This window comes from Lethenteron reissneri, chromosome 28 (genome assembly GCF_015708825.2).
Source record: "Lethenteron reissneri isolate LAM-NWPU_2019-01 chromosome 28, ASM1570882v1, whole genome shotgun sequence".
In the NCBI taxonomy this organism is placed as follows: domain Eukaryota; kingdom Metazoa; phylum Chordata; class Hyperoartia; order Petromyzontiformes; family Petromyzontidae; genus Lethenteron; species Lethenteron reissneri.
Window position 1 is genome coordinate 5,600,572 of NC_083806.1, and position 60,948 is coordinate 5,661,519.

General features: G+C 51.8%; 1 protein-coding gene across 1 annotated transcript; it reads right to left on the reverse strand.

Moving 5' to 3' along the window:
* Positions 1–3,436: 3,436 nt before the first annotated feature.
* Positions 3,437–36,581, reverse strand: LOC133348724 (reticulon-4 receptor-like 2). The gene is made up of 4 exons (XM_061561660.1): positions 35,161–36,581; positions 22,470–22,951; positions 5,209–6,105; positions 3,437–3,469 (listed from the first exon to the last, which is right to left on the reverse strand). The coding sequence occupies exons 1-4, from the start codon at positions 35,225–35,227 to the stop codon at positions 3,437–3,439; spliced, it is 1,479 nt and encodes a 492-aa protein (XP_061417644.1). The 5' UTR covers positions 35,228–36,581.
* Between the last annotated feature and the right edge of the window lie 24,367 nt (positions 36,582–60,948).

Consider the following 60,948-nt stretch of genomic DNA (forward strand, 5'->3'; position numbering starts at 1 on the left):
GATCTTTGTACCGTATATACACGGGGCTTAATTTATCATGGAATATTTTCTGCACAGCCCCCCCCTCCCCGCCACAAACCTCTCATCCCCGTCCCCCGATGGCAGGGGCAGAGTGGCTGGAAAATATTTTCTGAAGCTCAGCCCCGGACAGCTCCAGCTGAAATGAATGGCTGGGACGTGCAATGTCAACATCAAAGTGTGCCACGTTGTGTTCGATGTCACCATTCCCGCGGCTGTCTTGGGAGACACCTCGTGCCGCAGAGCTGCACCTCCGATGTGGCACGGTTGTCTAGGTGCGGTGCGAAAGAAATTCAAGCATACATACAAGAGGCAAGAGCGCAGCCCCGCAAGTGCTGGCGACAAAGGCCTCCACATCTGCAAGGCCTCCTCTTCGACGCTTGCCCAGACGTCTCGGAAGTGATGGGGATACCCAAACTTTACCCCACCAGCACACGCGAGATGCCGATCAACTGACCGCACTTGTACACGTCTTACACTGCTCGTTGCACGATGGTGGATTTAATTAACTTTTTCCGATCGTTTAAAACTGCCGCACCGGGACATGACATAGGATAGCTAGCTACACGTGTATAAATGCTGTGAACAAAAAAAATAAACCATGCTCTTCTCTTACAGATCTAAATCCAAACATGCCAATCAATTTGTCAGTCGTTGCAATATATGTTATTATTATTATTTGTTAGAATTGACCACCAAGCCTTTGTCAACGATGAGCTATACAGGATAATATGCGTACATACATGAACACAGGCACGTGTTATGTCTCACTAAAGTTATTTAATGTATACATATTTGTTGAAATAACATTCATCGAAAAAGAAATATCGGTACATGGGTTACGACAACAAAGCAAAATACAGGCGCGAGACATGCCAAATAAGAATGCGGAAATGCTCTACGACTGCATTGGTGTGACATCTTTGCGTCTATATCACAATTGTACAGAAATATTCAATGCAGGTCACTCCACCGCTTAAAATGTATTTCTCTCAAGTTGCTGTAAATTAAAAAAAAAATTAACTCGATTCTCGCTTTGCTTTGTCTTGTTGTTTTGCCGTGGGATGATTCCTGTATACCGATGGCGGTGAATGTGCGATGAAAAAAAAAACGAACGTCCCAAAACGTTACGATCGCTGGGAGCGGCAACGTCACGCCGCGTCGGTACGAGCGCCGTTCCCGCCCAGAGTAGAAAATAAAACAGTGGGAAACCGTTGTTGAGCCGACGTTGGGCCGACGTTGGGCGCGAACGTTTCCAAGCGAACGGCAACGTTGGGTCAACGTTAGGGGGGGAGGGGGGAAACGGTTCCTACCAAACGCTAACGTTGGGTCAACGTTAGGGGGGAAGGGGGGAAACGGTTCCTACCAAACGCTGATGTTGGGTCAACGTTAAGGGGGGAGGGCGGAAACGGTTCCAACCGAACACCAACGTTGGGTCAACGTTAGGGGTGGAGGGCGGAAACGGTTCCAACCAAACGCCAACGTTGGGTCAACGTTAGGGGGGGAGAGCGGAAACGGTTCCAACCGAACGCTAACATTGGGTCAACATTAGGGGTGGAGGGGGTAACGGTTCCAACCAAACGCTAACGTTGGGTCAACGGTAGGGGGGGATGGGGGAAATGGTCCCAACTAAATCCCAACGTTGGGTCAACGTTAGGGGGGGATGGGGGAAACGATCCCAACCAAACGCCAACGTTGGGTCAACGTTAGGGAGGGATGGGGGAAACGGTTCCAACCAAACGCTAACGTTGGGTCAACGTTAGGGGGGAGGGCGGAAACGGTTCCAACCAAACGCTAACGTTGGGTCAACGTTAGGGGGGGATGGGGGAAACGGTTCCTACCAAACGCCAACGTTGGGTCAACGTTAGGGGGGAGGGCGGAAACGGTTCCTACCAAACGCCAACGTTGGGTCAACGTTAGGGGGGGAGGGCGGAAACGGTTCCAACCGAACGCTAACGTTGGGTCAACGTTAGGGGGGGAGGGCGGAATCGGTTCCAACCGAACGCCAACGTTGGGTCAATGTTAGGGGGGAGGGCGGAAACGGTTCCTACCAAACACTAATGTTGGGTCAACGTTAGGGGGGGATGGGGGAAACGGTTCCAACCAAACGCTAACGTTGGGTCAACGTTAGGGGGGAGGGCGGAAACGGTTCCAACCAAACGCTAACGTTGGGTCAACGTTAGGGGGGGATGGGGGAAACGGTTCCTACCAAACGCCAACGTTGGGTCAACGTTAGGGGGGAGGGCGGAAACGGTTCCTACCAAACGCCAACGTTGGGTCAACGTTAGGGGGGGAGGGCGGAAACGGTTCCAACCGAACGCTAACGTTGGGTCAACGTTAGGGGGGAGGGCGGAATCGGTTCCAACCGAACGCCAAAGTTGGGTCAACGTTAGGGGGGGAAGGCGGAAACGGTTCCAACCAAACGCCAACGTTGGGTCAACGTTAGGGGGGGAGGGCGCAAACGGTTCCAACCGAACGCCAACGTTGGGTCAATGTTAGGGGGGAGGGCGGAAACGGTTCCTACCAAACACTAATGTTGGGTCAACGTTAGGGGGGGATGGGGGAAACGGTTCCTACCAAACGCCAACGTTGGGTCAACGTTAGGGGGGGATTGGGGAAACAGTTCCAACCAAACGCCAACGTTGGGTTAACGTTAGGGGGGGATGGGGAAAACGGTTCCAACCAAACGCCAACGTTGGGTCAACGTTAGGGGGGGAGGGCGGAAACGGTCCCAACCAAACGCCAACGTTGGGTTAACGTTAGGGGGGGATTGGGGAAACAGTTCCAACCAAACGCAAATGTTGGGTCAACGTTAGGTGGGGATGGGGGAAACGTTTCCAACCCAACGCAACGTTCGGTCAACGTCAGGGGAAAGAGCAGAAACGGTTCCAATTAAATGGCAACGTTCGGAAAAAATGGTTCCAAATCGATATGCCAAAGTTGGGGGCCCAACGGCAGGCCAAACGGTTCCAACCGAACTCCAACGTTGGATCAACGTTGCGCGTTTACCGGAACTGCGATGGCCCCTACCCGAGAGAAAAATTAGCGGCTGCAAAATATAACGATTTAATTTTATAGCATCATTATTATTCTTGTTTTGGTGACCAGACACTGCATGGTTTGTTGGTTCGCATTGCCCTCGCCGCTCAAATCCAACGCTTTCGGCCGTAACGCGCCGGTTTTTAATGAAAGAAAGGAATCAAGAAAAAACAGAAACACCCCAATCGCGACGAAGAGATGGGGGAACAACCACGCGCGTGCAGGCTGGGAGACGAGTGGAGGGGAGGGAGCGCACGCTACGAATGCCGTCGCTTGTGCGCTCTTTAACGTCACCCCCCGTCTATTTTACGCCCTTGATGTCCCGAGCCGGGAGATTTCCAGTCGGGGAATAAGAAGAGTGAGCGAGCGAGCGAGCGAGTTAGCGACTGGCCTCTTCGTTTTGTTTGTTAAACTGCAAAAAAAGAGGTTTCGCAAATGGAAAATCAATTCACAATTATTTGACCTTATTCGAGCGCTACGAGTAAGTAGTAGTGATTTAAAAAAAAATCAAAATAACGATGATGATGATGATAGGGGTTAAAGCAGGCTTCAAGAAACTCGCGTCGATTGTTTTGGTGCTGTCCGTTCGTGCTGTTTTGGTTTTTTTGCCGCCCCGTCCGTTTTCGTTTCGTTTCGGCAACGCGACCCCTTCAGTCGGCCACAATTCTCTTTGTCCGACGTCGAAGTTGATTTTGTTTTGTTTGTTGTTTGTTTGTTGCTGTGGGTTTATTTTGTTTCGCCGACTGATCAGCACGGCCACCACCGTCCGAACCGCTTCCTCGCGGCGGATTGACCGAACACGTGACGCGACCACCTCCACGTGCACCCAGGGGTAGAAGATTATTTATAATATTATTGTTATTATTCCGCTTCGATGGGGGAACGGCAGATGTCACGAACCAAGTCTTTGTTGTTGTTGTTGCGTGGCAGCAGCAGCAGCAGTAGTAACAGTAATGACGCTGTAAAACTTTTTTTTTTTCCCAAAGTGTGAAAGTCTTTACGAAACTCCGCGGGCGCGAATTCTCGCGTCCGCCCGCGTTCGTAGTCGTAAACTTTGAGCGGAGAGGGCCACCCTGCCCCACGTGCGCGCGAGACGCGTCCAGCAGGCGACAGCCGGCAGGCCGGGGAGGTCTTGCGGGCGACGTCGTTGACATTTTATTTGATTTCACAGACGTGGCCAAGTTAAAGCTTGTCCCTCCCACCCCCCATTGCACAAACTCATCCCCCACCCCACACACCCTCCCCACCTCCCCTCTCTGCCCTCCCCCCCGCCGGCTTGGGGAGGGGAGGATAAGAAGCGGAGGTCCAATTACCCAACGGAGAATCTGGCAATTTCAAGACGGCCCTGAATTATCAAGCTGTGGTACGCCCCCGCCCCCCATATCTCCTCCGTCTCCCTCTCCTCCACTGTTCTCTCATCTCCTCCACCTCCCTCTCCTGTCCCTCCCTCCTCCCCTCCCCTCTCCTCCACCTCCATCTCCCCTCTTCTCTGCCTCCCTCTCCTCTTCCCCCACTCTCCCACACACACACACACACACCCCAGCACCCTCCGCCCCTCCGGCAAATCTGTTGCCAATTCACACCCTTCCCCGAGCCGACTATTCTTGGATGGATGTGATACGTCTGTAAACGTGTTGCATTATCGCCGCAGCCTGAACACATATGTCTCGTATTGTTTACACTGTTATAGCCAAAACACCAACACAATCACTTTTGTATCGGTAAAAACTGCACTCACGAAAGCATTCCCACCCCGTTGTAAATTATGGACACGACATCTCACCAGTGCAAGGATCCTTAATGTAGATCTCCGATAGACTTCGTTTTTTTCCCCGTTAATCCTTATATATTATTTATATATATATACTGCAACTTCAAGCAATACATCTGAATCGATACTAGATATCAAAGCTTATCTTCACGCACCCACCCACCCCCACCCCTCCCCACCAACGAATCCATTCATTCATTCGCCCCGCGTAACAAGTGTTTGTCATTCCCCCCTCCCCCACCACAGCCACCCACCCTCCCATCAAACTCTTCCGCCGCTTGTCACTTCAGTTCGCCCCCCCCCCCCCCCCCCACGTCTAGACGAGGGGCCCGCGCGCCAGGCGGACGAACGCGACCGCCGCCACGGGGCCCAGCGCGCACCTCGCCACGGCGTCGAACCCCGCTCCGCTCCGCCCGTGGACGTGCCCGGCTGCCCCTCCTCCCGCCGCCTGCCCTCCGTGCTGAAGGTCGGCCCCCTCCATCTTCTTGCTCCGGCTGCACTTGGGGCTGGCGGGCTGCGTGCCGCCCGCGTGGCCACCCACGTCGTCGTCCAGCTCCTTGAAGTACGTGTCGAGGTGCGGCAGGTCCCCGGCGGCGCCGTCGCGCTCCTGCTTGCCGTCGAGGTAGCCCTGCCCGGCTGCGTTGGCGCGGGCTGCGCGCCGCCGTGTGCTTGCGGCACTTTCGTCTCGTCGGCACCTTGATGATCGGCGAGATGGCCACGGCCGACGTCTTGGCATCGCCACCTCCTCCTCCTATTCCGGGCGCCGCCGGAGTCTTCGGTGCGTGGGTTCCCGACGCCTTGTCTGGTCGGAACGGGTGAGTGGCGACGGCGTAGTAGGTGGACGAGGTGGGGCCCAGGTTGCACGACATGAACGTGTTCTCCGCCAGCGACCTGAGGTTGCGGTTGACGAGGTTCGAGGGCGAGTGACAGACGACCTCGGTGCTCGAGCCGCGAAAGCGCTTGAACCACTCCCAGAGCGAGAAGAGGCGGCAGTCGCAGGCCCACGTGTTGTTGTTGAGCCGCAGGTACTGGAGGCCCGACAGGTCGCCCATGGCGTGGCCCGAGAGCTCGGTGAGCTCGTTGTTGAACAGGTAGAGGGTGGAGAGGGCCGAGAGGCCGCGGAAGATGCGGCGGCGGATTGCCCGCAGCCTGTTGTGGTGCAGCAGCAGCTTGTCGAGGCTGTGCAAGCCCCGGAAAACGTTGTCGGAAAGACTCAGCAGCTTGTTGCCGTGCAGGAAGAGGTGGGTGAGGTTCGACAGCTCCCCGAACAGGTCATCCTGGGCAGAGCGCACGCGGTGCGGGCAGAGCGCAGGGGGGGGGGATTACAATCGTGGGTTGGACCTCGGTTTTTTTACTTTTTGTTTGAGACCCAAGGTCACAAAGGGGCAAATGCCAGCTAACAGATGCCGAGCAGGCAGCAACAAACAGCACGAGGAAAGTTGGGTTCGAAGTCAAGAGTGGTAGATTTTGTTTTTGTTTTTGGCTCAAATGAGTGTTGCGTGCAGCGGTGCATATTTCTCGTTTGCAGTGCTGGAGATTCCACATTCACATGGCAGGGGTGAGTCTATCCATAGGGCAAACCCACTGTAAATTCCCCACAAAATTGGTACCGTATTGTATCGACCCACCCCCTCCTTTCCCCCGAGGGATCCTTCCGATTGTGAGCCACTCGCTCTACCATTGAGCCACCAGGCCGGATTATTGAACGTTGGGTTGCGCAAGAGTTGACACGTTCTGTGTTAAACTGGGCAAGGTTATACGATTTTGGGGGGGGGGGGGAGAGGCGATGGGGTGGAATTCCGCAGTGGAGCAGTGCGAGCTAAAGAAGGAGAAGGGAAATAGTCGTGACCTACAGCGTGGTGAATGAGTGGGTGATTGAGAGTACGGGTGAGTGCATGAGTGGATGAGTGAGTGGGTGAATCGGTGAGTGAGCGAGTGTGATGCTGTGATCTGCTATGTGGTGGTCGTGGTGGTTGAACACAGTGGGGATGAGTGGGTTGGTGGGTGAGAGGGTGGGTGAGTACATGAATGGTTGAGTGAGTGTTATGTTGCTAAAATAAGAATAGGCTTAACCCTTTATGGCAATAAAACAGGTGGTATTAAGATGTTCGATCACCAAATTAATACTTTTTGTAAGGCATCAAGTCTACATTACCCACACGTACCTGTGGCAAAACATGCAAACAAATGTACTATGATAATATTTGCATTGTGGGTGAATGAGTGGTTGAGTGAGTAAGCGAGTAGGCGAGTGGGTGAGTGTGATATTGTGTGGTGGTGGTGGTGGTTGAACACACAGCATGGATGAGTAGGTTGGTGGGTGAGTGGGTGAGAGGGTGAGTGAATGGGTGTGGTGTTGTAAGGTGGTGGTTGGTGGTGGTTGAACGCACAGTGATTATGAGACGACACAGAGCAGACCTTCCATTAGACCAAGTCTTCAACATGGATGGGGTGGAGGGGAATGAATGGATTTGAAACTCATGGGGACGGTACGCATGGTAGTAGCGATGGAAGAGCGATCAGGAGGCGAGTGATCGCTGGACCATCAATGAACATCACCAACCAACACGGACAAGCGTGGTGAAGTACGGTCGAACACCTCCCGTGACCGACACAGCATGGGGAAGCCACGATTCGGTGGTAAATAAATCAAATTGTAAACATTTCGATTTAAAGCTTTTGTGACTGCAGGGATTCATCTTCTTGGTTCTTTCGGTAAAGTCACTTAGAAGAAAGTCACTTAGAAGAACAGGTCTGAATGACGCTGTCTTTCCGACAGACCTGTCCTTCACCTGAAGATGGCTGCTTGCGTTGTTTATTATTTCCCTTCTACGTGACTTTACCGAAAGAGCCAAGAAGAAAAATTGTAAACACCAATATGCGACCACGCTACATTTTTATCACGAGTGTTGTGGCAAGTGCATTTGGTCCACGCGTTCATATCGACAATTGCCCAGCTCATTCAACTTTTCTGGTATATATCTAAATACATTTCCATTCAGACCAAAACAATTCTTCATTGGTACATTGGCAAATTCCCGTTACTCTCTATTGGTGGTTATGCATGTGCCGTGGACGGCAAATAACACCGTGAGATAGAGTGTCTTTCATTATAAAATCAATGTATGCTCTTACACGTATAATTGGAGGCAGGGCTCCCTGCGTGGTGTGTGTTATTATTTGTGCGTGTAATTATTAGCAATTTTCTCAACGTTGCTCGCAATTATTGTGTTTGTGTGAATATATTTGTTTGCTATTAGATATAATTAGATATCTGGGGTGGACTGGTGGCACAGTGGTTAGCACGCTGCGCTATGAACTCAGCGAGCCGAGTTCGATTTCTGGCCATGGCTAACGCCAGTGGGTAAGTGATATGGGGGGGGGGGGTGTGCTCACCATGGCGAAGTATGGTCAGAAACCCCCACGGTTAATGTGAAGCTTTCACGTGCGATGACTTGAGAATGGCTGGAATATTCGATGTAATGTTTTACTCTCTTACTTTGTCTATTTTTTCCAGTCCATAATTTCTCAAAAGAACGGCTTGACGACGACATAAGAAGAGATTGATGCCGGAAAGATGTGGCACCACTTGATCATACTGGCACGAGACAGATTAAAGTGGAAACAGATGACGAAATGACGGGGCTATCTGCCCATGGATCGTGATGATGATGATGCTGATGATGATACTTAATTGGCACCTCATTTGCCAGTAAAAAATATGATAATTGTTTTTTTTTGTGCGCCTTTTGGCGTCATCTGGTCCAACCCACGTGAGACTAGGCTCTAAGGCAGCGGTCGGGAACCTATGGCTCGCGAGCCATATATGGCTCTTCCGGTGACGGCATATGGCTCCCAGACAATTTTGAGTTGAAAAAATTAAAAAATCAGTTTGGAACTGATTTTCAAATACTTGTGATATTGCTTAATAATACCGTGTCATTTTAAAGTAAACAGAAATTTGTTTTGAAGATAAATTTCACGGGTCACGCCTGCATGAAGCTCAACCTCACCACGTACGAACCAGACTACAAGGCCATCAGCAAAACCACGCAGCACCAGAAGTCGCATTAAAAGTAAGACATATTTAATTTATTATACGTTAAAAATACTATATGGCTCTCAATGAAATATATTTAGAAATATTTGGCTTTTATGGCTCTCCCAGTCAAAAAGGTTCCCGACTCCTGCTCTAAGGAAAGCTGTCTCGGGTGTGGACCAATCAACTTCAAGGACAGTGCATAAATTATCAGAGTTATGTTCTTTATTTGCATTATGACTGCAGGTATTGTGGTCTATGCAAACATGACTCCTCGTAAAAAAGGTGTCAGTTTTGTTGCCAGATAGAAGGGTAAAAAAAAATAATTACGATGATAATACTTCTCAAAAAAGGAACTGATGAAAATACAACAAATATTTTTTAATGAATTGGCCACTCGCAAGAGGAACGTCGTGATTCATGCGTGAGTTTGGGGTCAGATCGCTGTGTGAGTACAACGCTAACGTTGGTGCGGTACACCCTACGCTACCTGACACAGCCATATACGTACATTTGTCACGTGCACAAACTGCCGATTTATTGCTGCTTCCGCACGTAATACTTACACACAGAGACACACTCACACCCACATACTAACAATAACATCAACCGCCGTTCACCACTAAAAGTGGCGGTGGCGTCACCACAGTACTTGTGCCAGGCTAGGTGCACGCACAACACACAACACAACAACCGCCATTCGCCACTAAGTGGCGGTGACGCCACCACGACGCTTGTGCCAGGCTATGTGCACCTTGAGGCCACGTGAAGTGTCGAACGCCCGCTGGCAGGAGGTCACGGGGCAGACCCAGGTGCCACGGCTCGACTGACTGATATTACCGAGATGACTGGCTGATGCACCACCTGTGCCCCCTACTGTGCCAACTTGCTGTGCTTTAGCCACCCGGCGCTCCGCTCGTTGTTGTGCACGCACACACACAGTCACAGACACACACCTACAGACAAAGAACCCCACATACGGTTGTGCGATTCAACTCACACCACGGTTATACCCCAGATATCATGCGGTTAGTTGCTTGACTATAGCCGGGCAGTGGTGGCTATGCACGTGGCCTGTAGTAGTACATGTTGTTTATGCCATTTATTGTGAAAATTCCGTCACAGTTCCTATGATCACTGTTTCATTGCTTTCATGGCTTTATTTTGGTGATTTCGAAAAGTGTATTGGTTTAGCCATGTTTGTTTGTTGTAGTACAGAGTTAGACTGATGGCCTTAATCTAAGTTGTCTTGTGGTTGATGTTGGTTGTTTGACTTGCATCCCACTGGGATTTTGCTGTCTTTTCTTGGATTTTCTGTTTGCACTCAGTCACATATTCACTTTAAGATGTTTTTTGTTCATGTTTTTGTTTGTTGCGGTTGCACCCGATCCAAGAGCCGAATGGCTCACAGGGCTATACCCAATAAATGAACTTGAACCCAGCATTGTGGAGGCAGCGAAGGTTGGCGGATCACACAGGCGTTCTTAAATTGCCCTCGGGCGTCGATGAGGTGCCATAGCCTCGCTCACCAGGAGCAGGCAGTACAGCAAGTGTGTTTAACTCCAATCTGTATCCATCGGTACGAGGATTAAGCGTAAGCCTTACGCTGGCGCAAGTGAGTCTTCTCCGGGTGCTCCGGTCTGCTGCCGCACGTATAAACACCCATTAACCCCATTGGCTAAACATACAAATATAGGGTCACAGACCTTGGGCAATTGTTGGCAATGCTGGTTCTGGCTGCCCTCCCAGACCTAATAATCTCATGTCAAACTCTGCAACGAGTTACATAATCGTAATCTTGTAATGTTTTAACTTTTGAGTCTCTGCATCGTCTGTCTCAGGAATGATGTAGATTCCCATTGTAAGCCATCCATCAGTACTTTTTTAATCATTGATGTTCTGGGGCACTAAGTGAGAACAAGACGATGCCACTGGTGTATTTCATATTTGTCTGCATAAGTCATGGGCGTACTTAGAAGCGGCTGCGATCATTGCAGCTATAAATGGCACAAATGGAATCTGTTTTTTTTTAAAACAAGTTTCTGCATCTCCCCATTGTGACTCGCTAGATGTATTTTTTTTATTTTATCGCTTTCAAAACACCTCCACGTAATGGCCAAATAAATAACAAGTACCCTCCCCCTAGTAGATGCGTTCCAAAAAAAAATCAAGGGCGCACAAAGCGAAATCGCCTCGCACGGACCGCACGGTCACCCAACCACCCACAATGCACCGCGTGAAGACGGCTGCCTGCCAAGTAGCCCGCGTGGGCGAGCTCAGTGCCGGATTATCCCAGTAGCACAAGTCGCTACATATATAGTAGCTACACATGTGGTAGCTACTACACATGTGATAGCTACTACACTACACATGTCGTAGCAACGGGCCCCGCACTTACAGGGTCCCCGCGCTAAATGCTTTCAAGCTATCAATTCCGGTTCAGTGATTCTGCACTTGCTCTATTACTATAGTACTATACTGCCTTCAACTTTTACGAACGACTCGGTGTTTCAGGTTAGCGATTTGTCGCATTATCTGGTTGTATAGCAAATGAAAAAATACATTTACTTTACTGTGCAAGTAAAAAATGAATGTGTTTTAATTTTTGTTTTACTTAGGGCCCCTTTACAACATATGCTACAGGCCCCGCACTCTTTTAATCCAGTACCGGGCGAGCTGCAGCAGAGGGCTCCGTCGAGATCACGTGGATACAAGACGGTGAGTCCTTAATAAGTAACGTCACGAAGCCGTCCTTAATGAACCCCATGCGGCTCAGGAAGCGGCAGATTTGCCGACCCCTGCCCGCGGTAAACTGGACTTCCACGATGAACTGAACTTCCATGGTCAAGGGAGTCGACAACCAATAGAACCAGAAGAGCCATTTCTTTTGGAATTTCAGGAGCTGCCCTGCAGCCCTTAAGGAGGTGCAGCCTGCAGCTCCTTAAGGACTGCAGTGCAGCCGACCCCTCTGCTCTGGAGGGTGCTGTGGCGTTCCTACGCTTCTGCTCCAGCCTAGGCGCTTTCGAGAGAGGTGAGGAGCACGAGGAGGAACCACAGACGGGCAGGAAGGCGACAGCCACGCGGTGTGAGCAGTGGGCGCCAACAATTGCCCAAGCTCTAAAGTCCCCTACATGTCAGGGGTCGGCAACCTGCGGCTCCGGAGGCCACCACGCGGCTCTTCAACGACTGCTCAGTGACGTCAATTATTAAGGACCACCGTCTCGTATCCATCACGTGCCTTGGTGCTCTTGAAATATTGAGGTTTTTTTTTTACATATATACCGCGTTTTAAACCAAATGGCTCTTCTTGCTATCATGTAGGTTGACAATTACTGAGCGCTTACGTGCGGGAGGAAACCTGGAGCACCTAGCGAAAACCCACGCGTGCGAGGGTGAAACACTCTATCCCATTGCAGACGGAACAGGTGGAGTCCACATTCTGGTAGTGCCAGGGGGTTACGGGCTCCCCCTCGATCCATCAACCCTCGCTATGCACGTGGCCTGGACAACAGGCCTCACGTGCATCTCCCGCGGTGGTAGAGTTGGATGTCATTACTTTTGCGGTCCTAGTCTTTTCCAGCCATGCCATAGGCATGTATTTCTTTTTCTCCCGTTTTTTCCCTCCACATTTAGAATCAACATGCTTTGAGATCGTTTGGATTATTTGGCTGCAGTGTAGATTTGCACGCGATAAGCCACTTTGTTGAGCTATCATTTGTGGCCAGGTCGTTTCTGGAAAATAAGTCAATACCGCAGGGGGCTTTACCTGGTAAGATTACAAAATAAATCGCTGTATTTGTATATTTTTCAAGAGATGTGTTTCCGTTTAATATACAGAGTGCTTCAAAAAAATGTTAACGCTTCGGAGAATTTGCAACAACGCCACAAGAAATGTGCCTTCGGGCTCTGGAGACCACCTTGGAGAATATTCCAGACGTGCGTGGACAACGATGGCGATCAAGTGGAGACTCTTTGACTTTTTGAAGCAATTAACTACTCATTTGTTATCATGTTACAGTGTATATCACCCGTTCTTTTCCCAATAAAAACGAAAGTCCGATAATAAGTGTTAACATTTTCTTGAAGCGCGCTATACATTGCAATCACATCGTGTTTTTGTATTGTTGATTGTTGTAATTTTCTGAGCCGCCCTACTGGACATCTGTGAAAAAGACCTTAATAGCTCATCGGATTCCTCAGTGTCAATACACATTCTGATTCCGATCACGGAGACGTGAGACGTGGAGCCCAATGAGACGCATCTTCGCAGAGCGCGGTAAGGAACACCCCACGTGCTCGAGAAAGGCCCGCAGAAGGGGATATTAGAGAGCTACTTCTGAAGATCCTTGCAATCGGCACGTCGGGGGGGGGAGGGTAGAGAGGGGGAGCGGGGTTTGACGTTACCAGATGCCCACCTACTGAGAAACGTTTACAACACGGAAATAAAATCGATCCTTTTCATTCCCACCGCTGAAATGTTGCCAAATCGAGTGACGTTAATAATATGAAGAGTCATCGTTATTATTTTTTACGTGGTTGTGTGTGCAGCAATTACTAATTGGGTTGTGAATCTCAGACCATTATTAACTCGCCGCACGCTTGAGACCCCGGTTTAATCACAGGTGGCCGAACACTCAGATTCGAACCCTCCGGCCCTCAGAGGTTATCGGCTCCGTGTCTCTGACCCAGAGGTCGCAACCGGGTACCCGATACCCGTACCCTACCCGATACCCGGCTACCCGTGTACCCGGCCAGGTACGGTTACGGGTACCCGTTTGCGACCCTGGTGCGGCCGGGTACGGGTACGGGTAGGCCGTAAGTCACTGGTGAGTCACCGTTTGTCACTCATTTCCCAACGTCTTGTCTCTTCTCACAATTCAAGTTCCTAGAATCAACCCACCCGCGCCTGCAACATGGCTTCATCCCAGAGGTCGCAATCAGGTACCCGATACCCGTACCCTACCCGTACCCGGGTACGGGTAGGGTACGGCCGGGTACGGGTACCCATTTGCGACCTCTGCTCTGACCTCTGGGCTACCCTTGGCAATGTTCATGCGGCATTAATCATGAACGCAGCCTGAAACTAGAATCATATAGGCTGACGTTTCGGTCAACAGCCGTTCTTCAGAACAGAGAGTCGTTATTTATCATATTATAGTATTCCATTTATATCCTTCACCTATTGACAGTGTATACTACATACACACATACATTTAGGGTGCAGTGGTGGCGCGGTGGTTAGCGTATTGTGTCACGATTCTAGAAACCCGAATTTGCATTCCCAAATCTTCCAAGACGTCTGGATGGCAATGCGGAAGAGTAGACCAAATGCCACTCGGCGTCCTCAGACGCTGTCTTTCCGACAGACCTGTTCTTCACCTGAGGACGGCTGCTTGCGTTGTGGCCGAAACGTCGTGAGAATTGTATTTTATTATGTTTTATTTTTATTCTTTTATTATTTCCCTTCTACGTGACTTTACCGAAATAACCAAGAAGAGTGTGTTTTTGTTCGCATTTTGACCACAAATATTGTGGTTAATGCACACATGATTCCTTGTAAAAAGGTTTCAGTTTTGTTGCCAGAAAAAAAGGGGGAAAACCCTATTATGAGATCAGGGCGGTTTCAATCACGCGTCCTCTTCATTGCATCGGGGAGGGGGGGGGGCGTAGGAGGGAGGGGGGCTCTGAAGATGCCGCTGCTATGCGTGACGCCAGGGCCCTTGAGGACAAAAACAGCGCAAGGTGCTGCTGAATGCCGAGCCACGCAAATTCAGATTTTTCTAAAAATAACTCATTAAGGGCAAACTCCGTGTCCGGGCTTCTACCGTCTTCTCCGAATCGTATAGGATCCTCCGGAAAGTAAGACGCACCCCCGAACTCGTGCTCGGTATCCAATAAAATTTAAGATGCATCCCTCAAACTCGTCGATGTAGAGCGGTTGGCGGTAGGGGGGGTGGGGCGGGAGGGGCAAGTGCGTCTTATAATCCGGTAGTGGTTCAATGTGTTAGTTGTCGAATGTGTGCAACGCGTATACGCACGCACGCTACTACGGCAGGCTGCCGTGGTGTAAACGGTGAGCTCACTGGGCTTGTCATCCTGAAGTATCCCGGTGTTCTCGATCTCCAGGCGTTGCAGATTTAACATTTATTTAATGCACCCCTCCCCACCTTTACCCCCCACCCCCCGCCCCCCCCGCAGTTTCCCACCAAGCGTTGCTTTAGATATTTCTGAGCGCCGCGTGTCGAGTGGATACCCTTACAGTGGCCCTACTTGCTGTGCTGCCTCCCTTCTGCGGCCCCCCCCCCACCCCACTCCCGCAATCTCTTGCGTGATCCACCAATCTCCGAGTGTCAGCGCGCTGGGCGATCATTGCCAAGTCGCGCTGGGTTGACGCTCGCACCGTTGACTCACGTGCGGTTAGCGGGGGTGACTTGGAAACAAAATCTCAGCGAATTGTGTCAGCTCAGAAGTACGGTGACGTTATTACCGAATGGTTTGGTGTGAACTTTAAAGGATGAAAATAAAACGAAACTACTGTATTAAACTATTTCTTTTTTATCTTACCAGGTAAGGCTCACTGAGCTATGTAGCTCTTTGGAAGGAACGACCTGGATTTCACGAATGATCGCTCAGGTAAGTGGCTTACAACGTGGAAATGTAGAGATAGCAGCCAAATAAATGCGTGTTATTGAATTTAAATGTGGAGGTAACAACCGGAGGACCCGGAGAAAAATCCACGCGACCACGGAGAGAGAGAAAGACACGCACACTCCAAATATACAGCAGCAGGCGTCATGGTCGGGATCGAATCGACGACCTCCTGCACACCAGACGAGGTAGTTAACATCTCGTCGCCGTGGAAATAACTTTATGTAAATAATAGAAACACGTAATAGGTGACGTTTTGAGAAATGACCCTTCTCTCTAGCAGAGTGGCTCGTGCGAATTGGAGACTGCACAATAACACCTTGGATTAGCTGATAACAATTACTATTAAAAACATTGTTAAAATGTTTCAGACGTACGACGACGATGATGATGATGTCGCTATGATATTTGTCATTTTATCGACGTCTGTAACAAAACGCTTTATAGCTCATCGGATTCCTCCAGTATAAATAATGATTATGATATTCTTTTTTTTCACCTATAGATGTCATTGTCTGTCTGTCTGTGTGTCTGTGTATCTCTGTGTGTGTGTGGCCGGAACTTGCGAAGGATTTGGCTAGCAAACCGTGGAGTTTACGACCAAAAAAAGTACCCAGGTAGCACGCCACAAGCCCCGTGCTGAGCCGGCGCTATTCCCATTTCGCGTCCGTCACCCTTAAAGTAGTTTAATTAGCGATTTAGTGCCGCTTGCGTTCATTTATTTATTAGCTAGCGCGCGTGCGCTGGGTCCTACCAACTCGCACGCGTTCGGTGGGGGGAGAGGGTCCTACCAAGTCACACGTGGGGGGTGAGGGGGGGGGGAATTCTCTTTCGTGTGGACACTGCGCAACACACACAGATTTACAGCTCCCTTCAAACGTTTATTACCATGACTGTTTGCTCATTACAAATTGCCTTTAATAGGTTCGAAGATTTAATGACAGCTATGAAGTAATGATTTTGAAGAATCGCTTTTTCTCTGTACTCTGGAGGCATAAGCAGCCGCGCAATAATTACGTCTTCATTCTATAATATTTACAATTGCCCCCCCCTCGGTAGGGGGGGGGGGGTTGAGCAGTGACGTAATGTCAATTACGCTTAATTGGTGCAGCATCTGCTCATAGTTACAGGTAGGTTTGTGGGTTAATTTTGTCTTCGTTGACTTTCATGAATGTGCCGATCTTGCTCGCGGCAAATGTTTGCACCGAAATGGTGGAACACCCCTGCCGTCGCTAGTTACTTACTTATTAAACACGCGTGCATTTACCCTCTCTCCCTGCCTTCTTTCGCTAAAGTCACGTACATAGAAAACTATTATTTACGAACTTATTTAGTCTACATAAAAGTTGGAGTGTGCGTGTGTACGTCCATGTGTGCGTGTGAGTCCATATATGCGTGTGCGTTGTGTCTGTGTGAGTCCGTGTGTGTGTGTGCGTCAATGTGTGCGCTAGTCAATGTGTGTGTGACATGTTGCTGTGTTTGTTTGTGTACGTCCATGTGTGTGTGTGTGCGGTGTGTGATTAAGTCGATGTGTGTGTGTCAGTCGATGTGTGTGTGTAGGTCCATGTGTGTGTTAGTCGATATGTGTGTGTAAGTCCATATATGTGTTCGTAGTTCCATGTGCGTGTGAGTCTATGTATTTGTGTGTGTAAGTCGATGTGTTTGTGTGTGTTAGTCGATGTGTGTGTGTGTGGGTCCATGTGTGTCAGTCGATGTGTTTGTGTGTGTACGTCGAAATGTGTCTGTGTGAGTCCATGTGCGTTTGTAATTCGACATGTGTGTGTGTGTAAGTCGATGCGTTTATGTGTGGGTCGATGTGTGTCAGTCGGTGTCTGTGTGTACGTCGATATGTGTGTGTGTGAGTCCATGTGTGTGTGTGAGTTGATGGGTGTGTGTTAGTCGATATGTCTGTGTGTGTTAGTCTATATATTTGTGGGTGTAACTCCATATGTGTGTGTGTGTAGGTCCATGTGTGTGTGAGTCTATGTATGTGTGTGTGTGAGTCTATGTGTGTGTGTAAGTCGATGTGTGAGCGTCGGTCAATGTGTGTGTGTAAGTCTATGTGTGTGTGTCTTAGTCGATATGTATGTGTGTAAGTTCATATGTGTGTGTGTAGGTCAATGTGTGTGTGAGTCTATGTATGTGTGTTTGAGTCGATGTGTGTGTGTGTACGTCCGTGTGTGTATAAGTCGATGTGTTTGTGCAAGCCGTTGTGTGCGTGCGTCAGTCGATATGTGCGTGTGTCAGTAGATGTGTGTGGGTGTAAGTCGATGTGAATGTGTGTGCATCGATGTGTGTGTGTGCAAGTCGCTGTGTGTGTTCGTAATTCGATGTGTGTGTCTGTGTGTGTCAGTCGATGTGTGTGTTAGTCAATGTGTGTGTGCGTGGTGTGTGTGTGTGGACAACTAATATTTAACAATTAAGTTAGTAACTTTTACAATAATAATGTGTGTGTCTCAGTCCATGTGTGCGTGTGAGTTGAGGTGCGTGTTTGCATTGATGTGTGTACGATGTGTAGGTGTGAGTCGATGTGTGTGTGTGGGTCGATTTGTGTGGGTGTGTGTCGTTTTTGCCCGGGCAACGCTGAGTACTATATAACGTGTTCCCCTTCACGATGATTCCAGACGAGGCCCGTAGCGTAGTGGGAGAGGCCTACCCCAACAAAAACAACTCATACATTATCTAACCTTTTTATGTTCATAATTACGTCAATTAATTCACCCAGCAAAGCCTCACTCGGTCTCAAGGCGCCCCCTTTCAAGAGGACCCTGCTGCATTGCGATGGTCGGCCAATGACCTCAATGAGTGTTTTGGATTTTTGTGTGACAACAAGCCGGGGAGAATCCGGAGAAAAGCCCACGTGCACGCGTGCACACGCTTGGAGGGGCGGGCGGGGGGGTAAATGCCCTTGAGCTCAACACGCCCCACGGCCTGAAGGGCGAACCCACTTGCTGTACTGCCATCTCCTGGCCACTCCAGTCGCACAAACCTGACGTGTCAATCCGTGACCTCGCGCACGATAGCCTGAACAGACTGTTGGGGCAAGTGCTGTTAGCGAGCACCTATAAAGGCCGGCACGGCACACGAAGGGGTGGGTGGCCAACACCACGCCCGGCCGCCTTTGTCTCCCTAGTGGCGATGTTTACACATTGCACCAGGTACTCATTTGAGGCTGAGTCGACCTAGGGGAGAGCCCAGGACTGGTTCAGATAATCGTTACCGGTGTTATTAACGAGCACATGTGTGAGGATGAGGGGGGGGGTGTCACCACTCCGCCCGGCCGCCTTTGTCTTCCCAGAGCTGATGTTTGCACAACGCACCCAACGCAAATATGTGAACCTCGCCACTGATGTTGGCCGTGAGCCGGAATTGAACTCGTGTCGCCAGGTTCCGCAGCGCACTTCGCTAACCTGCTACTATCCTTACGGATACCAGTCGCCCGCCATTCCCCAATAAGTGACGGTGACGTCACCACGGGCGCCTGTGCCAGGCCAGGTGCACTTTGCACTTTGAGGCCATGTGAAGTGTCGAAGGCTCGCTGATAGGAGGTCACGGGACAGACCCAGCAGGTGACATGGGTAGACGGACTGAGACGACTGGCAAATGGACCATCTGTGCCCCTTATCCTTACCACCCTCCCACGCACACGGCACACGGGAATTAATCAATACGATAACATTTCAAACTCGGCTATTTGCATGGGTATGGGCAGACGGAAAGCGTCTGTCTATGAGAGGCATCACAGCCTAAGGGACGGGAGCTTTTTAAATCCTTTATATTAAGTTCGCTTGCTTGCTTGCGTGCTTGCTTGCTTGCTTACGACCGTGTACATCTTTCGGTCGTTATTTAACTCACTTCCCATGATCCAATCGAGTTGACATTTTCCACACAGACTCGTTGTGCGTGACAATTAATGTTCGTGAAAAATGTTTTCCTAAATTTTACACTTTATAAGACAAAAATATTATATTTAATTACCAATTGTTTAATACTGCAGACAATCATCTTACCCATAGGTGGCAGCCATCTCAAGCCAGAGGACGAGAGGACTCGAGCCGCCACGCATATAAAGGATTTAGAGTGAAAAACTTTGTTTTTACGGGTTATACTTATTTCGAGTCTCGAATTACCGCGGAGAACGTGGTCCAGGCAGGGGTTTCGTGGTTCGAATCTAGCGGCCGCCCTGGGTAATACTGCGGGTGTATTAGCCGAGGGAGGCCGCTGCGTGCCGGCGTCGTTCGTCCAAAGTTGCCAAATAAAAATAAACGAAAATTACCCCACAAATGATTCACTTAGAATGTACAAAGCAATCGTCGCCCCCCGTACTGGAACAAAAACATGGGAGGACTCGCTTAAGACTCAATGAGGGTTTCCCGTGCAAACAAGCGTGAGAAGGTTTAACACGAAGGCTTTCGCGACCGGTATTATTCATAATAAATGTTTCTGGGTCAGATCGCGTTATTTCTAAACGTGTCGCAACCCTCCACCACCCGACACGGCCAATCAGTAAAAAATTGTGTCACGTTGACAAAAGGCAAATAGTTCACTACTTTAGCCCATCGGTGTGTTGAAGTGTGAATCCACAACATTTACAATTTGAGTACGACGTTTCGCTGGAAATTACATCCAGCATCATCGGGCGATTTGCCAGAATAGTGAAGCCATCCACCTACTTCCGGTCTTAAATAGTGCAGGATGACGTCATCGTTGTTTTGTTTATTATGAAGCGTGAGAGAAAATACGTTGAATGTTTTGGTTTAAATGTAGGGCGCAAATTTTTTTTTAAAAGATAGATTTTTCGGGACTGCCTCTCTGCCCACCACTTGCAACTGGGACGTTTCTGGAATCCGCCTCTTGCCCCGGCCGCTGTCGCAAACGCGACGTTCCACCTCCAGCGAAATCAATACTTCATGGGAGAGAGAACTAAAATTGTCTGGCTGGCTAGCTGGCGTCCTGGCTGGCTGGCGTGTGCGTGGTGGTGGTGGGGAGCGGTCGTGTAGCAGTTAGCGCGCTGCGCTACGAACCTGGCGACCCGAATTCGATTCCCGCTCACGGCCAACATCAGTGACGATTATCTGAACTGGTACTGCGCCTCCCCTAGGTCGACTCAGCCTAAAATGAGTACCTGGTGCAGTGTGTAGAAACATCGCCACTGGGAAGACAGAGGCGGCCGGGCGTGGTGCTGGCCACCCACCCCCTCGTGTGCCGTTCTGGCCTTCATAGGTGCTCGCTAACAGCACTTGCCCCAACAGTCTGTTAAGGCTATACGGGGGATCTTTGGTGGTGACGCCACCGTGCACATCTCCGTGATGACGTCAAGCCCCCCCCCCCCCTCCACTAACAAAACCCCCACCCTCAACCCCGACCGTGTATCTCGAACAAATGCGCGGGATACGCTATCCGACTATATTCGACAACAGTTTTGCTGGCTGGCTGGCTGACTGGAGGGAGGGGGGGAGGGGTGACGTCCGAAGAACGTGCGAGCTGATCGTTTTATATAAAAAATAAAATTGTACGGCATTACTCTGCTTGTCCACGTGTCCCAACTGCACATCGCAGCCGTCGTGCTCGCGTGGCGCACAACGACATCGACAATAACAATCTACGCCTCGAGTCTCCTGGCTGGCTGCTGGCTGGGCTCCTCTCCACCCAGACAATACCGTAACTCGATTTGTCAGTGGCTGCTGCGGGCGGTTGCCACCCGAAGAAACTCGCTGGGGTGACTGGCAGCACGGGATTTTCCGTGTAGCAAAAAATCATTGAGATGAACTGTAACGGCGGAAGATGGAGTTGGGAAGACGTAACGAGTAGAAGAATAATATTATTAGATAGAGACACCGACGAGTTGGGAGGAACGAACACGGAAGGAGAGTGACCACGGTGAATTTAAAATCTGCTCCAACTTCCCAATGTGTGTCCCCATCGGCGTCATAATTATGTCGCCGGAACAGTACATTTCAAACGAACAAAAACAGAGTATCTACATCATGGGACCTCCTTTGCCAGTACCAAAATATAAGAACAGGTTTTCCCCTTTGTTCTGTCAACAAAGCAGGTGTTAAGATGTTCAAAAACCAAACTGAAACCTTTTACAAGGAATCATTTCTGCATGAACCACAATGCTTGTGGTCAGAATGCAAACAAAAAACATACTCTGATAATATATGCATTGTCTTTGAAACTGATTGGTCCACACCAGAGACAGCTTTCTTTTGAGTCTCGTCTCAAACGGTGTTAAAACAGAGGACGCCAAAAGACGTACAGCTCAAAGACAATGCACTATCAGAGTAATGAGACCACAAATATTGTGGTTAATGCAGACATGATTCCTTGTAAAAGGTTTCAGTTTGGTGTTTTAACAAATTAACACCTGTTTTTTTACATGATAAAAGGGTAAAAGCCTATTCTCATATTTTGGTACTGGCAAAGGAGGTCACATGATGTAGATGCTCACCCCGAGCTCTCTTTACTCTGATGGTGCGTTGTCTTTGTGGCTGTACGCCATTTGGCATCCTCTGGTCTAACACCGTTTGAGACGAGGCTCAAAAGAAAGCTGTCTCTGGTGTGGACCAATCCGTTTCAAAGACAACGCATATATTATCAGAGTACGTTTTTTGTTTGCATTCTTACCACAAGTACTGTGGTTAATGCAGACATGATTCCTTGTAAAAGGTTTCAGTTTGGTGTTTTAAAATCTTAAAACAGCTGTTTTGTTGCCAGAAAAAAGGAGAAAACATATTCTTATAAAAACAGATTACTTTAAGTGCTCCGAGCACAGGAGGATTTTGAGATCCGAATATCAAAACAATTTCACACGTCTCTTATTTTTGTTTTCCATTGCAAGATCAACGGCTTTCTCCACTCACCACAACAACACCAACAATGACACGTGGCAAAGCGTGCCGTGCGCGTGCCGTGTGCGTGCATCATCATCATCAATCATCATCAAATCACCTGCAGATGCATCAGCTCGTTCTGCTGCAGGTACAGATGCTGCAGTCCCCTGAGGCCGGCGAACACTCTGTCCGGCAGCTCCTGCAGCCCGCATCGGTACAGGTGCAGCGTGTGCAAGTTCACAAGTCCTAGGAACGTGTCCGCGTCCAGCCACTGCAGGTAACGGTTGTTTCCGAGGTCCAACTCGTCCAGCCGAGAGAAGGCGGCGAACGCACCGGGCTGGATGATGGTGATGTTGTTGGAGAAAAGCGACAGGGCAACGGTGTCGGGACTGAGGGCGTTCTCGCGAGGCACCGCTGTGATGCGGTTGTTCTGCAGGAGCACTCGGTGGCTATTCCTGGGCAGGCCCGATGGGATCCTGACGAATCCCAGCGACTGGCAGTTCGCGGTGACGGGCAGCATGTAGCAGCTGCAGTTCTTGGGGCAGTCGCTGGTGCTCGCGGGAGACAGCCAGAGCAGCAGCAGGCAGACGAATCCGAGCCCTGCGTGTGTGTGGGGGGGTGAGTGGTGGGTGTGTGAGGGTTGTTGTTGTTGTGTGTGGGTTGTGTTGTGTGTGTGTGGGTGGGGTGAGTGGGGGGTGTTGGGTGTGTGAGGGTTGTGGTTGTGTGTGTGAGTTGTGTTGTGTGTGTGAGTTGTGTTATTTGTGTGTGTGTGAGGTTGTGTGTGTGTGGGTGGGGGGGTGTGTTGGGTGTGCGTGTGAGGTTGTGTGTGTGTGTGGGTTTTGTGTGTGTGTGAGAGTGTTGTGTTACGTGAGTGTTGTGTTGATCGTGTGTGTTTGGTTGGTGTGTGCGTGTGTGTGGGTAGGTGAGTGGGGGTGTTGGGTGTGTGAGGGTTGTTGTTGTGTGTGTGAGTGAGTTGTGTTGTTTGTGTGTGTGTGGGTTGTGTGTGTGGGTTGTGTTGTGTGTGTGAGAGAGGGTTGTGTTACGTGAGTGTTGTGTTGATCGTGTGTGTTTGGTTGGTGTGTGTGGATGTGTGTGTAAAGGTTGTTGTTGTGTGTGTGGTTAGTGTGTGTGAGCTGTGTGTGTGTGTAGATTGTGTGTGTGTGTGGGTTATGTTGTGTGTGTGTGTGAGAGATGGTTTTGTTATGTGAGGTTTGTGTTGATCGTGTGTGTGTGGTTGTTGTGTGTGTGAGGTGTGTTATTTGTGTGTGGTTAGTGTGTGTGAGTGAGTTGTGTTGTTTTTGTGTGTGTGAGGTTGTGTGTGTGTGTGTGGGTTGTGTTGTGTGTGTGAGAGAGAGGGTTGTGTTACGTGAGTGAGGTTTGTGTTGATCGTGTGTGTTTGGTTGGTGTGTACGTGTGTGATGATTGTGTTGTGTGTATGAGAGAGGGTTGTGTTGTGTGAGGTTTGTTTTGATTGTGTGTGTGGTTAGTGTGTGTGTGAGGTGTGTTATTTGTGCGTGTTGTGTTGTTTGTGTGTTGTGTGAGTGTGTTGTGTTGTTTGTGTGTGTTGTGTGTGTGTTTGAAAGGTAGTGAATGAAGCACAGAGAGACGAGCTGCAGTGAGTGTGGGTCACGTCGCCTGAGAGACAGAGACACAGAGAGAGACAGAGAGAGAGACACAGAGAGACACAGACACAGAGAGAGACACACAGAGAGACACAGACACAGAGAGAGAGACAGAGACACAGAGAGAGACAGAGACACAGAGAGACACAGACACAAAGAGACAGAGAGAGAGACACAAAGAGATACACAGAGAGACAGAGAGAGACACACAGAGACACACAGAGAGAGAGAGGCTGGGTGCTCACCGAGACGTCTCCTTCCCGAATGGGCGCGACAACCTGAGCGCGAGTGGTTATTGCGAAACGCGAATGCGCACGTGTGTCGAAACTTCTTTCGCGCCGTACGCAGCCAGCCGTGCCTAATCGTGGATTGAAGCGAGCGTGTCGTCACGATCTCTGCCAAAATCTAGCCCCGCGTCGAGCCAATGGTGCGCAACGCACACGATAGCAGGGAATGAACACACACGCACACACAAATAACTCAATTGTCGATAACCCTAACCCTGGAGGAGACTTCACATGATACAACAGGCGACGTGGTGTCACTGCTGAAGACAAGCGGTCAACCGCCCGTTGACTGAAAGGCGCCTGTTCTGATGAGAGGACCGTTGCCCGAAACGTCGCCTCTTGGACGGTGGCATGGACGAATTGGCTTGGCCGTCAACAACAACAACAAGTGAATGCCTAATTTCAAGTGCGTGCCCGGGTGAGCGTCAAGGGAGAGAGGAGCGTGGGGGGGGGTTGAAGTTGGGGAGGGGGGCGGTGGGGGGAGAAGGCGGGGGTGGCGGGGTGGTTGAGTGGGTGGGTGTTGGGTGGGTGGGGGGGCACGAAGGGCCCGAGAGGGGCGGCGGGAGCTGTGGTGATATGAGCGCGAATGCGGTAGCGTTTCATCATCTTCGGCCGCCGCTAATTACGCCGGACACAGCCGAGCATGGCTCTCCGCCAATCGCTGCATTAAATCACCATCTAATATTTATAATCAAATCAGCGGAGCGACGGGGCTTGCGCATCGGCCGTGCCTGCAGGAGCGCGCGCACGCACGCGCAGAGAGGCCGAGTGGAGGAGCTCCCGTGCCGTCGTGCGCTCCTGCGCTCGTTCCAAAGCGCGCCGCACAGGAGCCTCCAGCATCGCGCACTTCGCCGCGTTCAGCTGAACCGGGGGTCAAGCGTGGCTCTCTGTGGGCTAAGAGAGCCCCGAAGGGCTTCGAGAGCCCCGAAGGGCTTCGCGGCGAAGGCAGGCGGGTTGCGACTCCGAGAGGTGCCCGAAGACGTCTACCGTCGAGAGAGAGAGAGAGCGAGAGAGTGAGCGAGAGAGTGAGCGAGAGAGTGAGCGAGAGAGTGAGCGAGAGAGTGAGCGAGAGAGTGAGCGAGAAAGTGAGTGAGAGAGTGAGCGAGAGAGTGACAGAGAGAGTGAGTGAGAGAGTGAGCGAGAGAGTGAGCGAGTGAGTGAGCGAGAGAGTGTGCGAGAGAGTGAGCGAGAGAGTGAGCGAGAGAGTGAGCGAGAGAGTGAGCGAGAGAGCGAGAGAGTGAGCGAGAGAGTGACCGAGAGAGTGAGCGAGAAAGTGAGCGAGAGAGTGAGTGAGAGAGTGAGCGAGAGAGTGACAGAGAGAGTGAGCGAGAGAGTGAGCGAGAAAGTGAGCGTGAGAGTGAGCTAGAGAGTGAGCGAGAGAGTGAGCGAGAGGTGGGGGTTTTACATAAAGCAAAGTTTAAAAAAAAATTACGAAATGATGAACGAAGCAAAGTGCCGAATACACCGATCATCTTGTTTCCACTGATCGTAAAAAAGAGAGAGATGGAGCGACGGAATCGGTAGAAGTTTCGTGTTGCGGTGCGGCTGTTGGGTCACGAGTCGCTCGCTGTTTTGATATCGCGGGGTCGTAAGAGAATAATGAATAAGCTCCAAATTAAGTAAGAATAGCGAATGTTTGTGGGGATCGGGGGAGGGGGGCGGGGATTTCATCCAGCAGTGGATGAAGGCCTGCCAGTTGAATTCATCATCATCAGGATTATCCGTGATCAATCCACTGCTGGATGATGGCCACTCCGAAGCAGTCGCCGTACGCCGATCGGGGTCACGCGACGCAAAAATACACGCAGCCTCCTGCGCACGAAGCTGGGATGATTTCACGGCTCCATCTCTCCTCCCCGGTGGGCGTCCTCAAGTCGGACGCGTTCCATTCCTTGTGGCTGCCACTCCGACGTGATCCTTGACAACCCATCATCGTGCACGCCCAATCATTCACACCGTTAACAAGAGAAGACAATTGTGTTGAGAAAAAAAACAAAAACGAGCAAAAAAAAACAAATACAACGCGTTTCGTCAATCGCACTGTGTGGACTCAAAATGAAGATATACTGGGCGACGTTTCGGGCTAATGGGCTTTCTTCAGGGGGCGCAGAGAGGCCCGTCAGAGTGGTCGAGTGAAGGTGAATTGAGGTCAACTATAGCCTGACATAAATTGGGGACGGAGAGGGTGGTGGTGGTGGTAGTGGTGGTGGTAGTGGTGGTGGTGGCAGTGGTCGTTGAGAGCAGTGATGTAGCGTTTAGCGCGCTGCGCTACGAACCCGCTCACGGCCAACACCAGTGACGATCATCTGAACCGGTCCTGGGCATCCCCTAGGTAGACTCAGCCTTAAATGAGTATCCAGTGCGGTGCGTAGTAAACATCGCCACTGCAGAGACAAAGGCGGCCGGGCGTGGTTCTTGACCCCCCCCCCCGCTCCCTACCCAGCCGACTCGTGCACCGTGCCGGCCTTCGTAGGTGCTCGCGAACAGCACTCGCCCCAAACAGTCTGTCGAGACGACGCCGGGTGATTGACCGTTGCCTTTCATCTTTCGGAGCAAACTTCGCCGGGCATTGGACGAGAGTGGAAATCGTTTGCGCGCGTGGTGATCGAGGCGAGGCGCGCGTGGCGATCGAGACGAGGCGCGCGTGGCCATCGAGGCGAGGCGCGCGTGGGGATTCGATGCGCGCCACGCGCGCGACCCTCTTTGTATTGTGGGTGTCCACGCGGCACCTGGCTGACACGGAACGTGCGCGTGGGGCCTCGGGGTGACGCCGCTCATTCAGAGAGGCCCCCCCCTCCCCCCCCTTGCCCCGACATTGGCAACTCGTGAGATGCAACCATCCGCATGAATTTTAATCTGTTCGCATTGATGCAAGGAGCTAAGGTTTTATATATATAGTGTGTGTGTGTACATGTGCGCAACTTATGGTGAGGCTACTGGTCACCCAGCCCCCAACGCTCCGTGCGTGTTAGAGAAGTGACTTGGGTTCAACACGTGGGCTTTCGCGACCAATGTTGTCTTCAAAAACACTGATTAAGGAGGGACTTTAGTTGATTAAACACGTAAACTCAGTTTTTTTGTTTTACCAGGTAAGGCCCACTGAGCTGTATTGCTCTTTTGTAGAAGCTACATGGCGATCACAAACGAAGCGGGCTTGTCATCACGTGGACATGTAAAGCAGCCAAATACTCTAAACGCGTGATGTTGAGTCTAAGCGTTGAAGGAAAAACCGGCGGACCCGGAGAAGAATCCACGCGGCCGTGGACATAGAGAGAGAAAGACACGCAAACTTCAAATATACAGCAACAAGCGTCAGGGTCGGGGATCGAACCCACGACCTCCTGTAGACCAGGAGAGGTCGTTGGCATTTCGCCACCGCAATCAACATCACGGATTGACTGCGCTGGTGCACAAGCACAGCCAACATCTATAGACAACAACAACACTGCGTCATGTTCTCAAAAGGAAACGTCTACGTAATAAGCGACGTTTCGGGCAATAACCCTCCTTCACGAAACGCCGTTAAGTGAAAATTCAAATGACCGTTGGTGCGATGCTCCATTTAAGCCAGCCGTTGAAATTCCACATTCCTATGGCGGGCGCAAGGGGGAGGGGAGGCGAGTCTCGCCACAGGGAAACTGCTGTTTACTTTGGTACAAGGTGATACTGGTTGTGTCGACCCCGGGGCAATCATCGGCTGAGTCAACTCCACCCTCACCCACCCCGAATTAAGATGTGAACTCGCACCCTTCCGACTGTGAGCCGCTGGTTCTGCCACTGAGAAACGGGAAAGGCCCCTTTGGAATTCGAATGCACGGCGGCGATTTTAATTGCGCCATGCTATATCCAGGTCAGGCAGGTTTTGCAACAACAAAGAGATTAATTATTTGATCTCGGCTGCTTGGAATGGACACTGTGGTTATTTATGCCCAGCCACGGGCACGTGAGTGTGTGCACTGGTTCTGCTCAGGTATATTGCGCAGAGTCGCTTGAACGAATTGGAACGACGCGTGTGCTTTAAACACCTCGCAAGATCCCGCGAGAGACGGAAACAACTTGGAAGGAGGTTTTTTTTTTATCCAGCAGTGGAGTTATCAAGGCTGCTGATGATCATGATGATGATGGTAACGATGTCTGATCCAGAGATAGACGATCGGATGGTGTGGATTCCAATAATGTCTTAGATGGCCTAGAATAATCATGGCTTGGCTTCGCGAACGAAGATCTAGGAAGGACATCCACGTCTTCTGCAGGCACGCTGGTGGCTGAAGAGGCCTATGCGGGACAAGCAGGTCCTGCCACAACAGCTGCAAGTATAGGTCTCATCTGGGATGGGTGCTGAGGGATCATGGTTCTTCCTCCTTCTCCTTTTGTCCTCCATACGGGCCCTGCGGGTATCTTCGAAGAAGGAGGTGGCCTGGTGGACTGTGTGCCGCCAGGAGTTGCGATCAGCTGCTTGTGTTGCCCACTGACGGTGATCGATGCAGCAAGCAGTGAGGGACTTCTTCAGGGAGTCTTTGTATCGCTTTCGTGGTGCCCCTATATCGCGATGGCCAGAGGACAGTTCCCCATACAGCACGATCTTAGGCAAGCGGTGGTTCTCCATCCTGGCGATGTGCCCTGCCCAACGAAGCTGTGTCTTGAGGACCATGGCCTCGAATAATAGATATTTAGCAAACACACACATTCACTCACTCACTCGGAGTCTCTGCTTCTAACAAGATACCCTCCTGGGTACGTCCTTCTGTAAAACCCGCCCTAACCAGAGCGGTGAAGTATGGTCAGACAAACGGAAATCAAATTTAAAACAAACTCATGTACTGATGTCAATTAGTTTCATTCACAGGGCAGGGGTGACCAACCCCCGCACCCAACAAGTTCCAAACCGCCCCAGGCCTCCAGTCGCACCACTTAACTTCTCAATAAATACAAATCTACGATCCCACCGCTTCATCGGTGAACCGAGTAATTCGCCTCCCGCTGATGGAGAGCCCACGAGGCACGCACCCCTCCACCCAACCTGTTCACAGGTACCGCGATGTTCGAGACACGCGCGGGTGTCGTCTGGAGGCACAACGCCTTGAGCCGGACAGAAATCCATTCCGCAAATGTCACGGTTCGTGTCTTGCAATACGCCTTTGCCTCGCTATAGCGCTCTCTCTTCTATATATCAAAGATCAAAGATCCCCCGTATAGCCTTAACAGACTGTAAGGGCAAGTGCTGTTAGCGAGCACCTATGAAGGCCAGAACGGTACACGAGGGGGTGGTGGGTGGCCAGCACCACGCCCGACCGCCTTTGTCTCCCTAGCGACGATGTTTACACACCGCACCAGGTACTCATTTGAGGCTGAGTCGACCTAGGGGAGGCCCAGGACCGGTTCAGATAATCGTCACTGGTGTTTGCCGTGAGCGGGAATCGAACCCGTGTCGCCAAGTTCGTCGTGCAACGCGCTAACCGCTACACTACCGCTCCCCATCTGTATATATATACATACACACACACATACGTCGATTTCACCGGATTATAAGACGCCGCCGGAAAGTAAGACGCACCCTAGTAAACCCGTGCCCGGTGTCGATGGTTCATGCGGGTGTGGTCTCAAAGCGATAACATCCATCCCTGGCCGGCTGCCGGGGCAAGTGCTGTCAGCGAGCAGCACCTGCGATGGTCGGAACGGCACACGAGGGGGATGCGTGGACAACACCACGCCGGGCCGCCTTTGTCTCCCCAGTGCTGATGTTTACACACCGCACAAGGTACTCATTTGAGGCTGAGTTAACCTAGGGGAGGCCCTGAACGTGTACACTGTATTCTCCGGATTATAAGAATGTTCCAGAAAGTGAGACGCACCCCACCAAACTCGCGCCCGGCGTCAATAGCCAACGCAGACCTGGTTGCACAAAGACAAAGATCCCCCGTTTAGCCTCAACGGACTGTTGGGGCAAGTGCACGCACATTGTGAGACTCACCCCGTCAACGTTTTCTTCAACATACCAAGGGCGGTAACAAGGGCGTCGCGTGATCCCTGTGAATACGTTATGTTAAGTATCATACGTGCACAATAACAATTCACTCCTGCCCGTCAATATCGCTCGTTCTCCATCTCTCGTCTTTTGTTGTTGTTTTTGTTTTGCTCGCTACGTGCAGCGTCACCCACGAAGCGATTTGTGCGCAAGGACAAGAACACGGCGCCTGGCGACAGACGTGGCAGAAGTCTCCCACGCCGCCCGCCGCTCGTGGTCGAGGCTTTGTCTGGCGCGTTCGTGACACCACACGTTTTAACAAGTATAACCCGTAAAAAAAAAGTTTTTCACTATACATCCTTTATATGCGTGGCGGCTAGAGTCCTCTCGTCCTCTGGCTTGAGATGGCTGCCACCTATGGGTCAGATGATTGCATGGCAGCATTAAGCATTTGGTAATTAAATATAATATTTTTGTCCTAAAAAGTGTAAAATTTTGGAAACAAATTTTCACGAACATTAATTGTCACGCACAACGAGTCTGTGTGGAAAATGTCAGCTCGATTGGATCACGGGAAGTGGGTTAAAAAACGACCGAAAGATTTGCACGGTCCTAAGCAAGCAAGCAAGCGAACTTAATATAAAGGATTTAATAATAAGTATAACCCGTAAAAACAAAGTTTTTCACTCTAAATCCTTTATATGCGTGGCGGCTAGAGTCCTCTCGTCCTCTGGCTTGAGACGGCTGCCACCTATGGGTCAGATGATTGTCTGCCAGTATTAAGCAGTTGGTAATTAAATATTTAATTTGTTTTCCTTAAAAAGTGTAACATTTTGGGAATTTTTTTTCACGAACATTAATTGTCACGCACAACGAGTCTGTGTGGAAAATGTCAGCTCGATTGGATCACGGGAAGTGGGTTAAAAAACGACCGAAAGATTTGCACGGTCCTAAGCAAGCAAGCAAGTGAACTTAATATAAAGGATTTAAAATATAAAAACACACGCAACCAATTTCAGCGCTGCGTGCAATTTCCATTGTTCTGTTTCATTGTTCTACCCCGCCCGCATTGCACTCGTGCAAGGGTGGAATGGTGAGTGGCGCAGTTGGTTAGCGTGTTAAGGATATGATATACGGGTGTTCGAAAAGTATGGACCCGATTTGAAATCGCTATATCTCTGCAACCACGAACCGCCCATGAATGAAACTCTTACCACACCACTTGAAAGGGCGCGGCATAGAGTTTCAAATGATTACCGCTCGATGCCTCTCCCAGCGCACAAACAGCCCCTAGCCTCAGTCATTCACGAGACACACTGCCTCAACGTTGGATAGGTCGCACGGGACCCCAAGACTTGGAGCTACACTCTTGGCCCCCAAGATCCCCATACATCATCACACCCTGCGACTTTTTCTTGTGGGGATACGTCAAAGACCGTGTTTCTGTGCCACCATTAGGGACTAATCTGGATGACCTCAAAAACAGAATCACGGCAGCGGTGACTTCAGTGTAAGAAGACACTTTGAGAGGCGTTTGGGACGGATTCAACTATCGTCTCGATGCTGTCCGTACATCGGGTGGAGGGCACATAGAGCATTTATAAAATGGTCAGTAAAACTTGATAACTCATTACAACGTTTGTAACTTTTTGTGTAATTGTAACACGTTGCCATCGTGAAATATACTGCTTTGAAATTGGGTCAATCTATTTCAACTATCCCTGTACATATCCCCGGCGACTCGAGCTCCGTATTCCACAAGGCCACAGCGAACATCATTGTCCGCGAAGCACCAGTTGGCCGTGAACATTTCATTCGGATGACGTCCGAAATTTTCAGGCGATAGTCGAAAAACGCGCTCGGCGCACACTGACCAGCGCGGTGAAGTATGGTCAAACGACTACAACAACAACAACAACCACCCCTCTATGACCGAGAGGCGTGGAGATTCCTTCATCCAGCAGTGGATTGATGAAGGGCCGCGCATTAGCCCGCACTATTGTCGCATCGCAACACGCCGGCTCCGCCTTTCAAAGAGAGATTCGTGATCTCTAGACTTGAAGCTTTCGTGACTGCAATGAATCATATTCTTAGGTGTTTTCGGTAAAGTCACGTAGGTAAAACATCAAAATTAATAAAAATAATAAAATAAAATAAAGATCACGACGTTTCGGAGGCAACACAAGTCTCCGTCATCAGGTGGGACAGTCACTTGATGCAGCTGATCTGGCTGTGACTGTCCCACCTGATGACGGAGACTTGTGTTGCCTCCGAAACGTCGTGATCTTTATTTTATTTTACTGGTAGGAACGAAGTGGACCAGACCACCAATAGATTAATGTGTCCGTCCGTCCGTCCGTGGGAGGGGTGGTGTTGAGGGTGGTGTTGGAAATGAAAGACTACGAGTCTTTAAATCTCACAGCGTTTCTTGTCAAAACAAACACTTTCAATTAACGTTACACTAGAATACAGTAATTTTTTCTTTAACTCCTCTATACCCGGTCGATATCTCTGTACCGGTACTAAGTATTATTCCTACCAGCCCACCCCGCAGGGTCCTGTTATTATTTTTATTAATTTTGATGTTTTACCTACGTGACTTTACCGAAAACACCTAAGAATATAAATATTCGTGATCTCGACGTACTGCCGTCACGTGCTTCAGATGACAGGCGTGGACGTTTGCGAATGAACAAACAGATCAGAGGCTTTGGTCAGCGGGTGACCCAACCGCAGGCGCTTGCCAGGTGCTGTAGGTTGCGGTGGCTGCCGGGGCTGGACGTGACCAGGAGATGGCAGTGTGCCGAGTATCACTCCTCTCGGTGCGCAGATAACCCCGGACGCGAATCCCGAAGCTCGTTAATGGAATTGGCCAAATCGTCGCTGCAAGACCCCCCCTCCCTCCCCCCGCCGCCCTGAAAGAGGAGAGAGTCGAGGGACTCCTGAGTAGCACTGGAATGACCTGCATTGGATAGCCCTTCGCATGACCGCTGGGGCAAGTGCTGTTAGCGAGCACCTATTAAGGTGGGCACGACGCACGAAGCGGGGACGGGAAGAGGTTGAGCTGGGGGTGAAGGGGGGGGTGCAGAGGGCGCCACGTCTTCCCTGCTCTGATGGGTTACACGCAGCGCCAGCCAGCTGCTCATTTAAAGGCTGAGTCGACCTAAGGGGAAGCCCACGGCCGCTTCTGAAAGCACTCGACATTGATGCTTTTGCCGTCCGTGGGAAGCAAATCGCAGGTGGCAGGCACGGGGGTGGGGGGGGTCTGTAGCGCCGTGCGCTAACCGCTGCGCCGCCGCTCCCCACACGTGACGTGCAGCAACTCCGTTCAGCTCCCCCCCACACACACGTCACGTGACGTGCAGCAACTCCGTTCAGCTCCCCCCCACACACACGTCACGTGACGTGCAGCAACTCTGTTCAGCCCCCCCCCCCACACACACACGTGACGTGCAGCAACTCTGTTCAGCTCCCCCCCCCACACACACACACGTGACGTGCAGCAACTCCGTTCAGCTCCCCCCCACACACACACGTGACGTGCAGCAACTCTGTTCAGCTCCCCCCCACACACACACGTGACGTGCAGCAACTCTGTTCAGCTCCCCCCCCCCACACACACACGTGACGTGCAGCAACTCCGTTCAGCTCCCCCTCCCCCACACACACGTGACGTGCAGCAACTCTGTTCAGCCCCCCCCCCCCCCACACACACACGTGACGTGCAGCAACTCTGTTCAGCTCCCCCCCCCCCCACACACACGTGACGTGCAGCAACTCTGTTCAGCTCCCCCCCCACACACACACACGCACGTGACGTGCAGCAACTCTGTTCAGCTCCCTACCCCGACACACACGTGACGTGCAGCAACTCCGTTCAGCCAATCGCTCATTCATAGAATCGCCAAAACATGCACGGCGCGGCAGGACCATCGTGAGCAAGAATCTTGAGACTCAACGAGAGAGATGTCCCTGGGTAAATCATTGCCATGGGTGTCATCGTTTTAAATATATATTTTTTATACTTCGATGGAAACGCGACCGGGCTTGGTTCGCCCCACTGCGCTATGAGGCCGCCCGGTCAGAGTTCGATTCCCGACCCCGGCATCAGTGGCGAGTGACCAATACCCCCTTGTCATCAACAACCCGCACGGACCGGCGCGGTGAAGTATGGTCAAACGACCCACCCCCGCGAAAGACAGTGCTTGAGGAGGACATTTACCCAGCAGTATGTTGACAAAGCCTCGTATAGAGAGTACTCTGTCTCATTAGTATTATTACAAAGACTAAGATACCCCGTGTAGTCTATACGGACTGTTGGGGCAAGTGCTCGTAGCGAGCACTTGTGAAGGCCGACACGAAGGACGTAGGGGCTTGGTGTTGCCAGCACCACGCCCGGCCGCCTTTGTCTCTTCAGATCCGATTGCGTTCACACACCGCACCTGGTACAGTCCTCATTTAAGGCCGAGCCGACCTACAGTGGAGATCCATGACCGTTTCAGATAATCACCCCTGCTGTTATTTTGCCGTGGCCGGGAATCGAACTCGAGTCGCCGGGGTTTGTAGCGCAGTGCGCGAAGCGGCACCACGATAACGTCTCGCTCCATTGTTATCAATGAAGGCAAAGATCACCCGTGTAGCCTTTAACAGACTGTTGGGGTAAGTGCTGTTAGCGAGCACTTATGAAGGCCGCAAGAGTGGCACGAGGCGGTGCGTGGCCAGCTTCACGCCCGACCGCCTTTGTCTCCACAGTACCGACCTTCACACACACGCACCGCAGCGGGAATTCATCCAAGGCTAGGGTCGACCAACGGGATGGCCCAGGACCGGTTCAAATATAATCGCCGCCCGTTATTATCCGTGAGCGGGGATCGAACTCGGATCATTGGCGGGTTCGTAGCGCAGCGCGCTCACCGCTGCTCACAACTCGATTACCTGCCGTGCTGCTGCCGCTGCCGCTGACGTCGAGTCCCAGGATCGCGTTCACGCGTAGCCGGCTCATCTCAAGTCAGCGTGGGGGGGTGGGGGTGGATAACACTGGCAAGAAGGCGGTGGGTTGCAGCAAGGCAGCCGAAGCGAACCCGCGGACGAAGCACCCGGGGAGCAGGTCCGGCTGGTGCCCTGGCCGGATCGGGTCGGGTTGGGTCGGCTCGAGACTGATTGTTCATCTGAGGAGGGTTGCGATCTTCCCCGGAGTAGTTGGTGGTGCGCTCAGCCCTTCCCTCGCTGCGCGCTCCAAGAGCTTACGGCGGTGACGGCGGCGAAAGTGGTCGAGGGATGGGTTGATAACGATGCGGTGATGACAGCGAAGATAGGCTGACAACGACGTAACGATGTGACGATGAGGTTTTTGGAGACAATGACAACGAAACGCAGCCAACGAGCGCGCGCTAAGGGCGTGAGCGAGTGAGCCACCGGCACCGCGATCGGCGCACTCCACCTCGTCTGAGTGAACGTTCTCGCCAAAGCGGAATGGTGAGAGAGGTTCGCCCTTCTCTTAACTTGCGCGCGTTCAATCCTCCTGCTCGGGTGCCGATCCGGTGGGCTCGGTGGTGGAGGATGAGGAGGAGGAGGTGGTGGTGGTGGTGGTGGTGGGCAACTGTGCCCGTGAACTCTTCACGTGCTGGAGCAATAAGCGGCGCTGGATCGTCATCATCATCATCATCAATCACCGTCGTCGTCGGAGTAATTGCAGGAGCCCGCAGCCGTCACGAAAGTCCGAGCAAACGAAAAGCGCAAACTGCGTCCACGGCTCGAGTTTCACACCAGGAGCCACATCGCGCGCCGTGGGGGTTCCGCGGGGCTGCAGACGTCGCCACGCGCGTAACCCGGAGCCAACCCGCGCGTTACCGCAACAGTCCTCGTGTCAAACAAGCTACGGGAAGATTCACGAAACAATCAAAAAGCAAGCGAAAGGAGAGGAGAAACACCCCCACCACCACCAACAACAACAACAAAAACGTGTTGTGTTTCCCCAGTCACATTTCCCCGAGCCCAGCCCAGCCCAGCGAGCAGCTCCGAGCCAGAGCCGCGGTGCGTTCTCTTGCGCCGCGCAGATATCGGGCACCCGAATCTACAGCTCGTCTCTGCGCCTGCCTTCTTCCTCTTCTTCTTCTTTCGTCGTCGGCAGAAGAAGCAGCGTCGGCCGGAGTGGCATCAGCGGAAGAGCAGTGGCAGCTGCGGCAGAGAAGAAGGAACAGGAGGAAGTAGTGGTGGTGGTGGTGGTCGTGATGTCTGCGCTCTGAGCTGATACAGTCGCTCCACCTGACTGGAGAGAGATCGCAGCGCTTGAGGCTGCTCCACACAGCAGCGCCCGACCGACAGAGCTCCGGCTCGCAGATTAAACCCAGCGATTGCTGCAGATTCAGACCTCCCCCTCCCCTCCTTGCCCCATCGCTCCGCAGCCCCCCACCCTCACCCTACCCTACTCCCTCCCACTCTACCCCCCCCCCACCACCACCTCCCCTCTCCGTGATATTATGAGCCCACAGTCCGGGGCATGGCAATCCTGACTCCACACTCCGCCGCCGTGCCCATAATCGGCTTCTCTGGCATCGGCGCAAGCGTGATTGATTAATCGTTACACCGCTCTGTTGTTGATCTCCTCCTCCTCTCCCTTGCTCCTCTTTATCCTCCTCCTCCCCCTTGTGTCTGCCCTCCCCCCCCCCCCTGGATCTGGCTCCTCTGTATTCTCCAACTCCTCCCCGGCCTCCTCTTTCACCTCCTCATCCAATCTCTTTATCGTCATCCTTTCTCATTTTCTCCTCGTCCGACTCCTTTTTTTGGCCGATTCTTCTTCATCCTCGCTACCCTCCTGCCCCTCCTCCTCTTGCGGTCCTTACACTCTGCTCGTCAGCGCGCTTTTGCGTACGTACACATATATTGCCCTGCTTGTTAGCGTATGTTTATGCGATTTTTTTCCTCCCCCCCCATGCAACATCTCTCTCGCCCTCTGACTCCCTCCCTCTCTCCCTCTCGCTGTGTGCATGATCTTTGTGTGGCTTCTCGCCGCTAAGGTCACACGCGCTCTCTCCACGCCACGCGCAGGAGCGCAGACGACGCACCACCGAAGCACAAAGACAAAGGTCCCCCGTGTAGCCTGTAACAGACTGTTGGTGGCAAGTGCTGTTAGCGAGCGCTTATGAAGGCCGGCACGGCACACGAGGGGGTGGTTGGACAACACCACGCCGGGCCGTCTTTGTCTCCCTCGTGGCGATGTTTTTTACGCGCCGCGCCAGGTACTCGTTTGAGGCTGAGTCGGTCACCTGTGTTGGCCGTGAGCGGGAATCGAACTCGGGTCGCCCGGTTCGTAGCGCCGGGCGCTAACCGCTACACTACCCCCCCCCCCCCCCTTGCAAAAAAACACGCACACACGCGCGCGTGTTGGTCGACTCAGCCTTAAATAATTATGGGCACCTGCTGCAGTGTGTGTGAAGATAGGCACTGCGGAGACACGGGGGACCTTTGTCTTTGTACTGCCTACACCACCCCTTCGTGCACCGTGCCGGCCTTTATAGGTGCTCACTAACAGCACTTGCCCCTACAGCCCGTTAAGGCTATACGGGGGATTTTTGTCTGTGTGTTGTGTACGTGACTCTACCCACCCAGTATCACTACTCAGCTCCACCACCACATATCCTAAACACCACCACCACCCTACCAACACCAACCACTCACCACCACCACACATTTTTAACACCACCACCAATAAACACCACCACCAATAAACACCACCACATTCTCAACACCACCAATCACCACCATCACACATTCTCAACACCACCAATCAACACCACCACATCCTCAAAATCACCAATCAATACCACCAACAATCAATACCACGACCTCTCAACACCACTACACCACTCAACACCACTCACCACCACCCACCACCACCGCTACCACCACCACCACCGCACATCCTCAACATCACCACCGCCACTCAACACGACCACCACTCACCACCACCACCACCACCAATCAACACCACTGCTACCACCGCCACTCAACACCACCACTCACCACCACCACTCAACACCACTGCTACCACCACCACCACCGCACATCCTCAACATCACCACCACCACTCACCACCACCACCCAACACCACTGCTACCACCACCACCACCGCACATCCTCAACATCACCACCACCACTCACCACCACCACCCAACACCACTGCTACCACCACCACCGCACATCCTCAACACCACCACCGCCACTCACCACCACCACCCAACACCACTGCTACCACCACCACCACCACCGCACATCCTCAACACCACCACCGCCACTCACCACCACCACCACTCACCACCACTCACCACCACCACCAATCAACACCACTGCTACCACCACCACCGCACACCCTCAAAACCACCACCGCCACTCGCCACCACCACCACCACCCAACACCACTGCTACCACCACCACCACCACCACCGCACATCCTCAACACCACCACCGCCACTTAACACCACTCACAACCACTAACCACCACTCACCACCACCCACCACTCAACACCACCGCTACCAACAGGTCCCGTGTGGCTGTGCGCGAAGGAGCGGCGGTGCAGGAGACGCTCCCCGCTGCTCACGCTGAGCCCCGGGGCGGCATCGCTCAGCGTTTAAGTGGCGCAGAGCCGTAAACGACTCCGCGTCGTCATCGTCGTCGTCGCAATAACGAATCCATTACTTCGTTTCCTCTAAGACATTAACGCTGCCGAGGAATAAAAACGCTTGCCTAGTCACGTTTTTTTTGTGTGTGTGTGTGTGTCCGAGTCTTCCTTTATCATCATCAATAACATCCGCCTTGTGCTAATTGCGCCCTTCTGCTGTTACTCTAAATGACTGCCCTCTGTCCTTTAAACAGGCGCTTTGTGTTTAATGAGCGTAAGTTGATGCCTTTGTTAGTGGTGATGGTGCGAGGTGTGCCATGAGCGTGCCATTGCAGGGCCGCGCCTTTGTCTTTACCTGCGTGGTGGTGGTGGTGGTGCGTTTGTGAAGCGAGTGTGAGTTTGCATAGCAGCACTTACCCCGACAATCTGTGTAAACCACATGGGGTATCTTTACCTTTGCATTTGTGAGTATGTGTACGGTATGTGTTACTTGTGGGAGTACCATGCGTGCATTCGTGTGCATTCGTGTATGCGTGTGTGTATTGGTGTCTGTGTGTGTGCATTCGTGTCTGTGTGTGTGTATTGGTGTCTGTGTATGTGCATTGGTGTCTGTGTGTGTGTATTGGTGTCTGTGTGTGTGGCGTATATACGGCACTGCATATTCGGGGAGCGGTGCCATTACGATTAGCGCGCCGCCCATTGAACCTGGCGCGTGGCCTAAGTTCAAATCCCGGCTAACATCAGTGGCGAGTGATATCGATCCGAGCCCCTTTCACCAGAGCCAGCGTGGTGACACCACCCACTTTTCTCCTACGCCCCCACCACCATCCACCCCACGATCGACACCACACGTGGCGTGGTGAGCCGTTCATCCAGCGGTGGATCGGCACAGGTGCTGGTGCGCGCGCGTGCTTGCAACACCGCGTGGTGACGTCGGTACATCGTGACCCGTTCGGAGTTGCGCAGGCCTCCATTCGTGTCAGAGACCTCACCGCGATCAGCTGGCTCCCCGTGTCTGCGTGAATCGGAAACCCGAGCTCGATTCATCTTTTCGGGGTGGTGGCTGTGACGTTCGTGGCGGGCTTGCAGCGCGCTGAATCAATTCGTATTTGATTATTTGATGAACCGAGGGGCCAGTGTCTATGTCTGTGGATCGTAGAAGAGAGAGGCATAGTCATCCCCACACCACCACCACCCCACGCCACCCTCACCCCACCCCTCCACCCCCCCAGAAATGCTTTACGCAGCCGCTGTTTATCTCTATCATCGACAATTTGTGAGATTTCTTATCAATGTAAAGTTGTAAATAAATCATGAATGAATCTTGGGGAGAGAGATAGAGAGGTGGGTGAGGGGGGTGTAACCGTAGATTTTATCTGCTCGAGAGCATTTAGCGTTCGAGATTGGTGTCTTTCCACCCCGCCCCGCCCCGCCCCGTTTGACTCTCGCTAAATGCACATCAGGTTATCATCAGCACCATCCTCGCCGTCAGTCAGGGTCAATGTCGCTGCTGGATGAACGCCTCCCCAAGCCGCCGCTGTCGCCGCTGTTGACGATCCTGTAGCATCAGCACGCGAACTGATTCCGTGGCTCCATCTCCGCTTTGTCACGTTCCACTCCTTTGCGACTGCCTCTCAGCTGTGACTCTGGTCCAAACGGGGCCATCAGGTACCACGACGACGACGACGGTAACGTTTAAGGCGCAGCCCTGCAATGCCTTGCTCGCTCCACCGCTGCTAGAAAGGCCCACAAGATGCCGCTCTGGACAGCGCGTCTCTTAAAGGCTGCTCTGGAATAACTCATCCATTGGTTTGGGAGTATGCCCACACTTGTTACCCTACCACACACGCGATCTGCCGCAGATCGTCTGACTTGTGGACCAAATCTATACTGCTGAGTGGACAGAGACCTCGGATGGTGGCGGTGGGGGGGGTTAAAAAACGTGTCCAATTGTTTCAACTACCGGGCGGGGAGATCGATGGTGATGTATTGGGTGGTGGTGGTGGTGGTTGTGGTGGTGGTTGTGCACAGTAGGGGGCACAGGTGGTGCATCAGCCAGTCATCTCGGTCATTTCAGTCAGTCGACTCGTGGCACCTGCAGGGTCTGCCCCGTGACCTCCTGCCAGCGGGCGTTCGACACTTCACGTGGCCTCAAGGTGCACATGGCCTGGCACAAACGTCGTAGTGACGTCACTGCCACTTAGTGGCGAATGCCGGTTGTTGCACGCCTGTGGTCTAGCACTGTGGATGCAGCAGCGGGGGTCGATGGATCACCGCACAGATTCATCTTCTTGGTTCTTTCGGTAAAGTCACGTAGAAGGGAAGTAATAAAATCATAATTATGTTTTATTTTTTGTTATTTTATTACTACCCTTCTACGTGACTTTACCGAAAGAACCAATAAGATGAATCCCTGCAGTCACGAAAGCTTTAAATCGAAATTTCACCGCACAGATGTTGTGAAACTCCCTTCCTTCCCGTGGGTTTCGAGGAGGTGCCATACCCGTGGCTCGCCAGGAGAGGGCAGTACAGCGAGTGGACTAATCGCCAACTGTGTCCCCGATCTGTACGCGGGATAGAGCGTTGCCCCCTTTCGCGCAAAGGCGGTTTGGGTTGTATCCGGGTGCTCCGGTTTAACCGCCTCCCCCCCCCCCACGTGACTGTACGTGTGCATGTTGAACTTCGTTCGCACCGTACATAGCCAACCGTGCAGATCGGAGCAGCGGATAATACACACTCGTCATTAACTGGCTGAAAACATCTCAGAATAAAAAAAAAACTCAAATGCACAATGAGCAGCAGCAGGACCCTCCGGCAACTCGGCGTGACTCTCCAGGGAATAAATGAGCAATTATATTCGCGTATAATTAGCATTGCCCATAATGTACCGAGTTCAATGAATTCTCGTCGTATTCTTGCCACAAAATACGATGCTCCGCGCGGTGTCGTTGATGTCATTTGATGTCTAAAAAAATATATAATCATAAAAAAAAATGACTCGGGGAGTAGGATGTGTTGGTAGCGGTGGGGGGGGGGGGGATAGGAAAACATTGCGTTTACTCCAGCAGTGGGTTGAGATTGAGGTGCGGGGGGAAGTTTCGCTGGAGAAAAAATATTGCTCTCAAGTCGGAGAGAGACGCGCGCTTGTGTGTGAGCCGTGCGCCATGCTGGGTGCTGTGAAGCCGCAGCTCCAACCACAACCCCCACTCCCCCCCCACTCCCCCGCACCCCCAACCCTCCCTACTCCCCACACCCCCACTCCCCCCCCACCCCCACTCCCTCCCACTCCCCCTCTCCCCCAACCCCCCACTCCCCAACAACCCCCACTCCCCCCCTTCCCCCAACTCCCCTACTCCCCCCCGCCCCCACTCCCCCCCACCCCCACTACCCCCACCCCCCTCCCCCCGCACCCCCAACACTCCCTACTCCCCCACACCCCACTCCCCCCACCCCCACTCCCTCCACTCCCACTCCCCCTCTCCCCCACCCCCCACTCCCACAACCCCCACTCCCCCCCTTCCCCCACTACCCCCTACTCCCCCCGCCCCCACTCCCCCCCACCCCCACTCCCCACCCCCACTCCCCCGCACCCCCAACCCTCCCTACTCCCCACACCCCCACTCCCCCCACCCCCACTCCCTCCCACCCCCACTCCCCCCTCTCCCCACACCCCCACACCCCCACTTCCCCCTCCCCCACTCCCCCCTCCCCCACTCCCCCTCTCCCCCACACCCCACTCCCCAACAACCCCCCACTCCCCCCCACCCCCACTCCCTCCCACCCCCACTCCCCCTTTCCCCCCACACCCCCACATCCTCCCCACCCCCACTCCCTCCCACCCCCACTCCCCTCTCCCCCACACCCCCACTCCCCAACACCCCCACTCCCCCCCACCCCCACTCCCTCCCACCCCCACTCCCCCTTTCCCCCACACCCCCACTCCCCCCCCACCCCACTCCCTCCCACCCCCACTCCCTCCCACCCCACTCCCTCCCACCCCCACTCCCTCCCACCCCCACTCCCCAACAACTCCCACTCCCCCCCACCCCCACTCCCCCCACCCCCACTCCCCCTCTCCCCCACACCCACACTCCCCAACAACCCCACTCCCCCCCACCCCCACTCCCCCCACCCCCACTCCCCCTCTCCCCCACACCCACACTCCCCAACAACCCCCACTCCCCCCCCACCCCCACTCCCCCCCACCCCCACTCCCTCCCACCCCGCACTCCCCAACAACCCCCACTCCCCAACAACCCCCACGCCCCCCCTCCCCCACTCCCCCCCTCCCCCACTCCCCCCCTCCCCCACTCCCCCACTCCCCCCCCTCCCCCCCCGCCCCCACTCCCCCCCCCCACCCCCACTCCCCCCCCCACCCCCACTCCCCCCCACTCCCCCACCCCCCACTCCCCCCACCCCCACTCCCCCCACCCTCTTCTCTGCACGCGCAAAGCGGGACGCGTTGAGAGTTTGGTGCCGTTCTTCGCGGGCTCGAGCGCAGCTGGAACGCATTTTAAAAGTCGCATTCAATTAGCGCCTCTCCCGACTGCTCCGAGTTGCGTCGGAGGTGCCACTCTCTGTCTCTCTCTATGTGGATGGTGGCGGCCCTCTCCCTCCTCCTCCTCTTTCCCGCAGATGTGCTTCTCCTGCGCGCAGCACCCGGCCACAGCGACTCCGGCAAGCTACTGAAGCTCTGAGGCTGCAGAAACGTGCCCCTCAAGAGTGCCACGAACACAGCGCTCTACACGTGCTGTGTCAAGGCGCTCTACACGTGCTGTGTCAAGGCGCTGCATTCCCGGGACCTCGCCGACCTACCGGACACAAAATGGAGAGACCATTTCTCTCACCCTCATTGCGGCCGCCCCTCAGTGGAAACAAATGTACAAGTCTCCCATAGACCTCCAGTGGAGGTTGACACACTGCACGTTGCAATCGGCCGTGTGGCTCAGCCGAATCTCGCCAGGGGTAACAGACTTGTGCATTTCCTGCGGTGCCAGGGAGGATCTGCCCCACCAGTACTTACACTGCCAGCGGCTCAAACCAATGTTCCGCCTTTTGGGGGACATCTTCAGGAAACTGGGGGTGCCCTTCTACAACAGCAGCTTCGTATATGGGGTGTGCCTTATCTGGCTAACAAGCGCCATGATTGCAAATGTTGTGGATTTCCTCTCCAATACACCGGTGTGCTGTACTAGTAACACATTGGCATGTTCTGTTTACGTGAAAACCCTTACTAATTGGCTGTGTCGAGTGGTGGCAGGTTTACGACGCAATTATAGTTACGCGATCTAACCAAAAAAACCTGTTTTTATGGACGTAGACTCCACCTGCTCCGCGTGTATGGGATAGAGTGTTCCCCCCTCGCTCACGCGTGCGTGGGTTCTCTCCGTAACCACTCATTAATTTGCCGATAACGCCTTGACATATAGAACCGCAGAGCTTGGGCAATTGTTTGGTAGCGCCGGCTCTTAGCGTGGCTACTGCTGCTGCTGCCTCCTAACGCCTCTGAGTCGTCCCCTCTCTCTCTCTCGACGACAGCGAGCGAATACCGTGCGGTAGCAGCGCGGTACAAAACCGATTCATCGTTGTACGCGTGCGTGCTGAACTTCTCTCGCACCGTACGTGACTGACGGTGCTAATTTGGAGGTGTGGGGAAGGGCGGCAAACTAAACACAAAAAAACGAGTGTTCAATCTGGGATTTAAAAGTGCGTGGCTCCTGTGGCTTCCTGACAGCGAGTCGATGCCTTGCGTTTGAGCCTTCGCGAATCGGCCACACGTGTCTGTGCGTTGAACCGTTCCGAATATTGGCTTAGTGGGTAGGGAATAGTCTGGTGATGTTGTCTATTATTTCTACAGGATCCGTGTGTTGTGGTAGACACATTATATATATATAAGTTATATTATATATGTGTGTGTGTGTTATTTTCTCTCCATGTTTGAAAGGTATAAGCATGGGGAGGAGTACAGTCTGGCTTGCCACAGCATTGCAAAACCGAAATGTTCCACCTTAAACACATCACGCGTAGAATAATAATAATACGCAAATAACAACTCTTACTCATATCTGGAATTTAGGGAATGCTATTGCAAATTCGCCCTCTCGTCTTCCTCCAACGCCGCCAACCACACACTTGCAGATCTGCGAAGGTCATATCAGGAACAAAAACTGTTGCGTACCATGGAAAGCGAAGGTAATATGCCGTACTTGATTTGTTTTTCTATACATATTCAGTTGATGCATTTAAATTCATTATAAGTAAATACACGTCCACGTAAAACAAAAACTGTTTGTTAAAAGTTGCATGCAAAAAAACATTCCATCATACATTTTTGGAATAGTTAGCATTTTCAGATTCCATTCTGAATATTCTGAATTTATATGTAGTTTATGTGTTGGCTGTAACGATGCGTTTCTTAGAATTTTGACACAATACCCTTTATACATATCAAACCATCGTCATCCGTCATGGTCAATCTACTGCTGGATGAAGACCCCTACCCCCCCAAAGCCTCCGCCACGGTCTTTCACACGATCCTGCGATGTATTACTCCACACCGAGCACCTCTGCACATGAACTCATATTTGATCGCTCCATCTCCGCGCGTGGTTGCACTGGGGTAGCTGAGTGGAGCAGTCCGCTTGTTCCACCAGAACACCACGTGGTTGTGTTGGGGTAGCTGAGTGGAGCAGTCAGCTAGTTCCACCAGAGTACGTGTGGTTGTAGTGGGGTAGCTGAGTGGAGCAGTCTGCTTGCTCCACCAGAACACCACGTGGTTGTACTGGGGTAGCTGAGTGGAGCAATTTGATTGTTCCACCAGAGTTCGCGTGGTTGTATTGGGGTAGTTGAGTATTGTCTGGGCAGAGAGAAACCTTCATTGGCTCTGCCCTGACAGTGGCTCATAACCACAAATAATAATAGTAATAATAACTCAACACATTTGTTCAACAACACTGCTCTGAAAATGGAAAATATGCATTTCTTAGTTTATACAACCGTAAATTTAAAGCGGCAAATTCTAAGTTTCTCGCAGCAGACGCGAAGGATGGGTGGAACTTGCTAAGTTGTTGTTCTGGCCACTTGCCAAGGTGGATATTTTATATCAACATTATTCACGGGGCCTCGACCTGCACTTTCTCCTCTGTGTGGCACAAAAATGTGAGACCACTGCAGATTTATTTTGCGTCCAAAAAAAAAAAACCTCAACGCATCCGTCAATAACACCGTGCCCTTAAAACGATGCGAACACAATAATTAAGCGACGTTTCGGGCAACGAACCCTTGTTCGTGGCACGGAAACTGTGTTGTTATGAATGAGGCCACCTTAGCCCAAACGTCGCCTAAATACAAATAATTCTAAGGCCACACAGTTTTATACTGGTAGGAACTTCCTTGTTCCACCAGCCCACAGGGGATTATTGTGTCCGTCCGTCCGTTGTGCATCCAAAAATGGGAGGGGTGGGGCTGGGTGGAGAGGGGAGGGTGGGGAGGGGAGGGGCTGGGTGGGGAGGGTGGGGAGAGGAGGGGCTGGGTTGGGAGGGTGGGGAGGGTGGGGAGGGGCTGGGTCGGGTGGGTGGGTGGGGCTGGGTGCGGGGTGGGAGGGGCTGGGTGGGGAGGGTGGGGAGAGGAGGGGCTGGGTTGGGAGGGTGGGGAGGGTGGGGAGGGGCTGGGTCGGGTGGGTGGGTGGGGCTGGGTGCGGGGTGGGAGGGGTGGGGCTGGGTGGGGAGGGGCTGGTCACCCCGTGGTGCCCTTATAAAACTCAGCGTTTAACCTACTCACGCCGGCTTGTGCCTGCCCTCACAGTCGGGCATATTTGCGGAATACACCACGCCGCCGTTGACCCTGACCATTGACCGAGCAACCCAACGTTCCTACCAGCTCCCTCCGCAGGAATGTGTTAGACGAATGTGGTGAAGTTTGTTTTAGTTTTATAAAATCTTCAATTGCACCGCGGACAACGCAGCAGCAGCATTACCACTAATTAATGTATTAACTTCATGCAACGTTCCTGGCATATATCAAACCGGCAAAAAATATAGTGATTGAAATTATGCTTCTAAAGACAATGTTGCTTTTGTTGTTGTTGTTGTTTGATGTCGCTTTTTTATATATGCACGTGAACACGATGCGGTCATTAAATATTGGAAACGTAACGAGTGAAATGAACTCAGAGTTCGCCCGATCTTGTCAGACAACGGAAGCTTCAAGCTAAGCGGGCATTTTTTGAGCCTGTGACACTGCCTTGGCACAGTGGTTCTTTAAATTTACTGTAGCCTTGTACCGCTTTGATTCTCAATTGTTTAAAAAAAGTATAATGTGAATAAATACATGGGTTTGATGAAACAAAGCAATTGTACTTACATTCCCGTGCTTAGTTCGTGTTTTTTTTATGATTTACATTCTAAAAAAAACTTCCCACGTCTCGCACCCCCAGAAAGGGCATCTCTCACCCCAAAGGGGGTGCGTGTACCCCAGGTTAAGAACAAGAAGAACCACTGCTTTAGCAAATGGCTAAGCCAGCCATGCACACAAACACAGGCGCAATTAAGCGTTGCGGGCCGTGCGCTGGCTGATGGGATGCAAACCAAAAAAAGTTTACTTTTTTTAAATAGAGAAACGGACATGGAAAGGAGACACATTCCCTGCTCACTTATTTTGTAAATTTACATTCTCCACAAGCACGCCGCTAATTCATAACTTCAATGATTTTGCGACTTGCGTGATTGCTCTGTTGAGCAGGGAGACAGTTTGTCTTGATTCTACATAACAAAGGACAAAAACAAAGACCCCCCCCCCCCCGTATAGCCGGTTTGCGAGCACCTATTTGAGAGCGGCACGGCACACGAGGGAGGGTGGGTGGCCAGCACCACTCCTGGCCGCCCTTTCCTCCGCAGCGCTGGTGTTCTTCATACACAGCAACCAGGTACTCGTTATTGAGGCTGAGTGCGGCTAGAGAGAAGCCTAGGACAGGTTCAAACATTCGCGACTTCTTTCAGTCGTGAGTGGGAAACGAACTTGGGTCGCCGAGTTCGTGGGGCCGCACGCTATCCGCTCCACTACCACTCCCTAAAGACAAAGATCCCCCGTATAGCCCGACCAGACTTTTTGGGGCAAGTGCTGTTAGCGAGCAACTATGAAGTTCGGAAGGGCACACGAGGGGGTGGGTGGCCATCACCACGTCCGGCTGCTTTTGTCTCCCAAATGGAAATGTGTTTTTCTACTCGGGAGACAAAGGTTCGTAGCACAGCGCGCGCTAACTCTACCACCCACACAAACTTCGGTGTCACTAAGTGGTTCAAACTTGAATTCTCAACTTTACCACTTGCATTCTTGTGTTTGTTACATTCGTTGCTCAAGAAGAACATGCGCACTTAGGGGTGTTAATGCACAGCTTGGCAGCGTGCGCGCACTCGGACTCTTTCTCTTCACCGACAAAGGCCCTTTGTTGTTGACGGAGGCCCTGCACCGGCACTTCGCTGCCTCTCAGACGCATCAACCGGTCGGCTCCCAGCACCCACAACTACTTTGTTCGACCAGGTAAAGCCCCACACTGAGCCATGGGCTCTGTTTCAGAGGCGACCTGGCCGCACGTGACGATAACCCATCGTCGCCGTGGCTGCTATCATCATGGAATACGACGTTTCGTTTGCAACCCAAGCAGTCGCCATCAGGTAGAACTAAATTTTAGAGAGAGAGAGATAAAACACTGACATGGAGACACACAGAGAGAGACACAAGCAGAGAGAGACAACACAGAGACACAGAGAGTTTGTCTCTGTGTGTCTATGTTGTGTGTCTTTTTTGTGTCTCTGTGTTGTCTCTTTCTCTGCGTGTGTCTCCATGTCTCTGTTTTGCTTGTGTTGCAATTGAAAAGTCGTATTCTATTATTTTATTTATTTTATGTCTACGTGACTTTACCGAAAGAACCAAAGAGTAATTCCTTCAGTCACGAAATCTTCAAATCAAGTTTGAAATCATCATCATCATCAAACTTACATGTGGGAATTTTTTAGCAGCAGCCGAATCATCTAGAGGCGTGGTTAATTATAAATGTGGAGGAAAGGTGATGGGGGGGGGATGGCAAAACCGGAGGAACCCGGATAACAATCCACGCGAAGTGAACAGAGAGAGAACACGCAAACTCCAAATATACAGCAACAGGCATCGTCAGGGTCCGGGATTGAACCCACACACCTCCTGCTGACCAGGCGATGGACAGTTTCAGTTTATTTGGTATAGCCCTGTGAGCCATTCGGCTCTTGAATCGGGTGCAACCGCAACAAAACAACAAACAAAAACAAGAAAACATCTTAAAGTGGCTATGCGCAAACAGAAAAATCCAGCTAAAAACTGCAAAGTCTTCCAGAGTCTTCATACATACAACATATCAAACATATCAAACTCGCCAGCGTTGGCGAATGTCACCACCCATATTTTATTGTTTCACGCTGAGCGCTGTTGATGAGATAACGTTCACGTACATTTTCACTGAAACCTTTTATCATGCTCATGTCACAGGTCTCACGACCTACGGCATATACTCACATATTATATCGTGTTCGCAAGGACGCTGTCCACGTATAATTACAACGACCAACACTGGCCACGATTCAATTAACATTTGCAGCCCGCGATAATTTATTTGCTGAGATTCCTAAGTGGAGCATTACCATGTGCTCAAATCAGTTTATGTGCTGCGTTTAACCGCGTCGGCATGCCCCGAGGTTATGTAAATCTCGTGCGCGCGTGCTGCGTTGGAATTTGCGTGGATGGCCAATGGGGCGTGTAAAAGTGTCTATCGAGTCGAGGATTAAGATCGACACTCAGGCTCGCGACGCGTGCCTACGGAATCGAGCAAGTGAGAATCGGCTACTTGAACATTGGTACGATGGCACAACAACAACAATCATCATCATGGCTTGGCTTCGCGAACGAAGATCTAGGAAGGACATCCACGTCTTCTGCAGGCACGCTGGTGGCTGAAGAGGCCTATGCGGGACAAGCAGGTCCTGCCACAACGGCTGCAAGTATAGGTCTCATCTGGGATGGGTGCTGAGGGATCACGGTTCTTCCTCCTTCTCCTTTTGTCCTCCATACGGGCCCTGCGGGTATCTTCGAAGAAGGAGGTGGCCTGGTGGACTGTGTGCCGCCAGGAGTTGCGATCAGCTGCTTGTGTTGCCCACTGACGGTGATCGATGCAGCAAGCAGTGAGGGACTTCTTCAGGGAGTCTTTGTATCGCTTTCGTGGTGCCCCTTTGTCGCGATGGCCAGAGGACAGTTCCCCATACAGCACAATAATAGGTAGGCGATGGTTCTCCATCCTGGCGATGTGCCCTGCCCAACGAAGCTGTGTCTTGAGGACCATGGCCTCGATGCTGATGACCTTCGCTGACTTGATGACTTCAGTGTTGGCGACGAAGTCACTCCAGTGAATATTGAAGATTGTGCGGAGGCAGCGCTGATGGAAACGCTCGAGGAGACTCAGGTGACGACGGTACGTGACCCAGGACTCAGCGCCATACAGGAGAGTGGTCAGCACAACAGCTTTGTAGACGTTGACCTTTGTGGCTCTTTTAAGGTTGCTGTTGTTCCAGACACGTTTATATAGTCTGCCGAATGCACTGTTTGCCTTGGCCAGCCTGTTGTCGACTTCATTGTCGATCTTGGCGTCAGACGAAATCACGCACCCCAAGTAGCTGAACTGGTGGACAGCTTTCAGTTCTGTTTGTTCAATGAAGATGCTTGGTGGATGGTGCTCCTCATGGGGTGCGGACTGATGAAGAACTTCAGTCTTCTTCATGCTGACTTCAAGGCCGCAGATCTGAGCTGTGTTCGCGAAACAGGACGTAATTCGCTGCATAGCTGCCTCTGTGTGAGCAACAACAATAATAGTGATACATTTCACTTGGAACGAGCCACCGCCGCACAGAATTCGCGCATTCTCGGAGAGAGAGAGAAAGACGACTCAGAGAGAGAGAGAGCGAACGACTCAGAGAGAGTGAAATAACGAATCAGAGAGAGAGAGGGGGGGGAACGACTGAGGTAGCGAGAAAGAACGACTCAGAGAGAGTGAAATAACGAATCAGAGAGAGAGGGGGGGGGAACGACTGAGGTAGCGAGAAAGAACGACTCAGAGAGAGTGAAATAACGAATCAGAGAGAGAGGGGGGGGGGACGACTGAGGCAGCGATAAAGAACGACTCAGAGAGAGAAAGAACGACTTAGAGAAAGAGAGAAAAAACGACTCAGAGAGAGAGTGAAATAACGAATCAGAGAGAAAGAACGACTCAGAAAGAGAGCAAACGACTGAGACAGCGAGAAAGAACGACTCAGAAAGAACGACTCAGAGAAAAAGAGAAATAACGACTCAGCGAGAGAGTGAAATAACGAAGCAGAGAGAAAGAACGACTCAGAGAGAGAGAGAGAAAACGACTCAGACAAAGAGAAGATACGACGCAAAGAGTTAGAGAAAGAACGACTCAGAGAGAGAGAACGACTCAAAGAGAGAGAGAGAGAACGACTCAGAGACGCGAGGAGGAGCCACAGACGAGCGAGAAGCCAGCAGCAGCTGCCGGCGCTACCAAACAATTGCGTAAGCTCTGCGGTCCTCTACATATTAAGATGTTGTCAGCCAGCTAATTAATGAGTGTTTATAAATGTAGGAAACGGAGAGAATTCCCCAACACTCTATCCCATGCAGATGGAGCGTATGGAGTCCACACTTGCTCGACCGCCTTCACCTGGCGAGCCGGGGCACGGCACCGCTTCGATGTCCGCGGGACGGGGGCTTCACGATGTCTGTGTGATGATCCATCGACCCTCGCTGCTGCCTCCACAGTGCTGGGTTACAGGCCGCGGGCAGAGCCACCCCCACGTGAATCTGGTGGAGGGGTGGGACGGTGGTTAGCGCTCTGCACTATGAACCTGACCGTCTGACTTCGATTCGCAGCTACAGCCGCTTGACCAGAGAGGTGAAGTATGGTCAAACCATTCTATCTGGCAACAAAACTGACACCTTTTTTACAAGGAGTCATGTTTACATAGACCACAATACCTGCGGTCATAATGCAAATAAAAAACACAACTCTGATAATGTGCACTGTCCTTGAAGTTGATTGGTCCACACCCGAGACAGCTTTCCTTAGAGCCTAGTCTCACATGCGTTGGACCAGATGACGCCAAAAGGCGTAATCTGGTCTCGGGTGTGAACCAATCAACTTCAAGGACAGTGCACATTATCAGAGTTATGTTTTTTGTTTGCATTATGACCGCAGGTATTGTGGTCTATGTAAACATGACTCCTTGTAAAAAAGGTGTCAGTTTTGTTGCCAGTAGAAGGGTAAAAAAGCAATTATCATATTTTTTACTGGCAAATGAGGTTCCAATGATGGTCAAACCAATCCCCCATGAGCCACACGAGGGTGAGAATCGAGCCCTCGTCCAGCAGAGCATTGACAAAGGGCCGTGCAGTACGGTTGCCACCTGTCCCGGTTTGACCTGGGTTTCACTCTAGACACTGGGATATTGGCATCTGTGTTCGGGGTGGCAGGAATCGATTTGCATTGAAATCTGGCACGGGTATTGTGTAGAGATACACGAAGAGAATACTGCACGGTTGTGACAATGGACCGAGACGGACTGAAACATGTGTCAGACCTGGGATTTGTTATGTGCAAATGTGACACCCTTACTGTGCATACACGAGCGGTAGTGTAGCAGTGACGATTACCTGAACCGGTGCTGGGCCTCCCCTAGGTCGACTCAGCCTCAAATGAGTACCTGGTGCGGTGTGTAGACATCGTTACGAGGGAGACAAAGGCGGCCGGGCGTGGTGTTGGCCACCCACCCCCCTCGTGTGCCGTGCCGCCGGCCTTCATAGGCGCTACTCGCTCACGGCACCTCCCCTAGGTCGACTCAGCCTCAAATGAGTACCTGGTGCGGTGTGTAGACATCGTTACGAGGGAGACAAAGGCGGCCGGGTGTGGTGTTGGCCACCCACCCCCCTCGTGTGCCGTGCCGCCGGCCTTCATAGGTGCCACTCGCTAACAGCACTTGCCCCAACAGTCTGTTAAGGCTATACGGGGGGGTGGGGGGCCTTTGTCTTTGTAGAAACACGTGCACGTTTTGAATAATGGCAAATGTTCCCTGAAAGGACCCCCCCCCCCCCCTCTGTTCGTCCGTTCAGCGTGGAGTGCCGGAGATCAGTGATGGGAATGTACGACAGCCTCCGAGTAGCTTCAGTCGGAGGAGGCATCAGCCATTAAAACGTCGTAAATAATTAAGGAGAGTGTGCTGTATTATGCGAAGCTTAAAGCCTTTTAAAATAAATTACCTAACATTGACTCCGCGCGCATGATTTTTTGACCATCGATTCGTCAGATGAATATCAGAATGAGAATGATAACGATGAGAAAAAACAAAAACCCCGGTGCTTTGATGTGCCGTAAATGTAACACCCGTTACATATTCGCGTCTCGTTTTCGTTTGGCTTCTGTTGATGTTCATCGTCATCATCAGCTTTGGTCAATCCACTGCTGGATGAAAGCCACCCCAAAGCCGCCGCCGCCGCCATCACTCGCAATCCTGTGACGTCATAATCCTGCCACGTGGTCCCAGGCGGTAGAACGCAGCAATCGACAGCAGCAAACACCCACTCGCGGCGTCTCGAGCACCAGGCGAGTAACCCCCCCCACTTCCCACCCCCCCTGCCCCCACCCCCCACGCCCCCACCCCCACGCCCTCACCCCCACACCCTCACCCCCACGCCCCCACGCCCCCACACCCTCACCCCCACGCCCCCACCCCCCACACCCTCACCCCCCACACCCTCACCCCCCACGCCCCCACCCCCCACACCCTCACCCCCCACGCCCCAACCCTACGACCCCACCCCCCACACCCTCACCCCCCACGCCCTCACCCCCCACCCCCTACCCCCCACGCCCTCACCCCCACGCCCTCACCCCCCACGCCCCAACGCCCCCAACCCTACGCCCCCACTCCCCACGCCTCCACCCCCTACCTGACCCACCCCCAACGTCCCCACGCCCCCACCCCCCATGTCCACACCCCCCACGCCCCCACACCCCACGCCTCCACCCCCTACCTGACCCACCCCCAACGTCCCCACCCCCCACACCCTCACCCCCCACGCCCCCCACGCCCCCACCCCCACCCCCCACCCCCACGCCCCCACCTCGCGTGTGCGTCGCGGGTTTCTGTCTGGAGGATCTTTCCGGAACGAAACCCGTCCCACGCCTCGCCCCCTGTGGGCTTCGTCGCGAGATTTATTCGCGTGTCATCGCCAAGCTGCAAGCACCCCCACAACAGCAACGCGACCGCCAATTGCTTTCGCCTCTTGAGTAACAATCCCATTTTTGTTTTGTTCTAAATGTTACTCCGTTAGACGAAATCCTACGCTCGGCGTTCAGATTAAAAATGAAAACAATGCCCATGCTTCAGAATTGCCGCATCACTATATCACTGACAATTCTCACCACCACCATCATCATCCCCACTTTCCTCACCATCATTATCATCGCCACTATCCTCACCACCATCATCATTCGCCACTATCCTCACCACCATCATCATCGCCACTATCCTGGGTGGCTAGCACCACGGCCAGCGCCTTTGTTTCCCCAGTGGCGATGTTTACGCACCGGGCACTCATTTGAGGCTGAGTCGACCTAGGGGAGGTCCATTGACGATTCAGATAATCGTCACTGGCGTTGGCCGTCAGCGAAAATCAATCTCGAGTCCGCTGGTTTCACAGCTCAGCGTGCAAACCGCTACACCACCGCTCCCCCCACACACAAAAAGATCCTCCGTATAGCCTTACCAGACTGTAGGGGCAAGTGCTGTTAGCGAGCACCTATAAAGGCCGGAACGACACACGAGGGGGTGGGTGGCCAACACCACGCCCGGCCGTCTCTGTCTCCCGAGTGGAGACTTTTACACATCGCACCAGGTACTCATTTGAGGCTGAGCCTACCTAGGGGAGGCCCAGGACCGGTTCAGATAATCGTCACCGGTGTTGGCCATGAGCAGGAATCGAGCCCGGGTCGCCAGGTTCGTAGCGCAGCGCGCTAACCGCTACACCACCACTCCCCCCACACACACACATGCACAGACACATTTGCACCCAAGAATGTCTGACACACAAAAATAAATAAAGAATAAAAGTTTCCTTTCAATTTGCAACCTGTCCAAACAAAAAAAAAATTTTGGCCGCACATCGGAGCAAGCAATCCCATTAAGTTGATTTAAATGTTTAATACCATTGAAATAAATTGGATTTTTCAATTGATATACAAATTGGCCGAAATGGAGGGGCGACGTCGCTTTGAACGCCACCGGCTTTCGCGCTCGCAGAATGCTGTGACCCCCTTTGAGGAGCAGTCGCGTGCACGCGACCCGGCGCGAGGATCGCACACGCTCGTTTCGCGCCGGCATTTATTGATTGCCATCGATCGCAAATAGCTCAACTCACCGGTCGCACTCATTAACCATCTCGCAAGGAGGCCATAGAACGGAGGGCTCGGTGACAATGGCACCGTGTCACGGGACCTTGTATTGTTCGACTTGTCCCCACCATCAACCCCACCGCCATCCTCATACAAATGTGACACTTTAACCCCGTTCATCTTCTTGGTTCTTTCGGTAAAGTCACGTATGACGGCTGCTTGCGTTGTGGCCGAAACGTCGTGAGAATTATTTTATTATGTTTTATTTTTATTATTTTATTATTTTCCCTGCAGTCACGAAAGCTTTCAATCGAAATTTAACCCCGTTGTGAAACGGCTCTACCCGCCCCTCTCGCCCCTTCTCCCACTCTTCGTTTCCCGTCCTTTCACCCTTCCCTCTGCTTTGCAAAACTTCCCCACATCACAACTTTGTCCTCCTACAAAGTTCCATCCGATTATTCCGAATTGTGTTCATCGTGAGTATTGTTCATATATAAATTAAATTAAACAAATATAGTACTATACGAGCCTTTTGTCCGTCCAAGGACGACGGGTGTATTTCAGTAAATTTGAAACTTGCAAGCGAAAAGCAGAACGCTACGTGATATTCATTGCATCAATGCGTGTGCAGTTCGTAAGGCCGCGGTGACACAGACCTATTTCATTTAAAGCTGATAATCCCTTGTTCATCAAGACGTCCTTTTTACTTCGATGTCTCAACAGCGTGACGGAGAACACGTGACGTGAGGGTTCTGCCTCTGTAGTGAGGGTTGTAAGTTGACGCCGAGGAGGGGGGAGGAGGCGCCTCGCTCCCCCCCCCCATGTGGAGTGACGTCACCCGCTAATTATTATTAATGAGGGGTGCTGTTCGATGTGGAGTGACGTCACCTCCCCATGATTATTAATGAGGACGGGGTGCTACATGTGGAGTGACGTCACCCGCTCATGATTATTAATGAGGGGAGGGGGATGCTACATGTGGAGTGACGTCACCTCGCCATGATTATTAATGAGGGGAGGGGGATGCTACATGTGGAGTGACGTCACCTCGCCATGATTATTAATGAGGAGAGGGGGTGCTATATGTGGAGTGACGTCACCCGGGGGGGGTGCTACACGTGGAGTGACGTCACCCGCTCATGATTATTCATGAGTGGGGCTGGCCAACGTGGAGTGACGTCACGCGCGGGACACACAGACATTCTTGGCTCATTATGGTAGTAAATAATAAAGCGTCTTCCTCTTAACCGAGGGCCGATATGCATGACCGAGTGGAGTGGTGGCTACGCAGCTGCTGCTGCCCGTAACCCAGCACCGTGAAGGCAACAACGAGGGTTAGTGGATCACGCACAGATGTTGCGAAACTCCACTCCCGTGGGCGTCGAATGCTTTAGAGCAAAGCGCGGACCAAAAAGATCTGGATTTAAAGCTTTCGTGACTGCAGGGATTCATCTTCTTGGTTCTTTCGGCAAAGTCATGTAGAAGGGAAGTAATAAAATAATAAAAAATAAAACATAATAAAATAATTCTCGCGACGTTTCGGCCACAACGCTAGCAGCTGTCCTCAGGTGAAATCCAGGTTTGTCGAGGCGACAGCGTCTTATTTTATTATGTTTTATTTTATTATGTTGTATTTTTATTATTGTATTACTTCCCTTCTACGTGACTTTAGCGAAAGAACCAAGAAGATCTAAAAGATCTGCCCCTTCGGTATGAGGATCGGTATGAGGATCGAGCTCCCTCGCACGCGCCAGCTTCCTCTGGGTGCTTAACACACCATCCCTCCAAGCTCCATGAAATCAGTGCCACTTTTTCTTGGTTCTTTCGGTAAAAATTCTTAATTTTATTATGTTCTATTTTTATTATTTTATTATTTCCCTTCTACGTGACTTTACCGAAAGAACCAAGAAGATCTAAAAGATCTGCCCCTTCGGTATGAGGATCGATCGGTATGAGGATCGAGCTCCCTCGCACGCGCCAGCTTCCTCTGGGTGCTTAACACACCATCCCTCCAAGCTCCATGAAATCAGTGCCACTTTTTCTTGGTTCTTTGGGTAAAAATTCTTAATTTTATTATGTTCTATTTTTATTATTTTATTATTTCCCTTCTACGTGACTTTACCGAAAGAACCAAGAAGATGAATCCCTGCAAGTCACGAAAGCTTTAAATCGAAATTCTATACAGTGCCACTTTGTGGGGAAGTCAACGATGGTTGTCCTCTCGAGAAACTCGCCCCCCCCCAGCCCCCCAGACATATGAATGTGGAATTTCCACCCCTGGTTCTGCAGGCCTGTGAACAAGAAAAGAGCATTAATTCTAGATTTGAAGCTTTCGTGACTGCAATGATTCATATCCTTAGGTTTTTTTTCGGTAAAGTCACGTAGGTAAAGGCTCAGCCTTTGTTATGCAGTCTATTCTTAGTCTCAAGCCTCACCTTACCATATTAATAATAAAGATGCGGCCCATGCCCCACCACCTTCTCCAACCATTATATAAACGCAGTGGTAACTCCTGAAATCTCTCATTTACTTAATACAGCTGTTGTGGCTGTGACGGTACCACCCTGAAGACGGAAGCTTGTGTTGCCTCCGAAACGTCGTGATTTTTATTTTATTTTACTTTTTAATGTTTTTACCTACGTGACTTTACCGAAAAAACCTAAGGATAAGAAAAGAGCACCAATGCCTCAATGCTGCTCACTTGAGTTGGGAATTCACCGTGGCATTGATTTACGCAATTGGGAAGATGTAGAGCCTGTACAGCGATGACAAATGCAACCTTCATTTGAGCTTGCATCGTATTTCGACATACAAAGCTGGCTGGGGTGTTTTTATTTTATTTATTCATTCCACCCAGCCAGTACAGTTGTGTGCGTATTAGTTCTGTCGGCGAGACGATAAAAAATTAAAGACTGCCTTATTTTAAAACCACTGTACCTCCACCACTGCCGCCGCCGCCGCCACACACGAGATAATTATTTCAGGAACAGAGTAATCCACGTGTTCGCGTCGCGTGAAAGCGCGCTGAGACCCAGACGAGGCCGCGCCGTAAAGCCGCAGCATTTTTAAACGCGATCACGAATCCAACGGGAAGCTTGCTCCGTATCGAACCGTCAGACGTTACATGTTGCGTCCGATATCACGGATGATCCCTCGCAATCCACATGTCAATCCGCTGCATCATCGTGCTACTACTACACGTGACAGGTTCGATCAATCCAGCGGCATGGCTGTTACAGTGTTTAAATTTGTTGTCTTTCCGCCGCACCTCCGATTAGCACGGTTGGGCCACGTACGGCGCGCAAGAAGTTCAACACAAACACAGCTCAAGATACACGTAAAGTGCGCAGGCGTTGCGATTGCACCGGGGGGCGAGTGGGCCGGAGGGGGGCCACGGGCACCCAGCTACTAAGAACGTTGTCGGACAGAGAGGGCCGCATTATTTCAATGTATGCATACGTGTTGAACTTCTTTTGCACCGTACGTAGCCAACCGCACCAGGGCTCATGGCGGGATCGCCCACGGCCACGCCACTGCAAGGGTCATCATTTGCGTTCGGATAATTCGAGCAATTTGCCTTTCTTTTTTTTACTTCTTCATGGAAAACTCACTGACGGAAAAGGTTAAAGTAAAAAAAGAATCATTGAAGTAACTTAAGAGCAAATGTATGGGCTTGGCAAGCCTCTTTTGAAGCGTAGAGCGAACGTGCAGATCAAGCGCTCGCGCTTTCACATTTCTGTTGCCAGGGGAAGATAATATTGAAATAAAACCTTCCGGAAAGGGAGTTTAATTGGAAGTGAAAACATGTAGATGGGTATTAATGTTAATAACCTTCCGTTTCCCATCGGGTTGAAAGCAACGCTTTTCAAACTCTAATTCTCCAGCAATGCGCTCGGCCAGGCGCGGGTGGTCTCTCATCTTTCTTTGTCCGACTCAGACTGAACGATTGAAAATTGATTGAAAAAAAAAGTTCTGACAGCCGATAAAAGTCGCCGCGGGCACGACCCAAGCACGCAGCTGTCCGTCCATCTCCGTCCGACGCGTTCTCCGCTCGGGCGATCGTTGTCCGACGTTTCACTACACCTGCTGCGAGCTACTTGAGGAACCGCATGGACTTCCTCAAGAAAGATTAAAAAAAAGCCCACGTGTGTTTTAGTCCATTGGTCTATTTGACTCTGCAGGCCAATATCCAGTTTAACACGTAGGCTTTCGCGACCAATATTATTCATAATAAAGGTGTTTTAGGTTAGATCGAGTTATTTTATAAATGTGTCGTAACCCTCCACCACCAGACACGGCCAAACAGTACGAAAAAATGCGTCACGTTGACAAAAGACAAATAGTTGACTACTTTCGCCCACCGGTGTGTTGAAGAGTGAATCCACAGCATATCCCTCAATCCGGGAAAGATGCCACACTGAGGGCTGCAATCCCGAGGTCCCCGGTTTGATTTCGATTTCCCGTCGAGGCAGTCGAAACAGTGATAATATTTCTGATCGCCCCCACCCACGGCACCGCACCTCTGTCCACCCCGGCAGTTGAAATGGGTTACGCCACAATTCGTCGATCGGCAGGCCGAGTGTGGTGGGACAAAGTGTGGGCTCAGCACTCCCATCTCTTCCAAGACGCAGAGCCAGCATGGAAGAGTAGGCCAAAGGTGCCCTATGGAGGGGTTCGCGAGTGCTCCCCATAGGTGGAGGCGCGAGCAGGCAATTGCAGGGCTGCGCCTTTCACGTTACCCTTAATTACCGAATTCAGTTCCTGAAGAAGCTCCCAGCACGCGGAGCGAAACGTCGGACATCGTGCCGAACAACAACAACAAAGGCGGTACAACCCGATAAGACATCGGAGAGTTGCACAGCGGCAACAACCGAAAACATTTGCCAGGCGCTATGATGCACGGCTTTACCTGGCGGAGGACTCTGAATCAAGAAGAGGCAGATCGCTCCACTGGGTCGAAATTAACTCGCACGGAAGTCTCCGTGAAACGGTCAAAGGTGCAGCCCCTGCAAGTGCTCGCTCGCGCCGCTGCCGGCAGAAGGGCCTCCGCTAGAGGCAGCTCTGGAGAGACCCCCCCCCCCTTCTCTCTCTCTCCACGCTTCATATACGTATTGGAAAGGGGAATTATTTAACAACAATAATAATAATAAAAATCAATCTCAACTCGTAACGTGCCGCCGCTGCACAGTATTTGCTCGTCTCAGCTTTCAAGATCTTCTAGAGAATTACGTTTGTATGTTGAACTTAATTCGCACCCGTACATCGCCAACCGTGCTAATAGGAAGTCATTGAACGCACCTCAGTCAATCACTGTTACCTGTGTGTGCATGGTGTAGTACGGTACTGGAAGAGTCATAGTAATTTCCAGCCCTTTTTGTCAATCCACTGCTGGTTGAAGGCTGTGTAAGTCATGGGTGTCGTTTGACCATACTTCACCACGCTGGTCAACGCAGGCTGTTGAAGCAGGGGTTGGGCAAGGTAGGCGAGGGGGGGGGTTCAGGGTCGGTGGGGGCCGTACCGGTTGAAGATATCCCTCGCCACTTATGTTTGCCGTGGCATGGGAATCGAACTAAGGTTTGTCCAACTGCATATCACCGCATCCCGTGACCGCTGCAATAAAACCCGGAGACTAATTCTAAA

Excerpts from the sequence above, each read along its gene's own strand:
- LOC133348724 (XM_061561660.1), bottom strand. The coding sequence starts at position 35,227 with ATGAGCCGGCTACGCGTGAACGCGATCCTGGGACTCGACGTCAGCGGC. Across the intron at positions 22,952-35,160 it reads CAGCGGCAGCAGCACGGCAG|GGCTCGGATTCGTCTGCCTG; the intron begins GTAATCGAGTTG and ends ACACACACGCAG. Across the intron at positions 6,106-22,469 it reads ACGAGCTGATGCATCTGCAG|GATGACCTGTTCGGGGAGCT; the intron begins GTGATTTGATGA and ends CGCTCTGCCCAG.